This window comes from Bubalus kerabau, chromosome 4 (assembly GCF_029407905.1).
Source record: "Bubalus kerabau isolate K-KA32 ecotype Philippines breed swamp buffalo chromosome 4, PCC_UOA_SB_1v2, whole genome shotgun sequence".
Lineage (NCBI taxonomy): Eukaryota > Metazoa > Chordata > Mammalia > Artiodactyla > Bovidae > Bubalus > Bubalus kerabau.
The window spans coordinates 124,750,324-124,822,412 of record NC_073627.1 but is presented as its reverse complement, the minus strand read 5'-3'; the positions used below and the strand labels follow the sequence as shown (position 1 = coordinate 124,822,412).

At 37.4% G+C, this 72,089-nt stretch overlaps 1 long non-coding RNA gene across 1 annotated transcript; it reads right to left on the bottom strand.

The window, feature by feature from the left end:
* Positions 1-32,814: 32,814 nt before the first annotated feature.
* LOC129651597 (uncharacterized) lies at positions 32,815-66,353 on the bottom strand. Its single transcript, XR_008714233.1, has 3 exons — positions 66,234-66,353; positions 35,153-35,296; positions 32,815-33,172 (listed from the first exon to the last, which is right to left on the bottom strand). It is a non-coding gene; the product is annotated as an uncharacterized LOC129651597 (long non-coding RNA).
* Positions 66,354-72,089: the final 5,736 nt, after the last annotated feature.

The following is a 72,089-nucleotide window of genomic DNA, read 5'->3' as shown; positions in this document are numbered from 1 at the left end:
CACATCAAGGTTCCTGGCTTGGGGATCAGATAAAGGGACTGGGAATCCCCAGGGAATCTGGCCTTGAGGGCCAGCGGGATTTGACTGTAGGCCTTCCAGAGGACTGAGGGAAACAGAGACTCCAGTCTTGGAGAGTACAAACAAAATTTTGCATGCACCAAGACCCAGAGGAGAGGAGCAGAGGCCTTACAGGAGACTGAACCAAAACTACCTGCTACTGTTGGAGGTCCTCCTGTGGAAGCATGGGTTGACAGGAGCTCACCATAGGGACGGGAGCATTGGAAGGTCTCTCTTGGCATAAACTCTCTTGTAGTTTGCCATTAACCTTACCATAGACCCCAGGACTGGGTCGCTTCATGCCAAACAACTACCAGGTAGGGAGTGAAACCCCACCCATCAGCAGATAGTTGGATTAAAGCTTTACTGAGCAAGGCCCTGCCCACCAGAGAAAGACCCAGTTTTTCCCATGGCCAGTCCCTCCCATCAGGAAGCTTATACAAGCCTCTTAGCCTCATCCATCAGAGGGTAGACAGAAGAAGCACAGTCTCATGGTGGCTAAAACAAAAACCATATTATAGAAAGTTAATCATGATGAAAAAGCAGAAAGCTATGTCCTAGATGAAGGGACAAGATATCACCCCAGAAAAACAACTAAATGAAGTGGAGATAGGCAACCTCCCAGAAAAATAATTCAGAATAATGATAGTGAAGATGACCCAGGATCTTAGGAAGAGAATGAAGGCAAAGATTGAGAAGATGCAAGAAATGTTTACCAAAGAACTAGAAGAACTACAGAACAAACAGAGATGAATAATACATTAGAAGGAATCAATAGCAAAATAAATGAGGCAGAACAGATATATGATCTGGAGGACAAAATGGTGGAAATCACTGCCACAGAACAGAATATAGAAAAAAGAACGAAAAGAAATGAAGACAGCCAAAGAGACCTCTGGGACAACATTAAATGCACCAACATTCACATTTTAGCAGTCCCAGAAGGAGAAGAAAAAGAGAAAGGATCTGAGAAAATATTTGAAGAGATAACAGCTGAAAACTTCCTGAACATGGGAAAGGAAATAGTCAACCAAGTCCAGGAAGCACAGAGAGTCCCAGGAAGGAAAACCCAAGGAAGAATGCACTGAGACAATGATAATGAAACTGACAAAATTTAAAGACAGACATAAAATATTAAAACCAACTAGGTAAAACGACAGATAACATAAAAGGGACTTCCCATCAGGCTGTCAGTTGATTTCTCAATAGAAACTCTACAAACCAGAAGGGAATGGCAAGATATATTTAAAGTAATGAAAGAGAAACACTTACAACCCAAGAATACTCTACCCAGCAAGACTCTCCTTCAGATTTGATGGAGAAATCAAAAACTTCCAAACAAAAGTTAAGAGAATTCAGCACCACCAAACCGGCTTCACAACAAATGCTAAAGGAACTTCTTTAGGCAGGAAACACAAGAGAAGGAAAAGATCTACAGAAAATAAATTCAAGACAATTAAGAAACAGTAATAGGATCATACATATCAATAATTACCTTAAATGTAAGTGGATTAAATGAACCAACCAAAAGACATAGACTGGCTGGGTGGGTGAAAACATGCACATGTATGCACTTCCACTTATCATATCACTTTGCTTGATCTCCCAAAATTGTATGTAATTATTTTATATTGTTAAGTTAATCATGTTCCCATTATGGTTTGCAACTGTAATTACCTATAATTTTTTGTATAGCTATTGATTGTGAAAACTGATGAACATCTTTTACTATTGTGATTATGTAGCTATTACTCATTTAATATTATTGTATCATGATCAATCAACAGAAAAATAATAGAACTCTATATCACCAAAACTAGGATCTAATAGAAAAATCTGTAATCACTTTTTAAAATACAGATTCATATCATTACCTTGAAATTTTTTAAAAAATACAAATGCTCAGGTATTGCTTTTTCCCCCAGAGCTCCAGATATGTTTCTGATGAGCAGTCATGTTTAAAAACAACTGGACTGTATGATGACCATTTACTTTAATCCAGTTTGTTTCACTTTTTCTATTTCATATTCAGTGCTCCCATTTCATTTAGTTTATGTTCTCCAATTTCTCCATATCTTGTTTTTTTTTAATATTCTTTCTTCAGCCTTTATCAAGTGTAGTAGAAAAACTTTTGTGTATATATATATGCATATAAATATGTACAATATATATATTTTAGAAAACATGAATTTTTGCCCAACTAAAAAAAATGACATTTTGATTCTACTTGTTTGACTATGAAAAGAATGCTAGATATCTAATTAAAAAATAGATATGCAACAAGCAATATTGTAATCTAATTTACTGTATAGCATAGGGAACCATTGTCAATATAATAACTTATGATGGAAAATAATGTCAAAAATGATATATATGTATTTGTATAACTGAATCACCTTGTTGGGCACCTGAAACACTGTAAGTCAATTATTCTTCAATAAAATATATATATTAAAAATCAATAATTGACTAAGAGGTCCAAGTTTAACTTTAATATAGTAAGGATTTCTTGAAATACAATGGATTTCCCACTGTACACAAGTTTCCTTTTCTGTGTCTTTTTTTCTTTACTTTTTTGCAGCTTCTTTACTTTTTCTTTTACTTTTGCAGCTTAAAGAATGATACTGAAAAATAGGTATGATTTAAATACTGAAATAAAAAGTAACTCCAAGATTCTTAGCACCAAACTAGTATTACAGTTGTTGGTAAACACGCTCTTATTTTTTTGTATAGCACTTAATTACTTAGGAAATTTCCATATATATTGAAAGTGAAAGTGAAAGTCACTTAGTTGTGTCCAACTCTTTGTGATCCCATGGACTATACAGTCCATGGAATTTTCCAGGCCAGAATACTGGAATGGGTAGCCTATCCCTTCTCTAGCAGATCTTCCCAACCCAGGAATAGAATCGGGGTCTCCTGCATTGCAGGGAGATTCTTTTTCAACTGAGCTATCAGGGAAGCCCTTACCATATATATTAATTTATGCAATACCTTCAATAGCATCCAAGTATAGGAACAATGAGTACTTTATAGAGCAAAACAAGACTTTGGGAAGATTTTATGACTTGGGGACTTCCCCAGCAGTCCAGTGGTTAACACTCTGGCTTTCAGTGCAAGGGCTGCAGGTTCTATCCCTGGTTAGGGAATTAAGAGAGCATATGCTGCAGAATGTGACCAAAAATTAAGTAAAAAGTAAATAAAACTTGAAAAAATCCTTTAAAAAAACAAAAGCAGGTTCTCTGAATTGAGCAGAATCATAAAAGTAGTAACTGGTAACTCCTCACTTTCAATTCTTAAACATCAGGTTTTATGTACAACTTCCCAAAATAACCTTAGAACATTAACATTTCTGCTAAATAAACCTCAGGCAAGACAAAAGGAGAAGTTTTTCAAAGATTATGATGTGCCCTTTAGATTTGTCTTTTGTGACCTATTCTCAGCAAACAAAATCTGGCCATAAAATAATATTAGAAGCAATTGGTCACTCTGGGAACTCTCATTAAGATTAATAACTCAGGAGCTCTTACTTGGACAATATGAAAGAAACACTCATACTTAAAACTTCACAATAGTCTCTTTTGTTATAATTAAGCTCTGAAATTGAAGCTTCAGAGTTATCACATAAACCTTATGGCAGCTAACTTTAATTAACCCAAAATAAAATGTCAGGTGATGTTTATACAAAAAAGTTTATACTGAAGAGTTAAAGCTGATAACTTCCACACTTGGAAAAGAAGATAGTATCAATTAATATCACAGTTAAAACTACACACACACACACACACACACATGAAATCTCATTCAAAATGCCAGGAAAATGGCAGTTAGTGTGTGTGTGTGTGTGTGTGTGATTCTGTTTATTTATTTTAATTTTTTAAATATAAATTTATTTATTTTAATTGGAGGTTAATTACTTTACAATATTGTATTGGTTTTGCCATACATCAACATGAATCTGCCACGGGTATACACAGGTTCCCCATCCTGAATCCCCCTCCCTCCTCTCTCCCCATACCATCCCTCTGGGTCGTCCCAGTGCACCAGCACCAAGCATCCAGTATTATGCATTGAACCTGGACTGGCGATTCATTTCATATATGATATTATACATGTTTCAATGCCATTCTCCCAAATCATCCCACCCTCTCCCTCTCCCACAGAGTCCAAAAGACTGTTCTATACATCTGTGTCTCTTTTGCTGTCTCACATACAGGGTTATCGTTACCATCTTTCTAAATTCCATATATATGCGTTAGTATACTGTATTGCTGTTTTTCTTTCTGGCTTACTTCACTCTGTATAATCGGCTGCAGTTTCAGCCACCTCATTAGAACTGAGTCAAATGTATTCTTTTTAATGGCTGAGTAATACTCCATTGTGTATATGTACCACAGCTTTCTTATCCATTCGTCTGCTGATGGACATCTAGGTTGCTTCCATGTCCTGGCTATTATAAACAGTGCTGCGATGAACATTGGGGTACACGTGTCTCTTTCAATTCTGGTTTCCTCAGTGTGTATGCCCAGCAGTGGGATTTCTGGATCATAAGGCGGTTCTATTTCCAGTTTTTTAAGGAATCTCCACACTGTTCTCCATAGTGGCTGTACTAGTTTGCATTCCCACCAACAGTGTAAGAGGGTTCCCTTTTCTCCACACCCTCTCCAGCATTTATTGCTTGTAGACTTTTGGATCGCAGCCATTCTGACTGGCATGAAATGGTACTTCATTGTGGTTTTGATTTGCATTTCTCTGATAATGAGTGATATTGAGCATCTTTTCATGTGTTTGTTAGCCATCTGTATGTCTTCTTTGGAGAAATGTCTGTTTAGTTCTTTGGCACATTTTCTGATTGGGTCGTTTATTTTTCTGGAATTGAGCTGCAGGAGTTGCTTATATATTTTTGAGATTAGTTGTTTGTCAGTTGCTTCATTTTCTGTTATTTTCTCCCATTCTGAAGGCTGTCTTTTCACCTTGATTATAGTTTCCTTTGTTGTGCAGAAGCTTTTAAGTTTAATTAGGTCCCATTTGTTTATTTTTGCTTTTATTTCCAATATTCTTGGAGGTTGGTCATAGAGGATACTGCTGTGATTTTACCTATGTTCTCCTTTAGGACTTTTATAGTTTCTGGTCTTACGTTTAGATCTTTAATCCATTTTGAGTTTATTTTTGTGTATGGTGTTAGAAAGTGTTCTAGTTTCATTCTTTTACAAGTGGTTGACCAGTTTTCCCAGCACCACTTGTTAAAGAGATTGTCTTTAATCCATTGTATATTCTTGCCTCCTTTGTCAAAGATAAGGTGTCCATATGTGTGTGGATTTATCTCTGGGCTTTCTATTTTGTTCCATTGATCTATATTTCTGTCTTTGTGCCAGTACCATGCTGTCTTGATGACTGTAGCTTTGTAGTAGAGCCTGAAGTCAGGCAGGTTGATTCCTCCAGTTCCATTCTTCTTTCTCAAGATTGCTTTGGTTATTCGAGGTTTTTTGTATTTCCATACAAATTGTGAAATTATTTGTTCTAGCTCTGTGAAAAATACCGTTGGTAGCTTGATAGGGATTGCATTGAATCTATAAATTGCTTTGGGTAGTATACTCATTTTCACTATATTGATTCTTCCGATCCATGAATATGATATATTTCTCTATCTATTAGTGTCCTCTTTGATTTCTTTCCCCAGTGTTTTATAGTTTTCTATATATAGGTCTTTTGTTTCTTTAGGTAGATACATTCCTGAGTATTTTATTCTCTTCGTTGCAATGGTGAATGGAATTATTTCCTTAATTTCTCTATTTTTTCATTGTTAGTGTATAAGAATGCAAGGGATTTCTGTATGTTGATTTTATATCCTGCAACTTTACTATATTCATTGATTAGCTCTAATAATTTTCTGGTGGAGTCTTTAGGGTTTTCTATGTAGAGGATCATGTCATCTGCAAACAGTGAGAGTTATACTTCTTCTTTTTCAATTTAGATTCCTTTTATTTCTTTTTCTGCTCTGATTGCTGTGGCCAAAACTTCCAAAGCTATGTTGAATAGTAATGGTGAAAAGGGCACCCTTGTCTTGTTCCTGACTTTAGGGGAAATGCTTTCAATTTTTCACCATTGAGGATAATGTTTGCTGTGGGTTTGTCATATATAGCTTTTATTATGTTGAGGTATGTTCCTTCTATTCCTGCTTTCTGGAGAGTTTTTATCATAAATGGATGTTGAATTTTGTCAAAGGCTTTCTCTGCATCTATTGAGATAATCATATGGCTTTATTTTTCAATTTGTTAATGTGGTGTATTACGTTGATTGATTTATGGATATTGAAGAATCCTTGCATCCCTGGGATAAAGCCCACTTGGTCATGGTGTATGATCTTTTTAATGTGTTGTTGGATTCTGATTGCTAGAATTTTGTTAAGGATTTTTGCACCTATGTTCATCAGTGATATTGGCCTGTAGTTTTCTTTTTTTGTGGCATCTTTGTCAGGTTTTGGTATTGGGTGATGATGGCCTCATAGAATGCGTTTGGAAGTTTACCTTCCTCTGCAATTTTCTGGAAGAGTTTGAGTAGGATAGGTGTTAGCTCTTCTCTAAAGTTTTGGTAGAATTCAGCTATGAAGTTGTCTGGACCTGGGCTTTTGTTTGCTGGAAGATTTCTGATTACAGTTTCAATTTCCATGCTTGTGATGGGTCTGTTAAGATTTTCTATTTCTTCCTGGTTCAGTTTTGGAAAGTTGTACTTTTCTAAGAATTTGTCCATTTCTTCCACATTGTCCATTTTATTGGCATATAATTGCTTAGTAGTCTCTTATGATCCTTTGTATTTCTGTGTTGTCTGTTGTGACCTCTCCATTTTCTTTTCTAATTTTATTGATTTGATTTCTCTCCCTTTGTTTCTTGAATGAGTCTGGCTAATGGTTTGTCAATTTCATTTATCCTTTCAAAGAACCAGCTTTTGGCTTTGTTGATTTTTGCTACGGTCTCTTTTGTTTCTTTTGCATTTATTTCTGCCCTAATTTTTAAGATTTCTTTCCTTCTACTAACCCTGGGGTTCTTCATTTCTTCCTCTTCTAGTTCCTTTAGGTGTAGAGTTAGGTTATTTATTTGACTTTTTTCTTGTTTCTTGAGGTATGCCTGTATTGCTATGAACCTTCCCCTTAGCACTGCTTTTACAGTGTCCCACAGGTTTTGGGTTGTTGTGTTTTCATTTTCATTCGTTTCTATGCATATTTTGATTTCTTCTGTGATTTTTTGGTTATTCAGCAGCATGTTGTTCAGCCTCCATATATTGGAATTTTTAACAGTTTTTCTCCTTAATTAAGATCTAATCTTACTCATTGTGGTCAGAAAAGATGCTTGGAATGATTTCAATTTTTTTGAATTTACCAAGGCTAGATTTATGGCCCAGGATGTGATCTATCCTGGAGATGGTTCCGTGTGCACTTAAGAAAAAGGTGAAATTCATTATTTTGGGGTGAAATGTCCTATAGATATCAATTAGGTCTAACTGGTCTATTGTATCATTTAAAGTTTGTGTTTCCTGGTTAATTTTCTGTTTAGTTGATCTATTCATAGGTGTGAGTGGGGTATTAAAGTCTCCCACTATTATTGTGTTATTGTTAATTTCCCCTTTCATACTTGTTAGCATTTGTCTTACATATTGCGGTGCTCCTATGTTGGGTGCATATATATTTATAATTGTTATATTTTCTTCTTGGATTGATCCTTTGATCATTATGTAGTGTCCTTCTTTGTCTCTTTTCACAGCCTTTGTTTTAAAGTCTATTTTATCTGATATGAGTATTGCTACTCCTGCTTTCTTTTGGTCTCTATTTGCATGGAAAATCTTTTTCCAGCCCTTCACTTTCAGTCTGTATGTGTCCCCTGTTTTGAGGTGGGTCTCTTGTAGACAACATATATAGGGGTCTTGTTTTTGTATCCATTCAGCCAGTCTTTGTCTTTTGGTTGGGGCATTCAACCCATTTATGTTAAGGTAATTATTGATAAGTATGATCCCATTGCCATTTACTTTATTGTTTTGGGTTCGAATTTATACACCCTTTTTGTGTTTCCTATCTAGAGAATCTCCTTTAGCATTTGTTGGAGAGCTGGTTTGGTGGTGCTGAATTTTCTCAGCTTTTTCTTGTCTGTAAAGCTTTTGATTTCTCCTTCATATTTGAATGAGATCCTTGCTGGGTACAGTAATCTGGGCTGTAGATTATTTTCTTTCATCACTTTATGTCTTGCCATTCTCTCCTGGCCTGAAGAGTTTCTATTGAAAGATCAGCTGTTATCCTTAGGGAATCCCCTTGTGTGTTATTTGTTGTTTTTCCCTTGCTGCTTTTAATATATGTTCTTTGTGTTTGATCTTTGTTAATTTGATTAATATGTGTCTTGGGGTGTTTCGCCTTGGGTTTATCCTGTTTGGGACTCTCTGGGTTTCTTGGACTTGGGTGATTATTTCCTTCCCCATTTTAGGGAAGTTTTCAACTATTATCTCCTCAAGTATTTTCTCATGGTCTTTCTTTTTGTCTTCTTCTTCTGGGACTCCTATGATTCAAATATTGGGGCGTTTAACACTGTCCTGGAGGTCTCTGAGATTGTCCTTATTTCTTTTCATTTGTTTTTCTTTTTTCTCTCTGATTCATTTATTTCTACCATTCTATCTTCTACTTCACTAATCCTATCTTCTACCTCCATTATTGTACTATTTGTTGCCTCCAGAGTGTTTTTGATCTCATTTATTGCATTATTCATTATATATTGACTCTTTTTTATTGCTTCTAGGTCCTTGTTAGACCTTTCTTGCATTTTCTCAATCCTTGTCTCCAGGCTATTTATCTGTGATTCCATTTTGATTTCAAGATTTTGGATCATTTTCACTATCATTATTCGGAATTCTTTATCAGGTAGATTTCCTATCTCTTCCTCTTTTGTTTGGTTTGGTGGGCATTTATCCTGTTCCTTTATCTGTTGGGTATTCCTCTGTCTCGTCATCTTGTTTTTATTGCTGAGTTTGGGGTGGCCTTTCTGTATTGTGATAGTTTGTGAACTTCTCTTTATTGTGGAGTTTCCTTGCTGTGGGTGGGGTTATATGGGTGGCTTGTCAAGGTTTCTCCGTTAGGGAAGCTTGTGTTGGTGTTCTGATGGGTGGAGGTGGATTTCTTCTCTCTGGAGTGCAATGAAGTGTCCAGTAATAAGTTAACAGATGTCAGTGGTTTTGGAGTAACTTTGGGCAGCCTGTATATTGAAGCTCAGGGCTGTGTTCCTGTGTGGTACGTCTTGCTCTGGAACTTGTTGGCCCGTGGGTGGTGTTTGGTTTCAGTGTAGGTATGGAGGTATTTGATGAGCTCCTGTTGATTAATGTTCCCTGGAGTCAGGAGTTCTCTGGTGTTCTCAGGATTTGGACTTAAGCCTCCTGCTTCTGGTTTTCAGTCTTATTTTTACAGTAGTCTCAAGACTTCTCCTTCTATACAGCACCATTGATAAAACATCTAGGTGAAAGATGAAAAGTTTCTCCACAGTGAGGGACACCCAGAGAGGTTCACAGAGTTATATGGAGAAGAGAAGAGGGAGGAGTGAGTTAGAGGTGACCTGAATGAGATGAGGTGGAATCAAAAGAGGAAAGAACAAGCTAGCCAGTAATCACTTCCTTATGTGCACTCTACAACTGGACCACTCAGAGATGTTCATGGAGTTATACAGAGAAGAGAAGAGGGAGGAAGGAGACAGAGGTGGCCAGGAGGATAAAAGGGGGGAATCAGACAGATCCAGCCAGTAATCAGTTCCCTAAGTGTTCTCCACTTAGGGAATACACAGAGATTCACAGAGTTGGGTAGAGAAGAGAAGGAGGAGGGAGACAGAGGCGACCTGGTGGAGAAAAAGGAGAGGCCATAGGGGGAGAGAGCAGTCAAGCCAGTAATCTCGCTCCCAAGTAAAAATGGGTACTGATGATTGGGTTCTTAAAGGTACAAAATTGGTAACAACTACCAAAAAGCAAAGATTAAAAATCTAGAGTAGTAGTTGGAATTTCAAAAATACAATATTGAAGAAAAGAAGAAAAAAAAGAAGAAAAAGTCACAAAAATTATTTTATATATATATATATATATAAAGTTTGCTTTAAAAAAATAGGGTCTTTTTTTTTTTGCAAAGTAATAGTAGGTTATAAAAGTGAAAATTAAAGGAGTAATAGAGGACTTAAAATTTAAAAAAATTAAAAAAAATGATTGTAAAAATAGTAAAAATATATCTAGGACTTTCTCTGGTGCTGTTGTGGGTATTGTGGGGTCAGTTCATTTTTGGATAGTTCCTTGGTCCAGCTTATATTTCTCAAGATCTATAGGCCCCTTCCTATGTAATCAGTACTAACGACAGGGTTTTAATCTATTGTACCTGTCACTTCCAAGGTGATTCCCTCTGTTTTAGCTTCTTCTGTTTGCTGATCTCTTCAGTGTCTGATTTCTGCCCTGACACAAGGGGGCAGTGGTGGACACTTTTTTAGGCTCACTTGTTCAGTCGCGCTGTGGGGAGGGAGGGACGCTACAAACAAATAACACTGGCATGTGCTCACAGTGTCTCAGCCACACTGGGCCTGCCCCAACTCACGGTGCATGTGCCCTCCCTGCCCACACTGCTCAGGCTCTAAGTTGCTCCACCGGGAACTGTCTGAGGCCGGCCCTCGGCTGCATGCACCTCCCAAGTCTAAGCCGCTCAGGTTCAGGCATTTGGGTAGTCCTCAGAGGTGCAGACTCATTTGGGCCTGCGTTTTGTGCCCTTCCCAGGTCTGAGCAGCTCAGGTGATGAGGTGTTTGGCGAGCACGGTCGCTGCGACTTATGGCCTCCCCCTTCCCTGCCACTAGGTTTTCTGGGTGTACAACTGGCGCACCTTCTCAGGCGGATGTTGACTGTCCAGAACCCCAAGGAGTCTTAGCAAAGAAGCCTGCTTGTAGTTTGGTAGATAATGTCCATATGGGGCTGCGATTGCCCCCTTCCGGCTCTGGCTGCCTGTCACCGAAGGGGGATGGTCTGCAGCCGGCTAGTTCTGTTTAGCCCTTTGTTCTGTGTGCGGGCCTGGTGGTGTCTTAGGTTAGGGCTTTTTGCGTGGTAGCTATCCCACAGTCTGGTTTGCTAGCCCCAGTTAGTTCACTCGGATTGCCCTTGGGGCATTCAGGCCCGGTCCTTACTCTAAGGAATGCAGCCCACGCCTCCCTTCCCAGCCCCCACTTGCTAGTGGCGGGTGCAGGCATCTGCGTTGCTTCTCCACTGGGGGAGTTACCTTTGGGCTCGTAATCTGTGGGTTTTAATTATTTATTTATTTTTCCTCCCTGTTATGTTGCCCTCTGTGCTTCCAAGGCTCGCCACAGACTTGGCAGTGAGAGTGTTTCCTGTTGTTTGGAAACTTCTCTCTTTTTAAGACTCCCTTCCCGGGACAGAGGTCCGTCCCTACCTCTTTTGTCTCTTTTTTTTGTCTTTTATATTTTTTCCTACCTCTTTTCGAAGACAATGGGCTGCTTTTCTGGATGCCTGATGTCCTCTGCCGGCATTCAGAAGTTGTTTTGTGGAATTTACTTGGAGTTTTAATATTCTTTTGATGAATTTGTGGGGGAGAAAGTGGTCTCCCCGTCCTATTCCTCTGCCATCTTCTGATTCTCGGCAGTTAGTTTTTATAATTCACCCCAAAATATTTTTAAGACAAAACTAACTTAACATAAACTGAGGCTTGAGTATGCATTTGTAATTCATTTCACCATATGATAAAGAAGACTTGATACAATAGGCTCCAACTTGGAGCCTGGAAGTTCAACCCAGGAATATGTATCTGTTTCATAAACAGTTGTTTTAAAGAATATAATATACAGATCACTTAGTAAAGTGCCTGAAACTTAGCAATAACCATCTCAATAACCATTACTAATTTACTCAAATGTATATTTTTTTAATGTAACCCAAGGCCTCACTCAGTAAATTCTTGATCTTAACTTGAGTTTTTACTCAACAGAAATACAGAAAACTATAAACCAGAGTTTCTTTGAATTCATTAGAATTGCCAAAAATAATATAGCTTTTGTGCATTTTGGGACCACTATACAGTAAAAGATAATGGTATTCAGAAAATAAAGGCTATTTCTTGAAATAGAAGTACTCATGACTCCACACTGAAACCCCACATTAATTTCTATTGTAATTTTTGGAAATCACGATAAAAACAGTTCTGATGCACTGCTAATGCAGAGACCAATAGAGCTAGATAGGGACATGTTTTCAACTAAGGCTATTCTGAATATTGTTAGAAAATAGATATTTGGCTAGATCATTCTGGTTACAATGAGTCAAATTCTAACTTTCTCTAGGGCTTAGGAATATAAAACTAAAGAAATCCACAATTACCTAGCTAATATTTTTCTAAATAATTGCATACATTTTAATTTGTATTTTACATGTATATAATTAGTGTCAAAACACTATTAAACTTTATTGACCAGAAAAGCAAAACAATTTTCCCTTAAATGTATATTTTGTAATTACCAACATATTAACTGCTCCAGAACTAATCAGTGATCATTAAAATGTTCTTACTTCCAAATAGAGAGGAAAAATTAGATAACTTATTAAACTAGATAGTAAATAAGTATTTTTAAAAAACAATCTGGAGGATAAAAATATCGGAGTATACTAAACTTATGCTCAGTCTACTACACAGATGGCACACTAGCAAGAATCTTAAAAAGTAACCAAGTTTTTGGATGGCAAATCTAGAGCCACTGCTGTTAGTTTCTGCTAACATCTCATCACAGAGCTAGTGGGTACTCATGAGATTTAGAAATGTTGTATATTTTAAACATAAGACAAATGCTTCTCTATTTCCAGAGCCATCTTAGCAAGAATCGTGCATGCTAAGTCACTTCAGTTATGTCCAACTCTGTGCGACCTCTTGACTGTAGCCTGTCACGCTCCTCTGTCCATAGGATTCTCCAGGCAAGAATACTGGAGTGGGTTGCCATGCCCTTCTCCAGGGGATCTTCCCAACCCAGGGATCAAAGCTGCGTCTCTTAAATTCCCTTCATTGGCAGGTGGGTTCTTTACCACTAGCACAACTTGGAATAGCAAGAGGATCTATCTTCAAATTATTCAACGTGTCTTAGTTGTGGATTTATTGTGGGGATTGTTAATTTACAGTGGTTCACTTTAACAATTAACATTTTAAAGAGAAATCCTTATTTTAAACATTCAAGTATTGCTGCTGCTGTTTTACAAGCCATGTGATTATCTCTTTATATTTGTGTGATTTATTTAAGGATTCTTAAAATTATAGATCTGGAAAGGGCCTAGATTTGATAGATAGAGTGCCTGATAAACTATGGAATGAGGTTCATGACATTGTACAGGAGACAGGGATCAAGACCATCCCCAAGGAAAAGAAATGCAAAAAAGCAAAATGGCTCTCTGGGGAGGCCTTACAAATAGCTGTGAAAAGAAGAGAAGCAAAAAGCAAAGGAGAAAAGGAAAGATATAAACATCTGAACACAGAGTTCCAAAGAATAGCAAGAAGAGATAAGAAAGCCTTCTTCAGCGATCAATGCAAAGAAATAGAGGAAAACAACAGAATGGTAAAGACTAGAGATCTCTCCAAGAAAATCAGAGATATCAAAGGAACATTTCATGCAAAGATGGGCTCGATAAAGGACAAAAATGGTATGGACCTAACAGAAGCAGAAGATATTAAGAAGAGATGGCAAGAATACACAGAAGAACTGTACAAAAAAGATCTTCATGACCCAGATAATCATGATAGTGTGATCACTGACCTAGAGCCAGACATCCTGGAATGTGAAGTCAAGTGGGCCTTAGAAAGTATCACTATGAACAAAGCTAGTGGAGGTGATAGAATTTCAGTTGAGCTATTTCAAATCCTGAAAGATGATGCTGTGAAAGTGCTACACTCAATATGCCAGCAAATTTGGAAAACTCAGCAGTGGCCACAGGACTGGGAAAGGTCAGTTTTCATTCCAATCCCAAAGAAAGGCAATGCCAAAGAATGCTCAAACTACTGCACAATTGCACTCATCTCACACGCCGGTAAAGTAATGCTCAAAATTCTCCAAGCCAGGCTTCAGCAATGTGTGAACTGTGAACTTCCTGATGTTCAAGCTGGTTTTAGAAAAGGCAGAGGAACCAGAGATCAAATTGCCAACATCCGCTGGATCATCGAAAAAGCAAGAGAGTTCCAGAAAAACATCTATTTCTGGTTTATTGACTATGCCAAAGCCTTTGACTGTGTGGATCACAATAAGCTGTGGGAAATTCTGAAAGGGATGGGAATACCAGACCACCTGATCTGCCTCTTGAGAAATCTGTATGCAGGTCAGGAAGCAACAGTTAGAACTGGACATGGGACAACAGACTGGTTCCAAATAGTAAAAGGAGTACGTCAAGGCTGTATATTGTCACCCTACTTATTTAACTTCTATGCAGAGTACATCATGAGAAACGCTGGACTGGAAGAAGCACAAGCTGGAATCAAGATTGCTAGGAGAAATATCAATCACCTCAGATATGCAGATGACACCACCCTTATGGCAGAAAGTGAAGAGGAACTAAAAAGCCTCTTGATGAAAGTGAAAGTGGAGAGTGAAAAAGTTGGCTTAAAGTTCAACATTCAGAAAACGAAGATCATGGCATCCGGTCCCATCACTTCATGGGAAACAGATGGGGAAACAGTGTCAGACTTTATTTTTGTGGGCTCCAAAATCACTGCACATGGTGACTGCAGCCATGAAATTAAAAGGCGCTTACTCCTTGGAAGGGAAGTTATGACCAACCTAGATACCATATTCAAAAGCAGAGACATTACTTTGCCAACAAAGGTTCGTCTAGTCAAGGCTATGGTTTTTCCTGTTTTCATGTATGGATGTGAGACTTGGACTGTGAAGAAGGCTGAGCACCAAAGAACTGATGCTTTTGAACTATGGTGTTGGAGAAGACTCTTGAGAGTCCCTTGGACTGCAAGGAGATCCAACCAGTCCATTCTGAAGGAGATCAGCCCTGGGATTTCTTTGGAAGGAATGATGCTGAAGCTGAAACTCCAGTACTTTGGCCACCTCATGCGAAGAGTTGACTCATTGGAAAAGACTCTGAAGCTGGGAGGGATTGGGGACAAGAGCAGAAGGGGATGACAGAGGATGAGATGGCTGGATGGCATCACTGACTCAATGGACATTTATCTGAGTGAACTCCGGGAGTTGGTGATGGACAGGGAGGCCTGGCATGCTGTGATTCATGGGGTCGCAAAGAGTCGGACACGACTGAGCAACTGATCTGATCTAATAGATCTGGAAAGGTATATAATTCATAATATTTATATTTATAACAATTTATGAAAGCTCAACATATGTCAGTCAGTCCAATACTTAGTGCTTCAGCCTACAGAACCTCATTCAATCCCTGTAATGACCCTGACAGAGGAGCACATTTTACAGAAACAGAATCACCAAAAGATTAGCTTACGTGATCTGACCAGTCTAATAGCTACTGGCAGAGCAGATGATGTGTGTGTCTATAACCTTGGAGTTATCCTTTCACATTTATTTTAAAAATTGGTCTCATAAAGATTTCAATTTTGAAACATTGTTGACTAAGCCCTCTATTTTGAAAACAACAAAAATGCTGGAAAAAATATAGAAATAAAAACGGAGGAATAAAAGACATTAAATTACTCAGTTGGCAAGAAAGTTCAGGAAACTTCAAAGGTCAATAATGAAGTAAAATCAGAATTTGAAGGACAAGAAATCAAAGCAGTTTTCACACTGAGGACTGTACTCAATTCTGGGTACACTGAGTTTCTGTTTTGGTAAATATGTAAGCAGAGTGCTGGGAACAAGAGACAAAACTGTAGGAAGAGTTCAAGATGGGAGTTCTAGTAAGACATAGCTACATAGAGGGCGTTTTCCCAGAGGGAGATACCATGGTACAGCAGTAGACCAGAATATATAGGGTCCTTAGAAAAAGACAAGAAAGATTCCCATTCTCAGCCTTGACTCTGGGTGAAATCAAAGTTTCCCTTGTGAATTCTTAATCATGAGCCAGTCATATTTCCAGGATAATCCCCAAAACCTTAAACCAAGATTTATGTTAAATTTGTCCTGGATTACTGGTAGCCTTGGACCTTTGGCAGAAGCAAATCTTCTAGATGAACACACCTTCAAGAATACCTCACAGGAGTAATTAAGATAGAGTTCCACTGAACAGTAACACAAATTCAAAAGCCTCAAAACTCACAAGAAAAGGAGGTACAAAAAAGAGAGCCAATATGCACAAGACTCCAAAAATGGAAAAATCTCAGGCTTTTCATATAAAAATAAGTATGTTCAATATTTAAATGAGTAAAAGAAATGATACTCAGCCATAAAAAAGAATGAAATATGCCATTTGCAGCAACAAGTATGAACCTAGAGATTATCATACTAAGAGAAGTCAGAGAAAGACAAATATTATATAGTATTACTTATATGTGGAATCTAAAAAAAATAGTATAAATGAACTTATTTACAAAATAGAAACTGACTCACAGACATAGAAAACAAACTTATTGTGACAAAGGGGAACTGGGGGAGGAATAAATTGCGGGTATGGGGTTAATAGATGTACAATACCATATATAAAATAGATAAACAACAAGGATTTACTATATAGTCCAGGGAACTATATTAAATACCTTGCAATAAACTATAATGGAAAAGAATTTTCAAAAGAATATAAATATTTGCATATATACACATATGCAAATCACCTTGTTGTATACCTCAAACTAATGCAATATTGCAAATCAACTATACTTCAATTTTAAAGAATAAGAGAAATGAATGATATATAACTAAAGAAAAAAGTCTATAAAATAACTAAGATAACTTGTTACAGAAAGAGGGAGCTTGTAGAAATACTACTGAAAAAGAAAAAGATGGTTAAGGGACTGGCTGTCTTCAGATATTAAAAATTATATTAAAACTATAAAACCTAAATATTTGTAATTAGTGCAAAATTAATAATAGACCAGTGGAAAAGAACAGATATCCCATGAAAAGAACTAATTTTGTAAACAACTGGGGTAAAGGAGGAACTTCTCAATAAATGTAGCTAAAACAACTGGCTATCTATGGAATAAAATCTTATTTAAACCCTGTCTTAGATAAAAAATAAAACAATTTTAAATATAAACAACCTTAAATATAAAATAAACCAACCTAGACCCCATATTAAAAAGTAGAGACATTACTTTGCTAACAAAAGTCCATCTCATCAAGGCTATGGTTTTTCCAGTAGTCATGTATAGACGTGAGAATTGGACTATAAAGAAAGCTGAGTGCTGAAGAATTGATGCTTTTGAACTGTGGTGTTGGAGAAGACTCTTGAGAGTCTCTTGGACTGCAAGGAGATCCAATCAGTCCATCCTAAAGGAGATCAGTCCTGCGTGTTCTTTGGAAGGACTGATGTTGAAGCTGAAACTCCAATATTTTGGCCACCTGATATGAAGAGCTGACTCATTTGAAAAGACCCTGATGCTGGAAAAGATTGAAGGTGGGAGGAGAAGGGGATGACAGAGGATGAGATGGTTGGATGGCATCACTGACTCAATGGACATGAGTTTAGTAAACTCTGGGAGTTGGTGATGGTCCATGGGGTCGCAGAGTCAGACACGACTGAGCGACTGAACTGAAGAAAGCAAAAGAAGAAAGGAAGCAAATGAAGAAGAGGAGGAGGAGGAAGGAAGGGAGAGAAGGAAAGAAAGGAAAGGAGGGAGGCAGAGAGGGACAGTTGAAAAGAAGGAAAAAGAAAGAACTAAGTTCTGGGAACAGGATACAAAGCCAAGGACCAGCTCAATGGTCCTAGGGGAGTTCTAATAAGACAGCTCTGCATAAATCAGGTATCTCAGGGGCTATATCCACAAGAGTCTCAGTTTTTTTCACTATCAGTGTGGCCAATCAGCAGTAGCAGTAGCTATATCATTTTTGGTCAAAGAGAATTTATTCTACTAATCCATGAATAATCTCCATCCCTCATACCATGTTTTCTCTTTAAGTGATCTTGTTGTGCAATGAAGAGGTAGCCAAGGAGAGAGGGTGGTGAATATACTTGGGATGTGTGATTTTATTCATCTACTGTTGAGACTCTCCTCTTTAGGAGTTGTTCCATGGTGTGATACACTTTACTCTCACGCCCTTGATTTACCCTGTTCCTAGTTGTTTCCAGTAACAGGAGCTAGTTGCATTCTGTAGTTTTTCCACATAACTATCATCAGGTTATCACACCTTTTCTGACTTAGTACATCAGCTGAGTTCTTTCCTCACAGGTCTAAATCCCAGCTGCAGTGTCTTTCCATTGAGCTGTTAAGCACTTACACCTGCCATGCATGGCCCCTCTTCCAGGTCTGAGTTCCTTGTTCAAGCCTCCAGATTATAACAGTCCCAATATCTTCCCTTTTACTATCAACCCTATGAGTGATAAATGCTTCCTGTAATTGCTACTTTTGTGATACTTCAGGTTCCTTTTGCTTTTTCAGTTCACTTACAGTAGGTAAACAATTCTTTATACTAATATATCTTTTAAGTAATTGGTATGGTTTCTGTTCCTTAAATAGAGTCTGACAGATACAACGATCAAAGCCCCTTATGATAGAAATCAGGAGAGTTAACAGAGCCCTAAGGATAGCTTCAGTGTACTGCTGTCCTTACTATGTGAAGTTGTACTTACGTTCTACTTATACTAATGTAGAAGAAAGCATCCTGCAAATCAATAATCCCATACTAAATAAAAGAGGCAGTGCATGCAGATCACGCTTCAGCGTGACACATACCACATTCAGTCTGGCAGCTTCAATTAGAGCTACCACCTGGTTTGGTTTATGGGAGTCCATGATCTACTGTCATGATCCATCTGCTTTTTGTAGCATTCAGGTAAGGGAACGAAACAAGGGGCACCTCTGCTATAGCCTCAAAATCTTCGGTTACGTTACTAATCTCTGTGATTCATTCCAAGAACAGCAATACTTCCGATTTCTTACCATGGCTGTTTTCAAGTATTGGGACAGGTGTTGGGACAATTTTAAGGACTTCCATAATGCTTCCTAGAGTAAGTCAGGATGCCAGTGTAAGGGTTCTGTCAGTTTCTGAGTATAGTGTATCTACTTCAATTATATTTTCCTGGACTAGAGAAATAATTACAGAATGGATGCTCAAACACACTGGATCCAGAAAATTAAATTTATCATGTGGCTTCCATAGTCTTCACCCTAATCAGACCATGACAACATTTCAGGTGTCCTGATATGAATATCCATACAGACTTCATATTTAACAGTCCTTTTAAAGTCTTTCTTTAGAGAAAAGAAGATGCTGTTAAAAAGTGCTGTAAAGAGGGATTACTCTTTGAAAAATAATCAGAGAGGTATTTTTGCACATGTATTTTTGGCATGATTGTAGAGTCCTTTTAAAGCAAACACATTTTCCCTTCAGCCAATGGGCTACAAGTCAGTAAATTAATATGTATCTGGAATCAGACTGAAAACCCACCATTTACATTGCAGTGTTAGGTGTCAGCCTTGTGCTCAACATTTTCAGGATTATTATTATTATTATTGTATTGTAAAAAGCAAGCAATATTTAATCACTATCTATATGCCCCACTGCAAGGACACCACTATGATCTATTACTCATTACCATAGATTCCTGTGGGCAAAGGCACCCGTGGCTGCCACTCTGCCCTTGCTGTCCATTACAGTAAATACACATACTTTGCATCTGACAGTTAAGGGTTGCCACCTGGACTCTTCTGTTTTAGAATTTTATAATCCTCATAGATATTAGGGAGCCCAGGGCCATGGCAGCAACTTTAACTAACACACCTAGCCTTCACAACCATAACTAGACCTCTCAAAGATTCTGGTACCCTCCATCCCAGTATATTCTTTATTGCCTAAACTAGGTAGTGTCCCTTGCTTAATCCCCAGGGTACATAGTCATGTGAATGTGATGGAGTCTCAGATATTACCTAGTAATACAGAGATACATTCTGAATTCTCTACATTTTCTGATTTCTTCCTTCACACCATGCCAAGGAAGTTCTGGCATATTAGCCCTGTTTAATAGCTCTCATTGTTGCTTACCAGATCCCAGGAACTGTGCCTACAAATTATCACCATCAGGTCCAAGTATCCTTGCCAGAACATCAAATTCCTAGTCAAAGGTGAATTTCTCCATAACAAGAATTTTCCCCATCCACTTTACATTTTCACTCCCACCTCCACAAGTTTAATGTCCAGATAGACACAACTTTTCTTTTTTCTAGAAAATACAGCTGGTTTGCTCAGTTGTAAAGTATTTCTGCCATATAAAACCACTGTATCAAAAGCAATCCATCCAGGGGAGAATGGCCTAGGAATTTGTTTGCCATTTCTTATCTCTCACTGGTTAAAGTTTATGACATTTAAATTTACTGCCTCTCATTTTTAGATTGTGCTATTTTCTCCTCTGAGGAGCCACTGGAATGATAAGCCAGAGTTTCAGTGTGGATCCAGTGAGCCCACGGGATCCACTCCTCTATTCCTTACCCCTACTCCCTCCTGCTAAATATTATATAGACTAACTTTGGCTAGCTGACTAAATGGGGGCAGTAGTGAGGGATAGTAATGAGAACAAACATCATTTTGCTGGATAAATGCTTTATGTAGTAACACTGTAGTCTCCAGGTATTGTGAGGCCATTCTCCTCTAGAAAGAGAAAAGAGGCTGCTCCTTATGGCCAGTAATTCAGAGGCATGAAAGGATTAAGTCTTACCCACTTACACTGTTAGTCTCAGTGGCCTGCTCTTTCCTTATCAGAGCCCTGACTTTGACATAGGACATAGGGCAGATCTTTGCTTCCGTTGCAGTTGTCTGTCACATTTATAATTAGATGCTAAGCCTGGTTTTCATTTTATTTTTTCTTTTTAAACTAGTCTTTAGAATTGCTATGGAAGTCCTCTGGCATTCTCAGCATCAGATCAGATCAGATCAGTCGCTCAGTCATGTCCCACTCTAGACCCAAATATACCACTGTCCTTTAGCAAGGCCCCTCAGTGCCATCAAAAACAGCCACCTCATACCATAAATCTTACATTATTTTCTGCCCTCCCGATCAAGCACAGTAGTTGTATCATTTCCAGTGACTTGCCTTTCTACCTCATCGTAATTTACCACTATGGAAACTTTTGCAGTTGTGAGGCCACGTGTGCCAGAGATCATCACAACTCCCCACACCAGCAGCAATCCGGCCCCTATTGCCCCCTATTAGGCAGGTAATCCATGCTGAGAGTCTGCCTTCTAGGACCTCTCTACAGGGTTCTAAGGGAACCTTCAGATCTGAGTCTCCTAGAAAATAGAATCTAAGAGGTAATTTGCCAGTTGAACCTTTCACTGAGAATAGGGATTATAATCCCAGGGAAGCAAGAGCAAGGGGAAGTGGAATGAACACAGAATGGGGAAAAACATTATGAAGTGGTACAAAATGCAGCTGGCCACAGCCTTATAAAAAATGTAAATGATTGCTTAATCATGTAGGATGTCAGCCACATGGAACCACTACATCTAAGTAGCCCATAGGGTGGGGATGAGCCAGCAATCTATCTGCCAACTCCTTCTCATTTCTTGACTAACCCCCTCTCATTACCACTCTAAGCAGCTACTAGGGAGGAACATCAGAGCTTCAGTGAGTCCAGTGGGATGAACTTCTGAACTGGGGCTCCAGACATGGAGGATATAATAGAACCTTCACCACAGTTTGGTCCTCACTCTGTCCAGAAATCAGGGCAATGATTGAGCTCTAGAAGGCAATGGGGGTGAGCAGATCTGGGAGGCAACTAAACTGGCTAGTACAGTATTAAGGTTACTTATTATCTCATATAAAATGATGTCCCAAAGTAGTTCAGGTTCTAGGACTGTTTAACTTGGCATGTCAATATATTCATCATGATCCCAGACAAATTGCATCTCTCCACTCTGCCTATATGTTCTTCTATCCATTCAAGCTTAGTTCTCCACACAGTGAGGAGGTGGCTGCCACCCAGCTAACGGAAAAATGCCTCCTTGCCTGCATCAAGCGATAGAGGGAAAAACCCTTACCTACTCTTCAAATGTTGGGAGATAAGAAAAATATACCTTCCATTAATTGAGAAATACCTCTAGAACAGTATAATTCAGAAGAATTCTATACATAAAAATTTGTAACAGTTGGTTAGACTAATTTCATAAAGCTAAGTAATACTACTATATTTTTTTAACCCTGCACTAGGGAGTCATAAGAAACAAGTGTATTGTGCAAAAAAACAGAATTCACAGCTTTTTGACCTTGTCATTCTCCAATAAAGCTGGCAAATCTATGTGCTTCTAGGCCTCTCAAAGTGCAAAATCACAAGCTATTTCATGCATGCCACTTACACTCTAAAATAATTCACTGACTTCCTTCCCACAGAAATAACTTGGACCTTCATTTGGAAACTAAATATCCAGTGTCTTAAAAGGAAAACTAACAAAAATTAGATATGAAAAATATGTTTAACATTAACCTTTATATTTAGGAAAACAAGTTTTAACTCTCTAATTTGAAGTAAACTCAAGAGAAGAGTATTTTTCAAGTACCATTGATAATGTGGAATTAAATTCTCAAGATCTCTGAGTGTAACTCTAAACTGTCAACCAATCAGCTTCCTGAGCTTTGACAAGATGACTTCACCATTCCAAGTACGATTTTTTGATCTATTAAATGGCTAACCTAGATGATCAGGAAAAATTCAGTTCTAACAAAACAAAATGTTGCCTAACTAAAATGTTAGATATCAAGTTGCTTATTGGCATCTGAAATCTGGAAATCTCCAAGCTCAGCCCTGTTTAGATATTACACTGGATTCTTCAAGAGTCAACACTGATGTCAAGAAAGAAAGAGTAAATCTGACATTCAAAAATAAGATCTTTGGTTGTATTTTATCTTTGTGTGTATTGAGAGTGAGGGGTGAAATTAACTAAAATTTCAAACTCTGCCTCCAAGAGAGATGAAATATATTTTACTGGTAAAAATAAATTCCAAATGCTTAAAGCCTACTTTATGCACTAATAAAAAATCAAATGAAAAAAAAAGTAATTTAATTAAATTATGTGTGCCTTTTCCTATGCCAATGGAGCTTAACTAAGCAAACAGAAGCAGTGAAGTAAATCAATGTTGGTTTATTAAAGATCAGAATTCAATATCTCAATGGTTGAGGGGCTTATACACCAAGAGGGCTCACTGTTTGGCTTTCTTTTGCTAAGAAAGTAAACATGCAGTACCAAGGAGGAACTTGTTCAGAGAATGACACAGCTGCACTTCTCAAGGTGGAACTTATCTTGTAGCTCTCAGAAGATATTATGTAAATGGAATATATATTTTATCTTACCATTTCACATTTCAACTTTCCTTCAAGATGTTTATTTTAATATTCTTAAAAATTATTATTCCTTGGATATTTGTATTTGTTACAAGTGAAAACACTTCCATTTCCCAATTAAGAGGTGCAAGCTGAAATACCTTCACCTGTTCTCATATGTCTCCCAAATATTTGGTGAAGAAATCAGAGATTAATTTCTCTTTGGAACCATCTTACAACGAAGTCATAAATAATAGCAAATTTGTAACATCACATTAATCTCCATGGTAACAGGTTTATGTCAGAGGATTATGACTTCACGAGAGAATCAAACAGAGGTAGGAGTGGATTGCAAAGAAGAAAGCTCATTTTCAAACTCATATAATCTACAGTAATTGTACTGGGAATACAAGCGAAGCCTAGCAAAGCAAATTGCTTTTCATAGAAATATTTTGTTTTTTCAAGTTTGTTCCACAATGAAAAATCTTTCTCTAGATTGCATGGAGTGTATGACATAAGGCAATTTTCATACATAGCTAATGTAAGACAAGCAATCTGGGATATGGAGATCTGAACTGGGACTGACAGCATCAAGAAAGAAACACCATCCATCCAAAAAAGCACCATGCATGGCTGAAGAAAAACAAAACACAGAATTGCTACTGATGTGTTTACTATCCAAGTACATAACATTTATAAAAGAATCAGACTCTTCATCTTTCCTTTCCTAGTTTACTTTCCTCAAACACAATCTATAAAATTATTTTTCCCTGTTTAGTGTCACTTCCATTTTGTAGAAGTTGCTATACTCTTTTGCCTAAATAACATCCCTGGGGATTATTCATATGCAAATTACTTAAAAGGATTTCTCCAACTGGTATTTTTTTTCCTGTAATCTCCATTCCTTTATAAAAGAAAAAGCCTGCTCACAGAAAGCCTAGGGCTTTTACAGAACTCTATATCTAAGCAATAGAGTTAAGGTTTTTTCTGAGATTAAAAAATAATTCATAAATCACAACTCCAAACTATGTCAATGGATTACACATTGTTTTTTGTTATTGTTGTATTATGTTGTGCTTTGTATCATTTTGTTTGATTTCCTTTTCCATAAAGTGGGACACCTTTAGGAAAACAGGGGCTTCCCTGGTGGCTCAGAGGTTAAAGCATCTGCCTCCAATGTGGGAGGCCTGGGTTTGATCCCTGGGTTGGGAAGATCCCCTGGAGAAGGAAATGGCAACCCACTCCAGTATTCTTGCTTGGAGAATCGAATGGATGAAGGAGCCTGGTAGGCTACAGTCCACTGGGTCACAGAGAGTCGGACATGACTGAGCGACTTCACTTTCACTTTAGGAAAACAACATGAAAAACAAGTGAACTAAACTATCCATAAATGGTACTCAGGGAAAGGAAGGGTTAAAATAACAATTTAACCAGGCTAAAGATTGCAAACTCTCCCAAGTCTTCTAATATTTACACTGACATAAGGCCTGAATGAAGTGTTCTGAAATACAGCCTGTTGTCAAGACTTTTTTATGGGCCGGTATTTTCATGGACCCTTTTTGTATAGTACTTGTGTGTATTCTTGCCGCCTCTTCTTAATCTCCTCTGCTTCTGTTAGGTCCTTACCAGTTCTGTCCTTTATCATACCCATCTTTGCATGAAATGTTCCTTTGTAATCTCCAATTTTCTTGAAGAGATCTCTGGTCTTTCCCATCCTAATGTTTTCCTCAATTTCCTTGCATTGTTCACTTAACAAGGCTTTCTTATCTCTCCTTGCTGTTTGGAACTCTGCATTCAGTTGAGTAAATATTTCCCTTTTTCCTTTACCTTCTGCTTCTCTTTTTTTTTCTCAGCTATTTGTAAGGCCTCCTCAGACAATCACTTGGTTGTTTTGCATTTTTTTGGGGGGAATAGTTTTGGTTACCGCCTCCTGTACAATGTTATGAACTTCTGTCCATCGTTCTTCAGGCACTCTGTCTATCACAGCTAATCCCTTGAATCTATTTGTCACCTCTACTGTATAATCATAAGGCATTTGATTTAAGTCTTCCTGGAATGTCCTAGTGGTTTTCCCTGCTTTTTCAATTTAAGCCTGAGATTTGCAATAAGGAGCTCATGATCTGAGCCCGTCAGCTCCAGGTCTTGTTTTTGCTGACTGTATAGAGCGTCTCCACCCTCAGCTGCAAAGAATATAATCAATCTGATTTCAGTATTGACCATCTGGTGATGTCCTTGCATAGAATTACCCTTCTGTTGTTGGAAGAGAGTGTTTGCTATGATCAGTGCATTCTCTTGGCAAAACTCTGTTAGCCTTTGCCCTGCTTCATTTTGTACTCCAAGACCAAACTTGCCTGTCACTACAGGTATCTCTTGATTTCCTTCTTCTGTATTCCAATCCCCTGTGATGAAAAGGACATCTTTTTTTGATGTTAATTCTAGAAAGTCTTGGAGGTATTCATAAGCTGTTCAACTTGAGCTTCTTTGGCATTAGTGGTTGTGGGATAGGCTTGGATTACTTTGATGCTGAATGGTTTGCCTTGGAAAGGAACTGAGATCATTCTGTTGTTATTGACGTTTCACCCAAGCACTGCATTTTGAACTACTTTACTGACTATGAGGGCTACTCCATTTCTTCTAAGAGATTCTTGCCCATAGTAATAGTAATTCAATGATCATCTGAATTAAATTCACCCATTCTTGTTCATTTGGTTTACTGATTGCTTCTGCTGCTGCTGCTGCTAAGTCGCTTCAGTCGTGTCCGACTCTGTGTGACCCATTAGACGGCAGCCTACCAGGCTTCCCTGTCCCTCGGATTCTCCAGGCAAGAACACTGGAGTGGGTTGCCATTTCCTTCTCCAATGCATGAAAGTGAAAAGTGAAGGTGAAGTCGCTCAGTCGTGTCGGACCCTCAGCGACCCCATGGACTGCAGCCTTCCAGGCTCCTCCATCCATGGGATTTTCCAGGCAAGAGTACTGGAGTGGGGTGCCATTGCCTTCTCTGTTACTGATTGCTAAGATGTTGATATTCACTCTTGCCATCTCCTGTTTTCCAGGTCCAATTTACCTTGATTCATTTTTCTCCACTCTCCCCACTGGCGTATTGGACACCTACCAACATGGGGGCTCATCTTCCAGTGCCATACCTTTTTGCCTTTTCATTCTGTTTACAGGGTTCTCTAGGCAAGAAACTGGAGTAGTTTGCCATTCCCTTTTCCAGTGGGCCACATTTTATCAGCTCTCTCCACCGTGTCTTGTCCATCTTGGGTGGCCCTGCACCTGCATGGCTCATAGTTTCATTGAGTTACATAAGGCTCAATGATCATTTTAGTTAGCTTTCTATGATTGTGGTTTTTTTCATACTGGCTGCCATGGCATTGTGGTTCTTTCTTCTTCTGTATGCCTTCTGATGCATAAGGATAAGAGGGTGGTGCAAGTTTCCTAATGGGAGGGACTGACTGTGGTGAAAACTGGGTCTTGCTTTGGTTGGCAGGACATGATGGTGTGGTTACTTACCTAGAGCCAGACATCCTGGAGTATTAAGTCAAGTGAACCACAAGAAGCATTACTATGAACAAAGCCAGTGGAGGTGATGGAATTCCAGATGAGTTCTTTCAAATCCTAAAAGATGATTATGTGAAAGTGATGCAGTCAATATGTCAACAAATTTGGAAAATTTAGCAGTAGTCCCAGGACTGTAAAAGGTCAGTTTTCATTCCAAGTCCAAAGAAAGGCAATGCCAAAAAATGTTCAAACTGTCATACAATTGCGTTCATTTCACATGCTGCTGCTGCTGCTAAGTTGCTTCAGTCGTGTCCGACTCTGTGCGACCCCATAGATGGCAGCCCACCAGGCTCCCCCATCCCTGGGATTCTCCAGGCAAGAACACTGGAGTGGGCTGCCATTTCCTTCTCCAATGCATTAAAGTGAAAAGTGAAAGTGAAGTCGCTCAGTCGTGTCTAACTCTTCATAACCCCATGGACTGCAGCCTACCAGGCTCCTCCATCCATGGGATTTTCCAGGCAAGAGTACTGGAGTGGGGTGCCATCACCTTCTCTGATTTCACATCCTAGCAAGATAATATTCAAAACACTTCAAGCTAGGCTTCAATAATATGTGAACTGAAAACATTCAGATGTACTGGCTTTAGAAAGGTTTAGAGTTTAGAAAAGGCAGAGGAACCAGAGATCAAATTTCCAACATCCATTGGATCATAGAAAAAGCAAGGGAATTCCAGAAAAACATCTACTTCTGCCTCATTGACTACAATAAAGCCTTTAGCTGTGTGGACCAAACAAACTATGAAAAATTCTTAAAGAGATGGGGATACCAGACCTCCTTACCTGTCTCCTGAGAAACTTGTATGCAGATCAAGAAGCAAGAGTTAGAATTGGACATGGAACAACAGACTGATTCAAAATAGGGAAAGGAGTATATCAAGGCTGTGTACTGTTACTCTGCTTGTTTAACTTATATGCAGAGTACATTATGTGAAATGCCAGGCTGGATGACTCACAAGCTGGAATCAAGATTGCCAGGAAAAATATCAACAACTGGGATGCACTGGGATGACCTGGAGGGATGGTATGGGAAGGGAGGTGGGAGGGGGGTTCAGGATGGGGAACATGTGTACGCCCGTGGTGGATTCATGTTGAAGTGTGGCAGAACTAATACAATATTGTAAAGTATTAAATTAAAATAAATAAATTTAAATTTAAAAAAAAAAAGAAAAAAAAAAGCCAACCTCAGACATGCAGATGATATCACTCTAATGGCAGAAAGTGAAGAGGAACTAAAGAACCTCTTGATGAAAGTGAAAGAGGAGGGTGAAAAAGTTGGCTTAAAACTTAACATTCAGAAAACAAAGATCATGGCATCTGGTCCCATCACTTCATGGTAAATAGATTGGGAAAAAGTGGAAGCGGTGACATATTTTATTTCCTTGGTCTCTAAAATCACTGGGGATGGTGACTGCAGCCATGAAATTAAAAGACGCTTGGTCCTTGGAGGAAAAACTATGGCAAACCTAGACAGTGTATTAAAAAGCAGAGCCATCACTTTGCTGACAAAGGTCCAAGCTATATATAATAGCTAAACTGACAACAACAAATTTTCATGTACTGTCCTACTAATCTCCCATCTGCCTGTGCTGAAGGCGAAAGATGACATATAACTTACAATTAAGCATAACTCAGTGTAAAAACTACTTGTGAGTTGTCAAGAAGCAGATGTCATTACCCACAGCCAGTTCAATTAAATATATAGCTATTTAAGTATAGTCCATTCCAGTCCATTTTAGTTCGCTGATTCCTAGAATGTCGATGTTCACTCTTGCCATCTCCTGTTTGACCACTTCCAATTTGCCTTGATTCATGGACCTAACATTCCAGGTTCCTAGCGATATTGCCCTTTACAGCATCGAACCTTGCTTCTATCACCAGACCATCCACAACTGGGTATTGTTTTTGCTTTGGCTCTATCCCTTCATTCTTTCTTGAGTTATTTCTCCACTGACCTCCACATGAAATATCAATATGAGAAATATCAATCACCTCAGATATGCAGATGACACCACCCTTATGGCAGAAAGTGAAGAGGAACTAAAAAGCCTCTTGATGAAAGTGAAAGAGGAGAGTGAAAAAGTTGGCTTAAAGCTCAACATTCAGAAAACGAAGATCATGGCATCTGGTCCCATCACTTCATGGCAAATAGATGGGGAAACAGTGGAAACAATGGCAGACTTTATTTTTTGGGGCTCCAAAATCACTGCAGATGGTGATTGCAGCCATAAAATTAAAAGACGCTTACTCTTTGGAAGGAAAGTTATGACCAACCTAGATAGCATATTCAAAAGCAGAGACATTACTTTGCCAATAAAGGTCCGTCTAGTCAAGGCTATGGTTTTTCCAATGGTCATGTATCGATGTGAGAGTTGGACTGTGAAGAAGGCTGAGCACTGAAGAATTGATGCTTTTGAACTGTGGTATTGGAGAAGACTCTTGAGAGTCCCTTGAACTGCAAGGAGATCCAACCAGTCCATCCTAAAGGAGATCAGTCCTGGGGGTTCTTTGGAAGGAATGATGTTGAAGCTGAAACTCCAATACTTTGGCCACTTCATGTGAAGAGTTGACTCATTGGAAAAGACCCTGATGCTGGCAGGGATTAGGGGCAGGAAGAGAAGGGGACGACAGAGGATAAGATGTCTGGATGGCATCGCCGACTCAATGGACATGAGTTTGGGTAAACTCCAGGAGTTGGTGATGGACAGGGAGGCCTGGCGTGCTGCAGTTCATGGGGTTGCAAAGAGACAGACACGACTGAGTGACTGAACTGAACTGAACTGAACTGAAGTATAGTCCAAGCTATGGTTTTTCCAGCAGTCATGTATGGATGTGAGAGCTGAACCATAAAGAAGGCTGAGCACTGAATTTGGCTGCTTTTAAATTGTGGTACTAAAGAAGACTCTTGAGAATCCCTTGGGCAGCAAGGAGATCAAACCAGTCAATACTAAAGGAAATCAGCCTTGAATATTCATTGGAAGGAGTGATGCTAAAGCTGAAGCTCCAATATTTTGGCCACCTGATGTGAAAACTTGACTCAATGGAAAAGACCCTGATGCTCGGAAAGACTGAGGGCAGGAAGACAAGGAGTCACAGAGGGTGAGATGATTTGGATGGCATCAGCAACTCAATGGACATGTATTTGAGCAAACTCTGGGAGATGGTGAAGAACAGGGAAGCCTGGTTTGTTGCAGTCCATGGTGTCTCAGAGTTAGACATGACTTAGTGACTGAACAACAACAACAAATTTTCATGGACTGTCCCACCAAATTCCCATCTGCCTGTGCTGTAGGCCACAGATGACATATAACTTATGATTAAGGATAATTCAGTGTGAAAACTACTTGTGAGATGTCAAGAAGCCAACCTCATTACCCACAACTGGTTCAATTAAATATTAGAGGCAAGAAAATGATCTGACCAAATCCTCAGAAAATATTATAGTAGGGTGAGCCTTTAACATATTTGATGTCAAACAGAATACCAGGTTCCTGAAGCTCTTATAATTAGATGGACATTGACTACTAATGCCAGGGTGTATAATGTATTTTCTCTCCAACATCTAGTTGATATTACACTTTCAAAAAAGATGTATGCCATCGAATCTTTCCTTTTCCTCCTTCTCACCTGTCTGCAAGATGCACCCAAGTGGACAAATACAGAGTTGATTTGATTCATTTGGTGACAATTTCATGACATTCTCTTGAGTCAAGATCAAAGTAGGTATAGGATTTTTGCGGCATTTTAATAAACATCAGAACAAGTGAGACTACAGTTCTTTCCAAACTCTCCTAAGGCAACCTCTGAAGAGTCTCTTTTTTAAATAAATGTTCTTGCCTCTCCCATTAGTTACTAAGGGCTAGTTATAGGCAAAGGCTAAAAATATTAAGCTCTTGGTCTAGCTCTTTTCCACTCACCTACACTGACTTTGCCTATCGTTACCAATGTGGATAAGAATTGCTTAGAGAAAAAAATTCTAATTTAAGACTTAGAATAGAAATATATTTATAAATAAATAGCAACTTTGTTTCATGCATAGTTTCAAGAAACTTGAGTAATATAAGTCAATATATGCTGTTGCTGTTTAATTGCTAATTCTCTCTGTCCATGGGATTTCCCAGGCAAGAATACTGGAGTGGGTTGCCATTTCCTTCTCCAGGGGATCTTCCCAACCCAGGGATCAAACTTGTATCTCTTGTTTGGCAGGTAGATTCTTTACCACTGAGCCACCTGGGAAGCCCAAGTAAATATATAAACCATAATAAAGTCAGTCCCTTTTAGTCAACATTTTGCCTGATAAATTCCACTTATTTAAACACTACTATTAGTAATAGATATAATCATAATAGAAAAATTAATTATAAAAACTATTTTTTGAGCTCATCTATCATGACCAGTTTCTTTTTAATATATTATTTTATGTAATCCTTACCTTAAAGAGTTGGTATTATGAGTTCTATTTCATAGATGAAGAAATTCATGCTCAATAGAGTAATAGTATCCTCAAGTTCACAGAATTAACAAGTAATAGAAAAGGGATATTTTTTACTTTTCAGCGACATCTGCTTATAGAATTTCTGCAACATGGTACAAACTAGAAGACAACTAAATCTGAAAAAGACAGCAACTCTGCGAGGTGAGCTCTCAAAAGATTTGAAACTCTGAGGCTGAAATATATATAGATGTATATACATATGTACATATGACATATCACATGATATGTTATATGTGTTTGTATGTATATGTAATATATAATAATACACACAAACACATACATAGAACATGATATAAATATATATATATGCCTCAGTTTCATATTGTTATATATCTAGATAGCAATAGATAGATACACAGATAGATCAGCCAATAAATACTTTCAACCTCAAAAGGAAAGAGGTATGACTGCTTTTCCCCAATCCATCTTCCCTGTTGCTTCTGGGACCATTCTGTGGCTTCTTTTCTTATTCCTTTCTGCCCTTATTGTTGCTTAGTTGATGAGAGAAGAAAGATGAACAGAAGGGCCAGACTTAAGAGTCTACTGCTCTTCAAACTCTCACATTGAAAATCCTTGGAGAACCCTTGAAATATTTAGATACTTCAATGCCTCTTTTAAAAAAATCAACATCTCAAATTTGACAGCAGCTTTGAGATCAATGAAATGACTATAAATGCTTCTACTTACTACAGCAAAAATTTATTTAAAAAATGATCAAACCTCATTTGATAGCTTTTAAAACTATTTTAATCATTCAGATAATGTCTCCAAATGAATTTAAATTTAAAATTGTGACTTAAATGTTAACATTTTTGTCACAGCAAACATTAATTTGAGCTAGGACAAATTTATGACATAGTATGTTTATGTGCTATATGTACACTTTATGGTTCATAAAGATTCCTTGCATAATCAATGCATAAGGTATATTTATATTTATTCTAAGGGACTTGCAACATTTTACCATTTGGAATTGCTACTTAGATTTATAACAAAAGTATCTTCATTTATAACACTGTGCTGGTAACACTTTTGGTGATTAAATGTGGTGACCCTGCTCAGGAATATAATCCCAATTACTATGCTACTCTATGCTTATTAGCTAGCTTATTGGCAATAAAGAATAATTTTAAGACAAAGTGTTATTTCATTCATTTTCTCAGAAATTTTCCTGTTCGAATACCAGAAATTCTCTGTGTTGCAAAAAGCAATAACTTTAAATGAGGGTTAAACAAATCGGTTAAGATGAAGGCTGTATCTGCTTTGCTCATGAACAAAGCCTTTATTGTTAATAACAAAGTAAAACTGAAGCTGGTAGAGGGTCTGGAGCCAGTAGGAAGTAGGAGAAATGAATACTAATCTATTGGGAAAGCTCCAGCAAATGTTGGCCTCTCAGGAGTACTCTCAGTTTTCAGGCTGTTAGTGGGGTTTTTTTGTTTTTGTTTTCTTTTTTTCTTTTCATTTGTATCATATTGGCTCTCAGGACAGGGAAAATATTGGAATCAAAAAGAGCTGCTTTTTCCAAGATGTATGAAGGAGGGTAGGCAAATAAAGACTATGGAAGATCTGTTTTAAGGATCCTTTTCCATCTGGCTTTGTCCATCTGGATGTGCTCCTCAACACAGCATCAGCATATCTCTTGCCATCTGCAGTTTCATCAGAACAACATAATAATGATACCATTAATACTCTGTACAAGACACTGTTCTGATAAATAAATATATTTTCTCTCTTAATCTCCAGAAAAACCTTATGATTGGGTATGAATATATTCATTGTACGGATGACAAAACAGAAGTTGAGAGACAATAATTAGCTTGCAAAGGTCCTGGCAGGCTGGTTGTTCATTACACTATCCTGCTTCCACAGCATCCCTCAACCCTTGCATCTTGTAAGTTTCTCTTGCACATTCACTATAATCCACTGTTGACAAGGAAATGCTGGAGCCCATGGAGGCTAATTTTATAAAGCATGAGAACAATATACAAGACTGCTTGAAATGGTTAAATCACCACTTAAAAGCTAATAACATTTGTGCAAAGGGGGGGCCTCCTAGGTAAAATCAAGCCAGGAAGTTTGACTCTTTCTAAATGAATCCTAGGAGATAGTTAAAATCTCTCTACCACCTTATGTTAGAAGAATGAGTGAGAGCAAAACTGAGAGAGAGAGAGGAGACATGCATACAGGGTACCCAGGAATCTTCACATATTTTGAGTCCGTACGTTAATGGTAAACCTCTGTTCTCAGCTTTGCCCAAGTCAATGCAGTAATTCAATGGAACAAGGATAGCAGAGATCATAAGTACAATGACCAAAAAAACTGGAAGCATACTGAAGTTTCTACAGTATAATTTATTATTCCAAATTGCTGTATATTCATACAAATAAACAATACACCCATGACCAGTAATAGTGTTAAAGAAAAGTTCTGACATGGGCAAATGCTAAGAAAAAGAAAACAAGCTACAAAATAGTATGATTCCAATTTTTAATCCATATACAAAAACACATGCACATGCATAGAAAGGGAAGCACCGACACCAGTGTGTTAAAAGGGCTTTTTCTGGGGCAGGAGGATTGATTTTTTTATTTGATTATCTGACTTTTCCTCATTTTCTAGTGTTTCAACATAGAATATTTATTTTTAAAAGTTATTAAATAAAATATTCACCTAAAGACATTAGATTATAATGATTCAGTGACTAATATCTAAACTTGAATAATGACAAATAGATTCAGATGTGGACCAATATAGGGCATGACGAAAAAATAACACATAAAATAAGAAAAGGATAAAGAAAAAAGGCAAAGATATAAAGAGAACAAAAACTGAGATACCTCTCTTAACATGATCTAGCTTAGTATTTCACTAATTCTCTTACAGGTAGGAATAAATTAAATATCCAAACCACTCTGTATATCATTTGTAGTTTCTTACCTGTATATATCTGCTGAAATCAAGTATTTCATGATATAATTCACTCCTGTGTGTTCACTTATTCCCAAGTTACCATGTCTATTGTCACTGTAATGTTCCAAGTAAAAGAGCCCTTTTGGTATTGTTAACTTGATCAGATGACACAGAGGACAATTACCATCAAGAGTTTAGCATATCAAGTGGGCACACCTGGTAAGGAACAGCCCTAATGAAAGGACTGCACCTGAATAGTAAATTAAACTACACCTTACATAGTTATATGCAAGTAGCTGAGACTTGAACAAACCACTATTATTTTTTTCTTAGCATGTGACAGGGATTGTGTTGCTGCTACTGCTGCTGCTAAGTCGCTTCAGTCGTGTCCGACTCTGTGTGACCCCATAGACAGCAGCCCACCAGGCTCCGCTGTCCTTGGGATTGTGTTAGGTGCTAGTAAAAGTATTACAAGGGTTCATGAGGCCAGTTCAAGGACTTTTAAACAGATACACACAAAATACATCTTAACATTGTGGAATTTTTGCTGTTTGTAATGTATGTGATGACACATTAAGCTTGTCCTCTGCCCTGGATTATAGTAACTTTGTAAAAGCATTTGCAATATTTAATTTCAACTTTTCAGTCTCTCCTTAGTTCCCAATAACAAAATGTTATCCAAGGATGCAATAGCTTCAAATAGTGCCAGTCTTTACCTGCTGCCTGAAGTTCAATCAACACCATTCCTCGCCATTTGCTGACAATTGGAGGAGAAACTGCTTCACAGACTCAGACTGAGACATAAAGAAACGGCCAAGGACCATTTTGAACAGTGAGCTTTAGGTTCTGCAGATATAAAACTAAAACAAAAGTGGCTAGAGTTAGCTAGGTCAGGGACTATGGACCTCCCTGGCCCCTCTCCTGCAGAGCATCCACTTCTGATTTCTGTTTGGAGGCACATATATTTATGTTATTGCTTTGTTCCACTTAAGCCCAGGAAGCAACTTACTTCTTTAAGTTCTGCATATCATTTTGTCTCTACAGTAGTATCCTGGCATTGCTTTAGCAGCATTGGACTCCTTGACCTAAATTACTGTAATCTCTTAATGACTATTCATTCTTAATGACTATTTCTGTCCCAATTGGAAGCCAACGAGTTTATATGCTCAAAATGAGAAAAATATCTAATATTGATTTCACCAAAATTTGTGATAAAAAAGGATAGGGGGAAGAGAAGAATCTGTGTTGGAAGCAATGGGGTTTAAAAGTTGAATATTCATCTTACATAACAGAAACACAATCTATAATTTCTAAAACTGAAGAATCAAGAACCAAAAGTATAATGGTGTTATTTAAAAATATGGTGGCAAATACTAGGAGGCGCAACAGAAAGAATGGAAAGTCCCTTGGAAGCAGGACCTAAGGCAGAGAAGAAAAGATCATGGGAAGTGTCTGAAACTTTTCACTGTAAGTCTTAGAATATTATTCATTTTACAAACATACCACATATATGACATGCTTTGATTAAAATAGAAATTTAATTAAAAAATTATTAACTCATTCATGTATTCAAAGGCCATATAGTCACAGTTACTTTTACCTTTTTATACTGCTCATGGGGTTCTGCAAGGAGATGAAACCAGTCAATACTAAAGGAAATCAACCTTGAATATTCATTGGAAAGACTGATGCTGAAACCGAAGCTCCAATACTTTGGCCACTTGATGCAAAAAGCCTGCTCATTGGAAAAGAACCTGATGCTGGGAAATATTGAAGGCAAAAGGAGAAGGGGGCAGCAGAAGATGAGACAGTTAGATAGCATCACCAACTCAATAGACATAAATTTGAGCAACTCAGGGAGATACGGAGGACAGAGGAGCCGGGAGTGCTGCAGTTAATGGGGTCGCAAAGAGTCAGACGCAACTTGGTGACTGAACAACAACTTTTACTTTCATAAAACATTTTTATCAAATAAAAACTTACTATAGATACAGTTATCTGGTTTCATCTTGTGCTAAAACTAGTTCTAACAGTATGAAATCTTGAAACTGTCACGCATACTCTAATATTATCCTTCATTAACCACATCTTTGATGCCAACTGCACACCCAATCAAACATCTAAAGTTACCAAAGGACTTCAGAGTTAGTGCCCTGGTTACAAAACACTAGCCAGCTGCAGGAAGCATGGAAGGGAAAAAGTTATGCCTTGGCTACTGAGTATAATCCATGCTCAGTGTTAATGATACTATGTGAGTCCATAAATTATAATGGCTAACGCTAGAACATTAACACCACCCAAAAACACACTCGTAAGCAAGCCAGCATGGCAAAATGAGGTCATGGAGAAGCTTAAAGCTATTTTAGGATATACCGTGAACACCAGTATAACTCCTCTGACACCACCTGCTCTCATTTGGAGGACTGTATTTTTAAGTCCCCCAACAGCAACTGGGCTCAAACCCAGTGCTGACTCTACAGTCCAGTTCAGGATAAATGCTGTCCTGTTGTTAGGTGTTGACCTTTAAATGAGACATTTAAATCCCCCTGCCAACATTCCCCACCTTCTGCTTAATTGGCACAGTATAAAAGATGTGGCTGAGAGAGCATTCAACAGTGGTCATAGCTGCTTCCATATTATCATAGTAATAGAAGTATGTGATTTATTCCTTTGAAAAAAGAGTTGGACAATATAATCCAACATAATAAATCATTCTTGCTGTGAAGATCATGGTGGCATCAAGAAAGCAACCTGCACTAACGTTAGGAATTTGCTTTTTCTTTTCAAAGAACTATTCTGGCCCCACAATGAAATCAAGACTACTTAACTTATGTTACTGTCTGGGATGAATACCTGACTTCATATATGATTTTTGTAAGTAAACTCCAAAAAAGAGGAATTTATGTCCAAATTCCTTTCAAAGTCATAATTCCCAAGTGTGAAAAGGTTGATAAAACTTGGTTTTCAAAGCCATCAGAGTAACCCTTAATAATGAACTTGAAAGTCACTTTAAATAATTTGCAATTCAAAATATAAATTACTGATATTACCCTTTGGAGTAGAGAGGAATTGGCTGTCAAAAGTCAAAAATTTAAGGCTTTTAACACAATGATTTCCAATCATTTCCTTCTTGGTGTATTTCATGAATGCTCCTACACTGTTGAAAAATGAATATATGTTGGTTTGCAGAGTTTTAAAGTATTTATAATGTGTTTATCCTGGACTCAAACAAAACTTCTGACTTCTCAATCTGTTTTCTCCCAAACCTCATACAGTTTCCCTATCCCCCATAGTTCACAGTAAATGTTGAGGACAAGAAGTTTTGTATACAAAGAACAAATATATTAATTAATATGACTCTAAAGTCATCCTTACTACTGATGACATAAACAGTTTCTATGATTATTGAGAAATAACAGTTCTTTAAATTAAACCAATATTAACTGCACACTTCCATTTTTTAATCAATATGATAAGCAACAGACATAACTGGATATGGTCCCTAACCCAAGGACTTTTCACTCTCTACCTTCACTGTTCTTCCTTGTTTCTAAAACTATTATTTAGGGAAACACAAACTCGGTAATACACTCAAGATGTAATCACATATCCTAGTTTGCTTTTTGCAGCCCTGGACAGGTTGACTGGTGAGGGTGATCAATGCAACAAAAATGAAATTTGCAGGTTAGACCTAGATGTCCATCAACAGATGAATGGATGAAGAAGCTGTGGTATATATATACAATGGAATATTATTCAGCCATAAAAAAGAGCACATGTGAGTCAGTGCTAATGAGGATGAACCCAGAGCCTATTATATAGGGTGAAGTAAGTCAGAAAAACAAATACTGTATACTAATGCACATATATGGAATCTAGAAAGATTATACTAATGAACCAATTTGCAGAGCATCAATGGAGACACAGACATAGAGAATAGACTACGGACATGGCTGGTGGTGGGAAGAAAGGAGAGGGTGGAATGTATGGAGAGAGTAACACGGAAACATACATTCAGTCAGTTCAATTACCATGTGTAAAATAGATAGTCAATGGGAATTTCCTGTATGACTCAGGGAACTCAAACCAGGGCTCAGTAACAACCTAGAGGGGTGGCATGGGGAGGGAGGTGGGAGGGATGTTCAAGTGGAGGAGACATAGGTAAATCTATGGCTGATTCATGTTGATGTTTGGTAAAAACCAACACAATACTGTAAAGCAATTATCCTTCAATGAAAAATAAATTTTAAAAATAAATAAATTTAAAAAATGAAATTAGTAGGTTAGGCTGAGGTTATAGTCACATATCTGGAAGGCTGGGGAACACTTAACTGTATTCTTCATCATTCATAATACAGGGCAAAAGTGAGAGCCAAACATAATAAGACATCCAAAATATGAGGTAGAACCATTTACACATCAAAGGAATATTGATTAAATAATTTAAACATATAATGTCTCAAGAAATGTATATAAACCATAGAAGTTATACTGACAAACACCACTTTTGAAATGAATTCCTTGTATAAAATTCACTAGGTCAGCAAGTGAATCTATGCTTGAACATTGCCAGTGAGAAAGAATCCCCTTCAGGTATTATTCATTCCTATTATTGAGGCCATTTAGAGACACATTTTTAAAGACACCCCTCTCCACCACCACCTGAACCACTCCAATTAAAACAATCCCCTCCTCCACATGCACTGATAATATTACTGAATTTTGAGTCCACATGTATCTAGAATTCTCTTCCAAGAATACTCAAGTCTACCTTTGTTATTCATAAAGCCTAGAACATATAAATGGACCCAAAGCTACAGATGTATCTGTACAAAGAGGTAGATTAGGACCATCACCTCCTTTAGTTGAGATAGTATAAGAGATGTGCATGCTTAGTCACTTCAGTCGTGTCCAACTCTGGGTTGGGAAGATCCCCTGGAGAAGGAAATGGCAACCTACTCCAGTATTCTTGCCTGAAGAATCCCATCAACAGAAGAGCCTGGTGGTCTACAGTCCATGGGGTCACAAAGAGTCAGACACAACTGAGCAACTAACACTTTCTTCCACCCATAGTAAGAGAGCATATACCCTATCCTAGGTACTTTTCTACATACTGGGGGTATAAAGTTTTTTTTTTTTTAAGGCCGTCTAGTATGGGTGGATGGAATCTTGAAAAAATCTATACTCCTTACCAAACATCAAGATATTATAGGTGGAGGGGCCTGGTGGAGCTTCCCCAAGGCTGAGGGGCGCACTGCAAGTACATTGCCAGAGATGGTGGAACAATTCCTACTTGCAGAATAGCAAGTCAAAAACACCAATAGTCAAACATCAACAGGGCTTGGAGACAAAATGATGGAGTAGCATGTGAATTTACCTATTCTTATGGAAACACTAAAATCACAACTAACTGTTAAACTATCATTGACAAAAAACGTTGGAACCTTCAAAGACAAAGAAGAAGTCACAATGAGATGGTAGGAGAGGTACAATCATGATAAAAATCAAATCCCATACGCACTGGATAGGCTATGCACAAACTGGAAAATAATTATACCACAGACATTCTCCCACAGGAGTCAAAGTTCTGAGCCCCACATCAGGCTCCCCAGCCTGAGGGGGTCTGGCAATAGGAGGAAGAGCCCCTAGAGAATCTAGCTTTGAAGGCCAGTGGAGTTTCATTGCAGAAATTCCACAGAACTGAGGGAAACATAAAATCCACTTTTGGAAGGTACACACAGGGTCTCTTGCACACCAGGAAGAGAAAAAAGAAGTAATCTCATAAAAGACTGGACTAGACTTACCTGCCAGTATTGGAGGGCCTCTTGCAGGGGTTGGGGGAGTGGCTATGTACAAGCCGGGAAGGCAGTGGCTTGTGTGTGTGTATATATATATATATATATATATATATATATATATATATACACACACATATACACACAAGACTCATATATATCCTGTCTACAAGAAACCCACTTCAGATCTAAGGACACATACAGACTGAAAGTGAGAGGATGGAAAAAAGTATTCCATGCAAATGGAAAGCAAAAGAAAGCTGGAGGAGCAATAATTATATCAGACAAAATGACTTTAAAATAAAGACTTTTACAAGAGACAAAGGACAGTAATTAATGATCAAGGGTCAATCCAAGAAAAAGATACAACAATTGTAAATATATATGAATCCAACATAGGAGCATCAAAATATAAGGTAAATACTAATCCCCATAAAAGGAGAAATGGACAGTAACACAAAAATAGTTGGGGACTTTAACACCCCACTTTCATCAATGGAAAAATGACTTAGACAGTAAAGTAGGGAAAAATATTTGTCATACCAATAATCACAAGGGATTAGTATTCAAAAGTAACTAATATACCCCCATGAACTAATATGCAAAAGATAAAATGCTTGAAAAATGGACAAAGTACTTGAATAGTCAAGTCACAGAAAAGGAAACCTAAATGGCTAATAAACATTAAAAATAAATACCTCAACTTGTAGTAAAAAGATAAAGGGATATTATGCAATTGCCAATGCATAACTATCAGAATGGCAGAAAACAGAAGATGCTACTGAGAATACAGCACAAGGATACCTTTTATACACTGCTGGTGGGAGTGTATATTTGTATTACTCTAGAGAGTATTCTGATAATTTCCAGAAAGTTGAGTGTCCATACTTTTATGACCTAGCGATTCCAATTCTAAGTCTATTTAGCCTTAGGAACTTTTACATATATGCATATGAAATTAAATACATCTAAGTTCATATCAGGATTGTTAGCAAGACAAAACTTTGAAAACGACTTGCAGTTATCATATATCTACTGGCTATTATTATGAGTCTCCTCTTTGGATTACATGACATGGTTACACAGTTTAAACTTACTCCTTTGTAATTTGTGGTTTCTCTAGTGGCTCAGCCGCTAAAGAACCTGTCTGTAATGTGGAGATCCAGGTTTGATTCCTTCATCAGGAAGATCCCCTGGAGACGGAAATGGCAACCCACTCCAGTATTGTTGCCTGGAGAATTCCATGGACAGAGGAGGCTGGTGGGCTACAGTCCATGGGGGTCACAAAAAGTCAGCCACAACTGAGCAACTAACACACACACAGACACACAGACACACACACACACACACACACACACACTTTGGAATTAAGTGTGACCATGTGACTTTCTACGGAGAAGGCAATGGCACCCACTCCCGTACTCTTGCCTGGAAAATCCCATGGACAGAGGACGACCCTGGTGGGCCGCAGTCCATGGGGTCGCTAAGAGTCGGACACGACTGAGCGACTTCACTTTCACTTTTCACTTTTATGCATTGGAGAAGGAAATGGCAACCCATTCCAGTGTTCTTGCCTGGAGAATCCCAGGGACGGGGGAGCCTGGTGGGCTGCCGTCTATGGGGTAGCCCAGAGTCAGACATGACTGAAGCGACTTAGCAGCAGTAGCAGTAGCAGTATGTGACTTTCTATGGCAATAAAATCTGAACAGAAGGAACTTGGGTCAAGTCAGTCTGGGTGGAACTTTTTAAGAGACTGTATGATTCACCTCAGTGATTTTCCTTACGGAGTAACATAACATTGCACATGGTGGAGGTCCTGTCAGGCTAGGTTCCACCCAGGCTGGGTAGTACAGGATGTGTACTATAGGCAAAATTCAAGTAAATAAAAATTAAATGTTTTATCTCACGCCACTATGATTTGGATGTAGCCTACATCCTGATGAATACACAATTTAAAAGTTCATCAATAAGTGAATTGATCACTAAATTGTGGTATAGTCATACAGTGGAATACTTTATAGAAGTGAATATGAGTGAACTGGAGGAAAGAACAAACCATACAAAGGTAACATCAGAAAAAAGAAAGCTGTAGAAGAATACATGTCCTATGAAACAATACTGCTTGCTCAGTTGTGTCCGACTCTTTGCAACCCCATGGACTGTGGCCTGCCAGGCTCCGCTGACCATGGATTTTCCAGGCCAGGATGCTGGAGTTTGTTGCCATTTCCTCCTCCAGGGGATCTTCCTGGCCCAGGAATCAAACCTGAGTCTTCTGCATTGGCAAGTGGATTCTTTACCACTGAGCCACCTGGGAAGTTCATGAAATAATATTAGTAGTAATTTATTTCTTCAGGTGGGTGATAAACATACTTGAGTAGGTTACTAATCTTTGTGTTAATATCATACTTTTTATGAAATATAAAAGTTTTTACTTAAGTAACAGAATTATATATTCTAAAAGCAAGCTGAGACTTTTTGTTAAAAATTTAGCTAGTCTCAAAAACTATAGATTTCCCTTTAGTCCTCTAATTATAGCACTGAATGACAATTTTGAAAACCAGAGTAAAAGATCCATGACAAAGGTGTTGGTTGTTCATTCTCTACGCACTATCAGTCTTACATCTTACATCTTACTGGGGAAAAAAAAAAATCCTTGGAGAAACACATGCTATTTACTTAGGGATATTTGTGGAGAGTAGTTGGCTGACAGGGCAAGAGAATTCAGTGAAAGGAAGTTGCTGCTTAATTTGGAGAAAAGTGTTCACATTGCAAAATTATTTCAGCTTCCTGCAACTCATGAAAACAAAATGTTATCAATAACTCATTTCTCTCATTTTGTATTCTCTTCACAATTAGGACATTTTGACTTACTGCTACTGGTCACACACTTGTATCACTTTTTAAAGTGCAGAAAACAACTAATAAGCTTGGCTAAGATCTATGATATATATGGAAAAATAATTGTATAGGTCACTAAAGAAAAGGGCAACTGACAATGTCCAAGTTGCTTACTGATGACTACTTTTTTGTAACTGTTTTAATAACACAGGAGTAGGACAAATCTTTTTTTGTATGTGCGTGTATGCCAAGTTGCTTCAGTCATGTCTGACTTTTTATGACCCTATGGACTGTAACTTGTCAGTTTCCTCTGTTCATGGGATTGCCAAGCCCTCCTCCAGAGGATCTTCCTAACCCAGGGATTGAACTGCATCTCTTGCAGCTCCTGCATGGCAGATGAATTCTTTACCACTGAGCCACAGGGGAAGTTCAGATCCTTTTAGTCACTTAAAAAAAAAAAAAGCAACAATGCCCCTAGAAAAATATTATGTAGAGAACTGAGAATGCTATTAGGTAAGACTTGAAATTTAATAAGTACTTTGAAATTCATTTTTTTGAACAACAACAAAAAATAATTTCACCCCTCCCTATTTAAAAAGCCTGAATTTAAGTCTCAGTTTTATTAATATATAAAGAAAGATGGCAAGAACTAATAATATCAGGATCAGTTGCAGATCCAGGAACAAGAAAAACTCTTGCTACTCTGAGAACAGTCCACAGATCAGCAACATAGGCATCACCTAGGAACTTCCTGGAAATGCAGTATCTCATGCCTCATCCCAGAACAGAATCTGTATTTCATTGGTTGGCCAAAAACTTCCTTCGGTTTTAAAGTAAAAACTGAAGGAACTTTGTTTTCATTTCACCAAGAACTTTACTGAACAACATATTCAATAACACAGTCTTATTCCACTACCTCCTGCCATTTTTCAGGCAACTTCATAATTCCATCTTCCCAAGACTTTTTATCTTTTTTAGGAGATGCCTTTTACAGGTGTCTTTTACAATCTTCCAGGGAATTGAAATTTCTTCCATTAAGAGAATTTTGTAAAGACCGAAATAAATGGAAAATCCAAAAGTGTAATGTCTGGTGAATACAGCAGATGATTCGGAACTTCCCAGCCAAGCTGTAACACTTTTTGCCTGGTCATCAAAGAAGCAAGGGGTCTTGCATTATCCTGATGGAAGATTATGCATTTTCTGTTGACTAATTCCGGATGCTTTTCACTGAGTGTTGCTTTCAGTTGGTCTAATTGGGAGCAGAACTTATTGGAATTAATCACTTGGTTTTCCAGAAGGAGCTCATAACAGAGGACACCCTTCTAATCCTACCATATACACAGCATCACCTTTTTGGACGAAGACTGGCCTTTACTGTGGTTGGGGGTGGTTCATTTAGCTTGCTCCACAATCTCTTCTATTTCATATTATTGTACAGTATTCATTTTTCATCACCCATTACAATTTGTTTTAAAAATGGAATGTTTTGCTTATGCTTAAGTAGAGAATAGCATGTGAAAATACAGTCAAGAAGGTTTTTTTCACTTATGTTAAGCAGTTAACATAACCAAGCTGGTGCAGATGAGTTCTAACGTTTGATTCGCATGTTTTGAGTATGTCAGCTATCTCCCATGTGGTATAACGTTGACTGTTTTCAATGTCTTGATTTGATTGCTATCACTTTCAACTTATCTACCTGAGCATGGAGCATTGTCCAGCAAAAAACCTCCAATACGAAATTTCACAAACCACTTTTGACACATTTGATCAGTCACAGCACCTTCTCCATATTCTAGACAAATCTTCTTCAGATGTGTTTTTACTTTCCTTAAAATAATAAAGCATAATATACCAAAATGTTGCCTTTTGCCTTCTATCTTCAATATTAAAATGCCTACACAAAAATTCACCAATTTTGATAAGCTATTTTTAATGCATGCTGAAATGACAGCTTTCACAATACAATCCAACAAAATTGTTTTGAATGAAGTTAAAGATAACAAAGCACTACGACAGCCATCTTATGAAAAAACTAAATGAATCCTTTGGCCAACCCAGTAATAACATCCCCCAGGTGAGCATGTGCTCACTAAAGTCTGAGAAACTTGGTCTAGGTGATTGACATTTACTTCATTATGCTGGACTTTCCACATATTGTCTGTAATGTAAAGTATGTCTCAAACCTGTATACTCATGATATTTAAGAGTAGGCACGATAAAGATATGTCTTTAACAGTATTAAATATGAAACTTTGTCAATTCAAGTATTATTTTTTGTGAAATGGGTTTTCTTTTAACAAATCATCAATATTCCTCCATCTGCAATAATCACTAAAGAATACCCCCTAAGAAAAAGCTAAAATGAATCTTCATATTTCTTCCAAAGCTGATTTCCTTTGGCTATGTTTTCCTTCTTTATCCCTTCTTCCATTGAAAAAGGTAATTTAACAAGAATAATAATTTTAGATGCTAGGGCAAAAATTTAGTATTATTATCATTTTTATAGTTTCCTATACATTTTCAAGCTTTAGTTAACATTTATTTATATTTTGAAAAATAAAATTTATTTTCTTTTATTACAAAATTATATGTGATTATTGGGAAAAAAGGAAGTTACATAAAAATATAAAATATATACTCAGAACCACTCATATATCCACAATCTAGAGTTAACTACTACTAACATTTTAAGATATGCTATTTCATCAAATTTTCTATGGAGACAATACAGTACAGTTCAGTCACTCAGTCATGTCTGACTCTTTGTGACCCCATGGACTGCAGCATGCCAGGCTTCCCTGTCCATCACCAACTCCCAGAGCTTACTCAAAATCATGTCCATTCAGTCAGTGATGCCATCCAACCATCTCATCCTCTGTTGTCCCCTTCTGCTCCTGCCTTCAATCTTTCCCAGCATCAGGGTTTTTTCAAATGAGTCACTTCTTTGCATCAGGTGGCCAAAGTATTGGAATTTCAGCTTCAGCATCAGTCCTTCCAATGAATATTCAGGATTGACTTCCTTTAGGATGGAATGGTTTGATTGCCTTGCTGTCCAAGGGACTCTCAAATGTCTTCTCCAACACCACAGTTCAAAAGCATCAATTCTTCGGTGCTCAACTTTCTTTACAGTCCAACTCTCACATCCATACATGACCACTGGAAAAAACACAGCTTTGACTAGATGGACCTTTGTTGACAAAGTAATGTCTCTGCTTTTTAATATGCTGTCTAGGTTGGTCAAAACTTTCCTTCCAAGGAGTAAGTGTCTTTTAATTTTATGGCTACAATCACCATCTGCAGTGATTTTGGAGCCTAGAAAAATAGTCAGCCACTGTCTCCACTGTTTCCTCATCTATTTGCATGAAGTGATGGGATTGCATGCCATGGTCTTAGTTTTCTGAATGTTGAGCTTTAAGCCAACTTTTTCACTCTCCTCTTTCACTTTCATCAAGAGGCTTTTTAGTTCCTCTTCACTTTCTGCCATAAGGGTGGTGTCATCTGCATATCTGAGGTTATTGATATTTCTTCCAGCAATCTTGATTCCAGCTTGTGCTTCTTCCAGCCCAGCGTTTCTCATGATGTACTCTGAATATAAGTTAAATAAGCAGGGTGACAATATACAGCCTTGACGTACTCCTTTCCCGGTTGGGAACCAGTTTTTTCTTCCATGTCTAGTTCTAACATTTGCTTCTTGACCTCCATACAGATTTTTCAGGAGGCAGGACAGGTGGTCTGGTATTCCCAAATCTTTAAGAATTTTCCACAGTTTGTTGTGATCCACACAGTCAAAGGCTTTGGCATAGTCAATAAAGCAGAAATAGATGATTTTCTGGAACTCTCTTGCTTTTTTGATGATCCAGCGGATGTTGGCAATTTGATCTCTGGTTCCTCTGCCTTTTCTAAAACCAGTGTGAACATCTTGAAATTCAGGGTTTACGTATTGCTGAAGCCTGGTTTGGAGAATTTTAGGCATCATTTTACTAGTGTGTGACATGAGTGCAGGCTCTTTAGTTCTTCTTCAATTTTGTGCCATCATCTGTGTATCTGAGGTTATTGATATTTCTCCCAGCAATATTCCTTTCAGCTTGTTCTTCATCTAGCCTGGCATTTCACATGATGTACCCTTTTTTTGTTTGTTTGTTTCAACTGTCACTTTATTGTTAAGATGGCTGAATTAATTACAAATTTAAACTATAATTTTGATGATTTTTAGCCAGGTACCAAATTTTATTCAAAGAAACTGCTTATTTAAAAGTGCCACATTGATGTACTCTTAAATACACCACACAGTCAAAGGCTTTGACGTAGTCAATAAAGCAGAGGTACATGTTTTTCTAGTATTCTCTTGCTTTTTCAATGATCCAACGAATGTTGGCAATTGATCTCTGGTTCCTCTACCTTTTCTAAATAATACTTTAACTTCATAGTCTAAAATGAGTATTTCTCATGTAATTAAAATACTTTCCTAGCATGATTTTTTAAAGTATATAATGTTTTACTGAAGTATAGTTGATTAACAATATTATATTAGTTTCAAGTATCAAAGATATATTGTATCAATTCAGTTCAGTTCAGTCTCTCAGTTGTGTCCAACTCTTGGTCACCCCATGGACTGCAGCACACCAAGCTTCCCCATCCATCACCAACACCCAGAGCTTGCTCAAATTCATGTCCATTGAGTCAGTGATTCCACCAACCATCTCACCCTCTGTCATCCTCTTCTGAACAATGAGTCGGCTCTTCGTATCAGATGGCCAAAGTATTGGAGTTTCAGCCTCAGCATCAATCCTACCAATGAATATTCAGGACTGATTTCCTTTAGGAAATTTCCTTTAGGATTGACTGATTGGATCTCCTTGCAGTCCAAGGGACTCTCAAGAGACTTCTCCAACACCACAGTTCAAACATCAATTCTTAGAACTGCCATATGACCCAGCAATCCCACTGCTGGGCATACACACCAAGGAAATCAGAACTGAAAGAGACATGTGTACCCCAATGTTCACCGTAGCACTGTTTATAATAGCCAGGACATGAAAGCAACCTAGATGTCCATCAGCAGACAAATGGATAAGGAAGCTGTGGTACATATACACAATGGAATATTACTCAGCCATTAAAATGAATACATTTGAATCAGTTCTAATGAAGTGGATGAAATTGGAGCCTATTATACAGAGTGAAGTAAGCCAGAAAGAAAAACACAAATACAGTATACTAACGCATATATATGGAATTTAGAAAGATGGTAACAATAACCCTGTATGCGAGACAGCGAAAGAGACACAGATGTATAGAACAGTCTTTTGGACTCTGTGGGAGAGGGCGAGGGTGGGATGATTTGGAAGAATGGCATTGAAACATGTATATTATCATATGTGAAACAAATCGCCAGTCCCGGTTCAATGAATGAGATGGTGGAGAAGGGGATGACAGAGGATGAGATGATTGGATGGCATCACTGACCTAATGGACATGAGTTTGAGAAAGCTCCAGGAGTTGGTGGTGGACAGGGAAGCCTGGCATGCTTCAGTCCATGGGGTTGCAAAGAGTTGGACATGACTGAGCAACTGAACTGAATGGATGGGACTGGATGTCATGATCTTAGTTTTTTGAATGTTGAATTTTAAGCCAGTTTTTTCACTCTCCTCTTTCACCTTCATCAAGAGGCTCCTTAGTTCCTTTTCACTTTCTGTCATAAAGGTGGTATCATCTGCATATCTTAGGTTATTGATATTTCTCCCAGCAATCTTGATTTCAGCTTATGCTTCATCCAGCCTAGCATTTCGCATGATGTACTCCGCATATATGTTAAATAATCAGGGTGACAATATACACCCTTGATGTACTCCTTCTCAATTTGGAACCAGTCCATTGTTCCATGTCTGGTTTTAACTGCTGCTTCTTGACCTGCGTACAGATTTCTCAGGAGGCAGGTAAAGTGGTCTAGTATTCCCTTCTCTTTAAGAATTTTCCACAGTTTGTTGTGATCTACACAGTCAGTGGCATTGGCTTAGTCAATAAAGCAGAAGCAGATGTTTTTCTGGAACACTTGCTCTTTGGATGACCCAACGTATGCTAGGAATTTGATCTCTGGTTACTCTGCCTCTTCTAAATCCAGCTTGAACATCCGGAATTTCTCAGTTCACATACTGTTGAAGCCTAGCTTGGAGGATTTTGAGCATTACTTTGCTAGCATGTGAGATGAGTGCAATTGTGCAGTAGATTGAACATTCTTTGGCATTGCCTTTCTTTGGGATTGGAATGAAATCTGACCTTTTCCAATCCTGTGATCACTGCTAAGTTTTCCAAATTTGCTGGCATATTGGTTGCAGCACTTTCACAGCATCATCTTTCAGGATTTGGAATAGCTCAGGTGGAATTCCATCACCACCACTAGGTTTGTTCCTAAGGCCCACTTGAGTTCACATTCCTGGATGTCTGGCTCTAGGTTAGTGATCACACCTTCATGGTTATCTGGGTCATAAAGATCTTTTTTGTATAGTTCTGTGTATTCTTGCCACCTTATCTTCTTATCTTCTGCTTCTGTTAGGTCCATACCATTTCTGTTAGGTCCTTTTTTGTACCCATCTTTGCATGAAATGTTCCTTAGTATCTCTTAATTTTCTTGAAGATATCTCTAGTCTTGCCCATTCTATTGTTTTCCTTTATTTCTTTGCATTGATCACTGACAAAGGCTTTCTTACCTCTCCTTGCTATTCTTTGGAACTCTGCAATCAGATGGGTATATATTTTTCCTTTGCCTTCTGCTTCTCTTCTTTTTCTATTTGTAAGACCTCCTCAAACAACCATTTAGCCATTTGCATTTCTTTTTTGGGGGGATAGTCCTGATCACCGCCTCCTGTACAATGTCACGAACCTCTGCCCATTATTCTTCAGGCACTCTATCAGATCTAATACCTTGCATCTATTTGTGACTTTCACTGTATAATTGTATAATTATATACACTGTATAATTTAGGTCATACCTGAATGGTCTAGTAGTTTTCCCTACTTTATTCAATTTAAGCCTGAATTTTTCAATAAGGGAGCTTCCTTGATGGCTCAGTCAGTAAAGAAACCACCCACAATGCAGAAGACCCAGGTTTGATCCCTGGGTGGGGAAGATCTCCTGGAGAAGGAAATGGCAACCCACTCAATAAGGAGCTCATGATCTGAGCCACAGTCAGCTCCAGGTCTTGTTTTTGCTGACTGTATAGAGCTTCTCCATTTTCAGCTGCAAAAAAAATAATCAATCTGTTCTGGTATTGACCATCTGGTGATGTCCACATCGTAGAGCTGTCTCTTGTGTTGCTGGCAGAGGGTGTTAGCTATGGCCAGTGTGTTCTCTTGGCAAAACTCTGTTAGCCTTTGTCCTGCTTCATTTTGTATTTCAAGGCCAAACTTGTCTGTTACTCCAGATATTTCTTGACTTCCTAATTTTGCATTCCAATCCCCTTCAAAGAGAGGGACATTTTTGTTGTTGTTAGTTCTAGAAGGTCTTGTAGGTCTTCACAGAACTGTTCAACTTTCAGCTTCTTTAGCATTAGTGGTTGGGGCATAAACTTGGATTACTGTGATGTTGAATGGTTTGCCTTTAAATGAAACAAGATCATTCTGTCGTTTTTTAGACTGCACCCAAGTACTGCATTCGGACTTTCTAGTTGACTGTGAGGGCTATCCATTTCTTCTAAGGGATTCTTGCCCACAGTAGTAGATATAATGGTCATCTGAATTAAATTTTCCCATTCTCATTAGTTTAGTTCACTGATTCCTAAATATCAATGTTCACTCTTGCCATCTCCTGCTTGACAACATCCAATTTACCTTGATTTATGGAGCTAACACTCCATTCCATTCATGGACCCTGATTATAGTGAGTTTTTGTAAAGAAAACTCCAAACAGTTACAGAATCCAAATTATCAATCTTTTTATACCAAGACATTTTTAAAAGACTTGCTTTAAGTTTAAAAAACATTTCTACATCCTTGATTCAAATATTAATTTATATCCTCATTTTATATTAAATACATAACCATGTAACATCTATTTAATTCTATAATACATATAAGATACAGTTTGTTTTTTGCTTTCCTTACTAATCAACCAAAATTTCCAGCACCACTTTTCATGTAAATTCTGCTTAAGTGTTATTTGCTCAGTCATGTCCAACTCTTTGTGAACCCATGAACTGTAGCCTTCCAGGCTCCTTTGTCCACCCAGTAGGTTGCCATTGCCTTCTCTAGGGTATTTTCCCAAGCCATGGATTGAACCCAGGTCTCCTGCATTGCAGGCAGATTCTTTACTGTCTGAGCTACAGCGAAGCCCAAATTCTGCTTACTGTGCTGTTTTTAACACATGCATAAGTCTATTTCTAGATTTTTACTTTATTTCATTGTTCTCTTTCCAACACACTATTGTAATTGTTGTAACTATTTCAACAATTTTAATATTCAGTAGTGCATATATAAAATATATTATTGTTTCTAGGTTAATGTTTCTTTCTTGGTTATTACAGTGGGACATATTTCATAATTTCAAAATCATTTCATCAGATATAGCCAAAAATTCACTGCACTCTTTGTGTTATATAATTTATGATACATTTGGGGAACTCTGACATCTTTCAAGCCTTGATTATCTGAGAACAGGTTAGGTCTTTCCAATTCTTTAATTCTTTTAAGTCTCTCAGTAAATGTTTTATAGAAATTTTTTACATAGATATTCCAGATTTTAAGTTTAAATTGCTATTTGGAACAGCATATTTCCTTTATATTTTATGAAGGGTTATTACTCATTTATAAGATCTATGTGAAGTTATATATAGTTATTTTGTGAGAAGTACTCTTATTGAACTCTGTTCATATTGTTAAACTTCAGAGCTTTACAGTCAAATCTTTTAGACTTTTCCAGGTAACTAATACTCCTATTTAAAAATAATAAGATCTCCAAGTATAATTTTAAATAATAATATAAAATTTAAAAATCCAGAAGAAACTCCTACAGTTTCTTTTATTTCACTGGATAGAAATTCCAAGGCAAAACTAAACATTAATAATGATAATGCTAGATTCTATTGATATTATAAATAGGCATATAGTATTTATCACAGAGCTGTCAACACTCCATCACTCGCAGTTCAACATGCCCTAGGCTAGCCTCAAATTGAGACATTTATTTTCTATCTTGATATGGTATCCACTAGTCCTCTTAGGGTTCACCAGCATCCTGGGATATACCACAGAAGCATCTTCCCCAGAAATCTGACTCAGTTGGAGTATGATCTTAAAGCATCAAAATGATATAAATTTACCTCAAACCATAAGCGAATAACTATCAGATCTCAAGGCACAGGCAAATGACTTTGATTCTCAGAAAATCTAGCAAGGTAAGGGCTCATGACATATGCCAGGTATAATTAAGCCAGGCAAAGCAAAGAGATGCAGTTCTCTGGACTCTTTCAGAGTAACCCTTATGGCAGCTTTTTCTTCTAGTCCATTGGCATCTAGTTTTCCAAGGCCATGTATTTACTATTAGGCCATTCAATGTTGAAGCTTGGGAATCTGAAACTCTAGATCCAAGGCCTATCTTCCTTAGCTTGCCCTCTGAGCTCTCATAACACAAAATCATAAATATCACACTTTTTTCTGCCCTGTCTTGCTGCAGTCCTTTCCTTGTAAGTTGCCTAGACTGCTATGTATTCATCATTCAAAATAAAACTAAACTTAATGTTTTTGGAATGAAGAGGAAATACACACAAAATTAATTTCTATTACTCTCCAATAAGTATTAGGTAAATCTATTTATAAATAATATATAAAAACAATAAAAATCACATAAAAGAAATTATATTATTTACCTCCATTTTACAGATATGGAAATTAAGACTTACAGGGGTAAAATGCACTGTCAAATATCACTCTACAGTTTCTTAATTTTTGACATTTAGTGCAAATATTTGCTTCAGATTTTAGAATAGGTCTTATCACACTGAATATATATCCTACTTTGCAAAACCTTTCTTCATCCCCTGAAGCTGAATTTCTTAAATGTCCTTTTAGCATCAATTGAGATGATCACATAATTTTTTCACTTTCTTTGATCTCTTGATACGATAAATTGTTTTAATAAATTTTATACTTTAAAATATTTTGCACATCTGTGACAACGCCAACACATTCATGTTTTAATAAAATAGTGTATTTGAGTTGTTATTATTTATTTAGGATTTTTTGAATTTCTATTCTTAAGTGAGCTAGCTATTTCTGTAATTCATAAAATGAACTGGGGATCAATCCATCTTTTTCTAGACTTAATAAAATGTTCATAGCATATTATTTCAATACTGTCTGTATATAAGCTGTCATTAATTTTATTTAGGATTTTTAAATTTTTATTCTTATGTGAACTGGCTATATTTTGTGATTCAAAAAGTTAATAAGGGATAAATTAATCTTTCTCTAAGTTCAATAGCATTTTAAATAACATAGGAATTGCTTTTTTCTTAAAGGTTTAGGGAAAATCACCCTTAAAATATTCTTAGCCTTGTATCCTCCACAGAGTTAGTGCTTTAATAATCATCTCAATTTATTCCATAAGTATTCAGATTTTCTATTCCCGCTTGGATTATTTTTAGAAATTCACTTTTTTCTAGTAAACTGTTCATTTTATTAAATTTGTCATATTAATTAGAATAAAAATGTGTTTATGACATTCTTTCCATATCTGATCTTAGAAACATTGTCTCTACCAATTGCCCAATTACTGACCATCAGCTTTGTGCCTGACTCTGCTCAAAGCACTGAGTAATTGCTAATGAACAAAACACAAATTGTTTTAGGCTCTTCAGGATTACATAGCCAAGTGGACAAGAACAATGGTAAATAAGTAAGCAAACAAGTAACTACAAATTGTTAGGCTTCCCTTGTAGCTCAGTTGGTAAAGAATCTGCCTGCAATGCAGGAGACCTGGGTTCGATTCCTGGGTTGAGAAGATCCCCTGAAAAAGGAAATGGCAACCTACTCCAGTATTCTTGCCTGGAGAATCTCATGGACTGTAGCCTGGGGTTGCAAGAGTCGTACATGACTTAGCAACTAAACCACCATAAATGCTATGAAGGTAACAAAAACTGGGAGTAGAGCTACAGGGTTAAGGGAGTAGTATGGGAACACCTCACTATGAGGTGACATTTATCCAGACCTGGAAGATTAGGAAGAACCAGCTCTGAAGGAAAGGATGAAAGAAGTACAAGGTGGCTGAAACAGGAGAGGTCCCTGAGAAGCTTTTGGAGAACCAAGCAGGTAATGTAGGTCGTTCAATGGCTTTTGGGCAATTTATATTAAGGAGATTAGGTGCTGGCAATCCAATCAAAAGGGGAAATTATAAATAATTTTGCAAAGTTCTTTATGTAAAGTAGAGAACAATTCAATAATCCATATCCAAGAATGGGGTACTCTGTACTAAGCATTTTGTGGATCATATTGTTGTTGTTCAGTCTTTAAGTCATGTCTGGCTCTTTGAGACCCCGTGAACTGCAGCACGCCAGGCTTCCCTGTCCTTCACTATCTCCCAGAGTTTGCTCAAATTCATGTCCATTGAGTTGGTGATTCTATCTAACCATCTATTCCTCTGTCGCCCCCTTCTCCTTTGGCCTTCAATCTTTCCCAGCATCAAGGTCTTTTCCAATGAATCAGCTCTTTGCAATAGGTGGCCAAAGTATTGGAGTTTCAACATCAGTCCTTTAAATGAATATTCAGGGTTGATTTCTTTTAGAATTGACTGGTTTGATCTCCTTGCTGTCCAAGGGATTCTCAAGAGTCTTCTCCAGCACCACAATTCAAAAGCATCAATTTTGTGGCATTCGGTCTTCCTTACGGTTCAACTCTCACATCACTGTAGATCTGTACACCATTACTGGGAAAACCGTATCTCTGACTATTTGGATCTTTATTAATCATTGTAACCAGTTTAAATAATTTGTTTCAGTTTCTAGATTTTACTATTAGCAGTGTTTAGTTTATGTAAGAATTGAGCAGGAAGTACAGAAAGCTCCTATATAACCCTTTCCTCCCACCCTCATTCACTCCCCCACTTTATCACCTCACACCATACCCCAATCAGTTTCTCCTATCATTAACATCTTAAATTAGTCCGGTAAATTTCTACAATTGATAAAAGTTTTGGCAATTAAGAATAAATTATGATACATTGTTATTAACATCCATACTTCACATCAGGGTGTCAGTGATACAGTGGTGACCATAGCTGCCTTCCACAGTTTACATTAGGGTTCAGTCTTTGTGCTTTACATTCTGTAGCTTTTAAAAAATGTGCAATGTCATGACTCTACCATTACAGTATCATAAAGGATAATTTCACCACTCTAAAAATCTCCTGTATTCCATCTATCCATTCCTCCCACCTTCTCTCCCTCTGAGGCCCTGGGAACCACTGATCTTTTTACTGCCTCCATAGTTTTCCTTTTCCAGAATGTCATTCCATATGTAGACTTTTCAGACTGGATTCTTTAACTTAGCAATATGCATTGAAGATTCTTCCATGTCTTTCCATGGTTTAAGAGTTTACTCTTTTTATCACTTCTGTTATCTGAATATACCACAACTTGTTTATCCATTCACCTCTTGAAGGACATCTTAGTTGCTCCCAAGTTTTGGCAATTACTAATAAAGCTAGTATAAATATTATTGCACAGATTTTTGTGCAGACTAGGTATTATTTTATTTGCACTGTCTTTTATCAAAGAATTTTGAATATGTGTGTTTATTCTGGACTTCCCTGGTGTTCCAGTGGTTAAGAATCTGCCTTGCAATGCAGGTGATGTGGGTTTGATCCCTGGTAGGGGAACTAAGATCCCATATGCTGGGGAGCAACTAAGTCTTTGCACCACAACCACTGAGTGAGTGTGCCACAACTAGAGAGTACATGCACCACGATGGAACATTTGCCTGAGAAAATGAAGATGTTGTATGCTGAAACTAAGATCAATGCAGATAACTAAACAAATGTTTAAAAAAAAAACAGAATATGAAAGACAACTCTCTGTCACTGCTGTGCAGAAAATAGTGGTAGAGGAGACAGGCACATGTGGAAGTGAAGCTAGTAAAGAGGCTGCCTAGAATAACCTAGGTGAGAAAGATTTACAGCTTGGACCAGAGTGGGGCTGAGGAGTGAAGAGAATGCATTGGGTTATATAATATGGAAGGGGAATAAATAGGACTCTCTTAAATGACCTGGATAACCATGATGGTGTGATCACTCACCTAGAGCCAGATATCCTGTAGTGTGAAGCTAAGTGGGCCTTAGGAAGTATTATTACAAGCAAAGCTAGTGGAGGTGATGGAATTCCGCCTGAGCTATATCGAATACTAAAAGATGATGCTATGAAAGTGCTGCACTCAATATGTCAACAAATTTGTAAAACTCAGCAGTGGCCACAGAACTGGAAAAGGTAAGTTTTCATTCCAATCCCAAAGAATGTTCAAACTATGGTACAATTATACTCATTTCACATGCTAGCAAGGAAATGCTCAAAATCCTTTAAGCCAGGCGTCAGTAGTACATGAACCAAGAACCTCCAGATGTACAAGCTGGATTTAGAAAAGGCAGAGGAACCAGAGATCAAATTACCAACATCAAATGGATCATAGAAAAGGCAAAGGAATTCCAAAAATAAGTCTCCATCTGCTTCACTGACTACAATAAAGCCTTTGATCACAACAAACTGTGGAAAATTCTTCAAGAGATGGCTTTCCTGATGGCTCAGGTGGTAAAGAATCAGCCTATAATGCAGGAGTGCATGCATGAAAGAGACTCAGGTTAAATCCCTGGGCCAGGAAGATCCCTTGGAGAAGGGAATGGCAACCCACTCCAGTATTCTTGGGGAATTCTATGGACGAGGAGCCTGGTGGGCTACAGTCATGGGGTTGCAAAGAGTCATACATGACTGAGCAACTAACATTTACCTGCCTCCTGAGAAACCTGTATGCAGGACAAGAAGCAACAGTTAGAAATGGACATGGAATGATGGACTGGTTCAAAGTAGGGAAAGGGATATGTCAAGGCTATACATTGTCACCCTACTTATTTAACTTTTATACAGAGTACATCATGTGAAATTCTAGGCAGGATGACTCACAAACTGGAATCAAGACTGCTGGGAGAAATATCAACAAACTTAGATATTCAGATGATACCACTCTAATGGCAGAAATCAAAGAAGAACTAAAAAGCCTTCTGATGAGGGTGAAAGAGAAGAGTGAAAAATATGCCTTAAAACTCAACATTCAAAAAACTAAAGTCGTGGTATCTGGTTCCATCCGTTCATGACAAATAGATGAGGAAAAAGTGGAAACAGTGACAGATTTTATTTTCTTGGGCTCCAAAATCCCTTCAGACAGTGACCTACAGCCATGAATTTAAAAGATGCTTGCTCTTTGGAAGAAAAGCTATGACAAACCTAGACACTGTATTAAATAGCAGAGACGTTACTTTGCCAAAAAATGTCCGTAGAGTCAAAGCTATGGTTTTTCCAGTTGTCATGTTCAGATGTGAGAGCTGGACCACAAAGAAGGGTGAATGCCAAAGAATTAATGCTTTTGAATTGTGGTGCTGGAGAAGACTCCTGAGAGTCCCTCGGATTGAAAGGAGATCAAACAGTCAATCCTAAAGGAAATCCATCTGGACTATTCATTGGAAGGACTGATGCTGAAGCTGAAGCTTCAATACTTCGGCCACCTGAAGCAAAGAACTGACTCACTGGAAAAGACCTTGATCCTGGGAAAGACTGAGGGCGGGAGGAGAAGGGGACGACAGAGGATAAGATGGTTGGATGGCATCACCAACTCACTGGACATGATTTTGAGCCAACTCCATTAGATAGTGAAGGGCAGGGAAGCCTGATGTGCTGCACTTCATGTGGCAAAGAGTCAAACAGAATATTGGGACTGGGCAACAACAATTCAAAGCCTCAGGAGAAGAGGACTAAGGATCCACCGTGGACAGCTCCAATATTTGGAATTCACAAAGGAAAAGCAAATTTTGAAAGAAACAAAGGGAGGACTAGAGAGCTACAAGGGAATTTAGTGTAGTGGAGCATTATAAAATCCAAATGAAAACTGGTTTCTTTGATTCTTTGATTTCTGCCATTAGAGTGGTATCATCTGAATATATAAGTTTGTTGATATTTCTCCCAGCAGTCTTGATTCCAGTTTGTGAGTCATCCTGCCTAGAATTTCACATGATGTACTCTGTATAAAAGTTAAATAAGTAGGGTGACAATGTATAGCCTTGACATATCCCTTTCCCTACTTTGAACCAGTCCATCTGAGGAAGTTATCAATTGCAAGCTGTGTGTATTGGTTTTTTCCCCCTCATTTATATTCATCCTGCTTGCTAGTTAGGAGCCATTAATAATTTTTCTTAAAAGAATCACTGCCTGATTTCTTTTTTTTTTTCTTTTACAGATGTTAATTCTTAAATATATTTTAGTAATTGTTTCTGCTACAGTTTTGTTTCCCTTTACTTCATGCATTAAATTTTAAAATTCATGATCATTATTTGTTTAGTAATGGAGTAATTTAGAGAAATAATTTACTTCTGTATTATAATTTTTGACTTATCAGGAACATTATATAAACTATTCATTATTATTATTTTCTAAAGAGTATATAACTTCATGTTATTCTTGACCATAACATATTTAAGAAAGTCTCTTAACTTTTTGTTTGTTTGCGTTCTTTACTATCAATGTTATTACTTCTTATATTGCACTTTGGCCAGGTAATTCAGTCTTGTAAAATTTATAATTTGGGAAATTTCTTGAGGCCATGCTGTAGAACACATGATCAACTTTGTAGAAATGTTTCGGTCAATGCAAAAGAAAATATATTTTATTTGTCTAAGTTGTTGAGTTAGATATGTTTTATTAAATCAATATTATTGTTTTATTATTCATCTTGTGTTTTCTTAGTTGGATTTTTCCTACATCATCTATCAAGAACTAAAGGCAATATGGTAATATTTATGGTACCATCATAATAATGTCAGCATCTATTTGTATTTCTAATACTTTTTATTCACATTTTAAGGTATATATTATTCATCAAATAAAGTTCATGACATCCATACTTCATTGCAGATTATAAGAGTTTTTCAATGTAAAATAAATAAGATTTAATGGTTATTTGCCTTGCATTTATACTCATTTAATGAAATAATGCCTTGAAATCCACACTAGTATTAATTTAATGCCAAATACTTTATTGTTTTGCATTTGCCTATTAACTTTACATGGCCATTAGTGTTAATTATTCCCTATAATTTTATTCTAGGTAAAGTTTTTATACAAAGTATAGAACTGATTTTCAATTCCAGTTATTTCTTATTAGTGATATTTTACCTCATTTCATCTATTTTCTCAAATAATCAATGACTTTTGTCTTGTTTTACTCTTTCTGTTCTTTTTTTGACATTTAAGAATTTTTTCTCTTTAACTTAAAAGTTATCTTTTTACAAGTTAAAGTTTTTTCTAAGCATAGTTGAACATTATTATTATTTTCTAATTATCAGTACCCATTGAATTCCTTATGTGAAAAAATAAGAAAATTGTTTTTAACTTCTTTCCAACAATTTTCTGTTTTAATTTTTATAATTGATCCTCTAGACCATTTTTTCCACACTTTATATCTTCTCTTTCAGTAAATCATATTACCATTTGTTATTCTATTTATGGAAAATTATTTTTTAATGGTAAATTTATTTAGTGGTAAATTTGGTTTTAAATTTACTTCTGACCTTCCTCAAAGTGTGATCTCCCTATATTTAAGTTCTTTGTTTTCTATTCATCTCTCATCTCAGCTTACTGCTGTGTTTGGTTAACTTCCCCCTCAGGAAACATAAATGTCTGAACTACTCACAGTAATTCTTTGTTTCCTCCATGAATAACAGTTTGACTGGTGTGAAATTACTGGATTAGAACCCTTTTCCCAAGAAACTTTAATTCCATCGTCTCCAGTCACTAATCCTGTTGTAGAGGAAAAGTCTGAAACACATCTGATAGTTCTTTTTATTATTATTTCTAGTTAGATGCTTCCAGGAGGTCTTTATACTTAAATTTTACCATTTCTTCAGACTATGCCTACAGGCTTCTCTTATTGAATGTATTTTTCTGATTTATAATGAGTCCCTTTGTTTCAGTACAAGCTTTTATTGGTCAGAATCATTTTTCTCTTTTATAGGCATTATGTTTTCTGTTATACCCATTCTGATCTCCATAAGTATAACCACCTCCATAGATACTTTGCCTTTTGAACCAGTTCTTCTGTAATCTAATTGAGGTTTTCAAATTTGTTCTCCAAACTGCTCAATTTATTTTCTGATAGTATTAATTCTAGTCTTATACTTTATTTTCTTACCTTTTAGTAAGAAAGGTACTTAGATCCCTATCCTATATGATTCTCCCTATCTCTTCTTCCCAATTCTTCATGCCAATATGTCATTCTCTCTTGTCTTTAACATTTAATATTATGGGTCTTTAAATTTTATTGCAAGTATAAAGCACATGTTTACTTCTATAGACAATATTTTAAAATTGTGTTCTTTTCCTTTGCATCGGGATGTTATGTTTTACTCCTTCCAGGCTGAAAATCTTTCTGTAAATACTTATTCCTAGTTTCCAGATGCAGTTTATTTTTCTATGATCAATCTATTGGATGTTTGGGTGATGAGAGGAAGAGATAAGAGCAATATTTGACTGAAATTTTTAGAATTGGAATAAAAGATAATAAAAACTGAAATAACTGAATCTACAAAGGGTATACAGATTTATGCTAAGGTAGATTGTATTTCTATATTTTCATTTTGTGAAAAGGTACAGAGTTGATATCCAATGGGAAATTGAGCATATATTATGTAAAATCAATAAAAATTTGTTAAATTTAATAGCCTTTGCTTTTCTAAGATTTGAGGATACTGACACTGTCTCACATTTCAAACAGCCTGTTAAATTCACAACATCATTGGGACATTGAGAGAGAGCTCTGTTAAAACTCTTTTACAGATGGATAAAGGGAGGCTCAGCTCTGACCAGTTGCTTAAGATAACATAAGTCAATAGAGAAGCTGGGTTTAGAATCACAAAGCCTATCTAATTCATGCAGTTAAAAACAAAAATCAATGAAGGAGTTTAGTGATTTGAAAATTAAAACACCATGGTGCTATCTTTAAGAGCTGGAAGCAAAATATTGATTCATAAATCTTCTCCTTTTTATGTACTCCTATCAAATAATGAGATTGTTATTTTTCTTAGCAACAACGTGTTCAGAAATGGGAAATGCTGAGCTGCATTATTCAAAAAAATTCAATTGAAAATCACATATTAATTTTGTGAATTTGTTCAAAATAATAATGATTCTGAGTATCACAGAACATGGAAAATATAACTGTCTCTAAAGTGTGACATGTACAAGGAATTCCCCTTAGAGTTCACTAAGGAACAAAGCAGTATGTAGTAATAGCAATTCTAGCAATAAATGGAGTAATTAGAATGTGCTTGGTAATAGCTGACACATAATTACAGCAATCACATCAAAACTGAATGAAAATACAGGAAAGAGAATAGAGATCTGATCTTCCTATTAAGAAGAAATAAAATAATAAATTATATCTCATGCAAGAGGAAACTCCTTATTCCAAATGCACACAGGCACTCAGACCAGCCCATTCACAGATGTTTGTGGCTGGTTAACTGCTTGACTGTCCTGGGTGTGAAACCTTTTGCTCCCTGGCTCTGCACAGACACAAGTTTTGGGGGAAAGGCTTGACTGGTTGGCTTCCTGTTTATTAACAGAATTTTCTAGCTCTGAGGCACATGGTTTGCCCATGCCAATTTAATATAAATTACTTCCACAGGTGATCAGCTGTTCCTCATCTCCTTTGAAATCAGAGAAAGAAAAAAGAACTTAAATGTGAACATGTGGGATCTAAAGGGATTAAGAATCACTCTGACAGGGAGCTGTCTGATCACAGGAATGTGTTACTAATTAGACTGTGACACTGGAGAAATATTAACTGAATTGGATTGAACTCCATGAGGGTAGATGTATATTCAGAAATGTTCTTGGCTTAACATTGCTGGTCAAAAAAAAAAAAAAAAAAAAGCGGTTCTAACAATATTTTGCCCAAAAAGAGGTAGGTGTTCTACCTATAGGCACTACACAAATAATAAGTAATTATACCGGGGGAGAGAGGGGAAAAAAACCCAGAGCTTTAAACCCTGCAATGATGAGAAGTGATCCTTGTATTTTAACATCTTGCTACTCAAAGTGTGATCTGTAGACCAGTAGGATCAGCATTCACTAGAAGTTTGTCAGAAACACAGAATTACAGGCCCTACATCTGTTGAGTCAGAATCTTCATTTTAACAAGATCCAGAGATTTGTATGACACCTGAGTTTGAGATGCACTGATTTAACAGATTCATAAACCACCAGAGGGAAAGAAATCTTGGTTAAGGTCTTATCTAATCTCTTTTTTCGAATGTGAACACTCGCCAAAGTTGCATGGCTAAAAGGCAATTAAATGTCGGATAACTAATTAATGTCAGAGTTAAATCTAAATCCTAGATTGTGCCCTGTCCATGATCCATATAACTATCCTCCAAATTTCCAAATACCCAACAAAATGAAAAAAATCTGCTCAATTAGCCTGTTTCCTAACTCCTCCCCATTCGATCCTATACTAGAATTATAGTCCTGAACTTGGTATTTTTTTTAAAAAAATTCTCATAAACAAATCTCCTGTCAAAGAATAAGCCTGTTAACAGGGCAGACTTATGGAATGCCAAGGTTACATATTTAAAAGATCTTCTCTCTTCCAGTCATTACTGATGCAATCAAAAGTATAGTAAGAGATTGCTGGAAATGATTAAATGTGTTTTATTTTAGATTGACAACTCCAGTGGAGAGGTTGAGAGAAAGGCAGGAAAACCAGGGCAGGGGGGAGGGAAGAGCAGGAGTCGACCGGTGGCACTGCGGTGGCATGCCTGTCTGACATCACTGGCTTAACATTTGTATTTCAGTCCATCGCCTGACTAATAACACTATGTAGTGAAATAAAGCACCCATTCTGGAGGTAATTGTTATGTGGTGGAATATAAACAAGCCCCATTCTGCAGTATATTTACCAGAGTGCATATTTACGAGTTGGGTTTAATTAAAAGTCGGGAACACTAGAGCTATTTTTTAACTAGATGCCTATTATCTAGTGTCAAATGCTTGGTTTTAATCACGCATTTTATATCATCGTGACCTAGATCACTGCCTGTGACATATGAGATAGTGTGTTGTCTTTCCTGAGAAGATGTAGCAGGGCTTGATGGATGTTTTCTCATTCCTAACCTCATTACTACCAGCTTCCCATCCATCTAATAAAACGCTATGATAGAGAGTGGGAAGGTGCTATAAATCATAATATTCCAGCCGCTTCCAGCAGATTCATTAGAAATGCTGACTATATATCTCACAAACAGAAAGTCAACACACAAAGTAGGTTGCTGCTTCTCCCCAGGATCAAGACATCCTGTTCCTTACCTCTCTCTCTCCCAGTGGAAAAAGGGTTCCTTTTAAATGCCCCCAAACAAACAAACAAAAAAAAAGCATTTAATGAAGGACTGCATAGCTTTCTGTTCTCACATGATTTATCTAATACAGAGTTGATAAATACTAGTTTTAGTCTTGTTAGGCACAGTTTGATCATTATTATCCTGGTTGGTTGGAAGAGCTGTTGACTTCTAAACATTAAGAAAACTAAATCAGTTAAGATAGATTGGATCTCAGAGCTTGGGTCATTATTGTTTTTGTCCTGAGAAAGAAAAGGACCCTGTGTCTCCTTAAGGTTGAGGTGGAATTATTGAAGAGGTAAATGAGCACTCTGACATTACCACTTCTTCAAGGTAGTCAGGCATGATACTTGGTAACATTCTCAGCTCTTCCCTCTTTTTCAATCATTCATAAGTTCATTTATTCAGCAAACAGGTCATGAGGACCTACCATGGGCTAAGCCCTGTGTTAGATACTAGTTTACAATCATGAATCAGACATGGCCTTCCCTCAAGAGGCTTGTACATTAAATGAAAAAATAAAGGATAATGGCAACAATTAGAGGAAGTCCTGATCCAGCCTGGGGAGGGTGGTGGTGGTGGTGAAGGAAGGCTTCCAAGAGGATATGAAACCTAAGGTCACGAGAGGAGAGGACAGGGAAACTGTTCTAGGAAAACAGAGCAGAGCACTGCAAAGATTCAGAGCTATGAAAAGGGTATGATCCAAGTTCAGCACAGCTGAGACCAAGAGGTGCAGGGAGTGAGGGAGAGGAAGAAGTTTAGATGCAGTAGAGGCCAAACCATGAAAAAGTCCGGTATGCCTTATAAAGAAATTTAAGCTATTCTGAGAGCAATGGGAAACTGCTACTGCTGCTGCTGCTGCTAAGTCGCTTCAGTCATGTCTGACTCTATGCGACTCCATAGACGGCAGCCCACCAGGCTCCCCCATCCCCGGGATTCTCCAGGCAAGAACACTGGAGTGGGTTGTCATTTCCTTCTCCAATGCAGGAAAGTGAAAAGTGAAAGGGAAGTTGCTCAGTCATGTCCGACTCTTCGTGACCCCATGGACTGCAGCCCACAAAGCTCCTCCATCCATGGGATTTTCCAGGCAAGAGTGCTGGAGTGGGGTGCCATCGCCTTCTCCATTCTGAGAGCAATGGGAAACTATTAAACACTTTTAAGCCCAACAGTGACATGGTGGGTTCTCCATCTAAGAAGTTTCACTCTCGCAATAGTGGGGAAAAAATGGTAGGAGAGACGGGATGATGATTAAGTCAGGGAGACTACCAGAGGGCAAAGGCAGTAACAGCATGAGATGTGAGACTGGAGAAGCCTGGAAGTGGTTGAGAACTATTTATGAGTAGAGACGACAGGCCTAGTGATTGATTTGATCACCCTAACCTAGCTGGTCACCAAGTCTATTAGTTCTTTTTTCAAACTAAGCATTATACAGCTACTCCCATTTGTTCCCACAGATACTGAAGACTTTCCACAATGATAAGCCCTGTGCTATATCGTGACTGACATCTATGTCTGGGCTAATCTCTCTGGTTGCCAACCCATGTTCTACAACCTAATAAATCCTCAGCGGCCTCTTCTCTATTCTGCAATCTCCGGTGCCTGTCATGCACTTGATCACCACTATCTACAGCACTATCCTCAAACTTAAGTGAATATCTCAATCACTGAGATGCTGGGGTGTGGAGCCTGTGGCAAATGAAGAAGCCCAGCCCCTATCAGGATAAAATTTCTGATTTAGATATGGTATGGTATCCATAAATAAGTCTTATAAACAAACATCCAAGATAAAGTTCAGAGCTATATCCTGGAATTCATGGATCTCTGTAATTTCTCCAATATATACTGATACAGTGGATATCAGTAAACTGTCCTGATAATCCAGTCTGGGCGGGGTGATGGTGGTTAAGGAAAGCTTTCAAGAGGAAGTATGCTGTCCTGATACCCACTATTACTTACTTCTCTTCCCACATCACTTTTCTGTTGTCCTATGGCTTGGTTTCTTACTGTAAAAATGACTGATAAAATCATTCCCACATCCATACCTTCAGACATATTGTTCTGTCTTTATCTTCTGTTTATCTATATTCTATCAATATATGCAAGCTCAGTTTCCACATCTGTAAAGGAGGGTATGGAACAGATTAAATGACATCTAAGTTACATTTTAACCTCACTCTTCTAAGACTCGTTTTAAATTCTACCTTTCCTTGAACCCATCCCTGATCACGTCAGCCTTCACTGACTCCTCTTTTTGAACTTGGTCAGTCTCTTTTTTTTTTTAACCCCCAGGAAAATAAACTATTTTATAAATAGACTCATATCAGGTCCTAGCTTGATTCTTTATTACCAGTATGATATAGGGCAAGTTGTTTCATAAACTTCAGCTTCCTTATCTGTAAAATAAAAGTTTCTGTCTTGTAGAATTGTTGCAAAGATTTAAAGATAATCTACTTAAGGCAATTAGTAGAGTGTTTGGAATTTGCTAAAGGCATTTTATAAAACTTAATAAAAACCAGAGTGACAGCTTACAGTTCAGCATCTTGAAGACAGAGATGGAAACTTCTTTTATATTGGTGACCACTTCCCTCACTCCAGAAGCTGAGACAGGATAGCATCACACAGGAGATATTTGTGGACTGATATTTATGGTACTCTAAAAGAAAAATAAGTAGGCATAGCAGAAATGAATCTTAGTACACAAACTCAGGTATTTCAGAATTATCATGTACTCACATTTTCTTTAAATCATTTTAAATGATTCATCCTCCTTTATTGAAGGAAATTCAGTGTCAGTCATGATTATCTATTCCAGGAGGAAAAATCCTAGGGTCTTTTTAAACACAAGAACATCAGGAAATTTTCACACTGTTCCATACTGGTCACTACTGAAATGCCCAGTGACCCAGCTCGTATGGTTCCTGTAGGTCACCAGCAGCTTAGTTTCTTCTCGGCCTTGCATTGAATAGGCAATTGGACTAGCCACAGTTCATGCCTGTCAGGGTACAGTTCCCAGTGTTTTACTTGGCCATCACTTCTGGGATTCTTTCATCTTCCCAGGACTTTGCCAGGAGTGAGATATGAGCCCCACTCCAAAAGGATCAAATCATTCTCTTTTCCCGTGTCTGTCAAAGGGATTACCCCCCTGTACTCTCTGCTATGAAAGACAGCTCCCTCTCTTACTTTCTTGGTCACCTAATAATGACTTTAATAGGGTGCCTACATAATGACTTTAATAAGTTTAGGATTTGCTTTCAGTCCTACTAAAAAAAAATTCTCTGAGGCAGGGAATTATTAAGGACCTGACTGCCTGTGTGAAATAAGAAAAGGAAAACAAATGAAAAAATAATGAGCACAAATTAATATTTTAATAAACTATCATTCCCAACAAGAGTAATCAATTTGCCTGAACACTGAAGGATCAAAGCACAAAATAAAGGGATGCTGGAATGATGACAGCATATTCCTTTCGTGAGTCAGACAAGACCTTTCTCTCTATAGTTTTGGCACTGGGTAAAATAATGGGCCTTTGGTCAAGACTAGGATTCACTCTACCACCTTTCCAAATTGTAGGAAATTTTTTTATTGTTACAATGAGAGCATTATCCATGCTGGCAAAGCACATCTTGCCTCTTGAAAGAACAAAGGCTCAGAGAGGCCATAAAAATTGCTCATAAGTCTTTGTAGACATCAAAGGACTCTTACCAACAATATGCAGATGACTTAGTGAAAGTAAATCAGGAACATATGGATTAAGATTTTCTTGAAATACACATGGATTTAGAAACAAGGTGAGGAGGAAACTGCTTAAGGCCAAATGCACTTTGGATTTTCTAAACATATGTGTGTGGCTATTACCAGGAACATTTCCACCCCACCCCAACCCCAACACACACATACAAACATTCATCACTGCACAACCTAGAAACCCAGAAATGGTAAGACCACACACCATGGGAGATTTGTAGCTTTTTACCCAAGGTTAGATTAATTCAACGATGATTTTTCTAATGTTTTCAGAAAAGAGGAAAAGAGAAGGAAAGTAGATTGACTGGTGATTCAAGATAAATAACAGACTTTTGATTCTGATTTCTGATTTCAAGAATAACTACATATCTACTTTCTTGGCCTTGGTCTTCTTGTCTATAAAATGTAGGAAGTGGATTGATTGACTTCGTTAATGCTCAAAAATGTCTTTACTCTCTGACCATTTTGTTCACCTCCTCCTCCTCCTCACCCTTCCTTTTCTAATTTGGGCATGTACACATTTTCACAGCAATAATAACAAGATCTAAATGTTTAGCATTAAAATATTCTATTATCCAAGCCTGGCCCCAGGAAAAATTCAGAGCAAGTGAGAAAGGGTCTTAAGTATCTACCATTCATATTTTCTGTCCCTCTTCTCCCCATGGAACACCATCACAAAGCACCTCTGCCCTTACTCACCCCCAAAGCTTAAAGTAGCCCAATAGGGAACTCATGCTAAGGGCTGAGCTATAGTGTGTGATGATCTTTTTCATAAATAGGAAGTCATGTGGACTTTAAAAAACACTGGTTTATGACAATCAGGAAGCATCAAGAATTAAGTTTAAAATTACAAGACTAGAAACTGGAAGGAGTAATGTAAGGCATTTTATTACATATTTAAATCCTGATTATTAAAGTGAGGAAAGGTTACTACCAGTACCATCAGCATCAGATAGACTGAATATCCACTGAAGAATTCTTTATAAAGAAAATTTTCTCATTCATAACATGCCTGATACCCTGAACCTGAAACAACTCTTTCTGGGAAGGCCTACTGTCTTCCGATAGAAAATATTTAAGTATTAAATAGTTCTGATAGAAGATAGTTAGCTACTAAAACTATTATTCAGCAACTCTTTGTCTCTAGTGTAACTGCTGCAGTATGGTTATAGTTATTTCACAATTGCTCATTTTCCAAGTGTATGCAAAGTAGATAGTGACTGGTATCTGTATTTGAAACAGAGATCTAAATTCTCAAACTTAGTTTTGAGTTAATAACCTAAGTAAACCAGACACAGTGCTGACATCAAAACTCTTCACTCTATCAAGATGTACAATGTATAGAGATTCTTTCCTGAGAAAACTGCTTGTAACATATGAATCCCAATTACTGTATGATAAAATCTCATGATACAGTAAGTCACCTACATATAAAACTTCAAGTTGTGAGCTTTCAAAGATGCAAATGAATTGCATCCGGCAAGGAACAGGAACCAGTGTCATTAACGTCAGGCGTGAGTGAAATTGCAGTTTGCCCTCCGTCTCCTATTGCTGAGGATCTTCAGCTCTACCATCTCCCACCTACTCTCCTTCTTTCAGTCAGTAACTCTTCTTGCCTGTTCACTTGATGCCAGCCTCTGTATGCTGGCTACTGTACTGTACCACTGTACTTTTGAAGGCACTGAACTATAAGATGAAAAATGTTTTATGTGTTTGTTTGTTTTTATGTATTATTTATGTGAAAAGTATAAACCTATTATAGTATAGTACTACCTAGACAACTCGGAGAAGTCAATGGCACCCCACTCCAGTAATCTTGCCTGGAAAATCCCATGGACGGAGGAGCCTGGTGGGCTGCAGTCCATGGGGTCACTAAGAATCGGACATGACTGAGCGACTTCACTTTCACTTTTCACTTTCATGCATTGGAGAAGGAAATGGGAACCCACTCCAATGTTCTTGCCTGGAGAATCCCAGGGACGGGGGAGCCTGGTGGGCTGCCGTCTCTGGGGTCGCACAGAGTCGGACACAACTGAAGTGACTTAGTAGCAGCAGACAACTGCATTAGTTGGGTATCTAGGCTAACTTTATTGGACTTATGAATGTGATCATGAAATGGGACTCTATTGTATGTAAGGGACTTACTATGTAAATATTCTGATCTTGAAATAATCTTTCCTATCACCTTGTCCAGCTGGACCATGTTAATTTCTCCTCCTATGTGCTCCCATAGTACTTTTTATTTTCTGATCATAACACTGAAGATTGTTAAGATCTGAGAGGGGAAGAATGGTGACTACCCTGTTCTCAATTTTATTTTCAGAGCCTAGACAGTGCATGGCATACATAATAAATATTTCCTCACTACACACATAAATAAGTTAACTTTATTTCATGACTGTTACCAAAATTAGTACTGGATAACTTTTGTGGACTCTCCAAACAATCTAGCCATCTCTGGCCCCTAGTTTACAAACATTATAGGTGGACCCTCTGTGGCTTCAAAGGGCATTTTAAAAGGCTTTTATTTACTGCTATCCATATTTTAATTTGAGCACTGCATTAATTCCATTTCACAGATGACAAGCCTATGGCAAAACCTTCTACATCTAGCCCCCCAAAATGAAAGTAGTTCATGAACAAGGGTGAAAGGGATCACCCAGAAAATCCTGACTTCCAGTTCCGTTTGTACTTCCTCATAAGAAGGAAATCTCAAGCTGTTTTTGTGGAACTCAAGGACTTTGTGAATGTGTTTTGCAGGTATGTAGACACATATGTAAAACACACAAGTAAAAGTAAAACCTGACAATGAAAATCCACATGACAATGAAAATCACAGCATTGAGGTGATACAAGTTATTCAAGCCTTGAATTTATTCAAGCCTGCTGTGTTGGCATTCCTAGGCATGCTATGCTGGGGACACAGAGCTAAATAACAAAATTAATATCCTTTTATGAAAAATGCAATCTAGTCAAAATTTTTAAATGTACACGAAGAATTAAAAGTCCCCATTAATGTATTTCTTTACAAATTATTGACCAAGGAGAGAAAGATACTGCAGAACTCTTTTTCCTCATTTTTGAGAAGGTTCATGGAGGAAAATATAGATTTGTAGCTTTGTAATGAATACTACATAAACACAATAGGAGAAGAAAATTTAAGCATTTATGTCCATTTTGCCATAGCATCCATCTGAAAATGGTGTAATATCTGTAATGATAGTCAAAAAGAATGCCCAAAATAAAACAAACAAACAACAACAGAAAAAAACAGGAGCTAAATTCCCTATTAAAGAGGCTGCTAAAATAATCAGGATGTTCAAATATGCATTGTATAGATGAGCCATATGCTGAAACAATGCTGGGGTGCTTCAAAACAGAGTTGGGCAACCATACAAATTAACATGTGCTCTTTATATTTCCTAGTTTGGGAATTATTTATAATTATAGTGGTAGAGAGTAGTTTGCCTTTTATACTAAACTTTATTGGCTACTCTGAACCAAAACAAATATTGTACAAATATTTCAAATGAGAATACATTTGTTTGCTTATAAAATAAACCTCATTAGCTAAATATATTTTTAACATGATATAATTCCACTACCTGATAGTTTTAATAAGTGAAACAAGTTCAGTTTGGTTTGTTAGGGTTACAGTATCACAGTACTACAGATATACTGTGAGCAATGTAATAAACTAAATCTTTGAACTTGATATGCTAAGCAAAATAAACATAAATTTTACTGGTTGAAAAGTTGTGAATTTCTGATAAGAGCAGGCACTGAAGTATCTAAAATTAAGTAAATTTGAATTTTAAACATCTTATTGACATAAAGAATATTGGAAAACGATTTTACCCATAGAAGAGTGAACATTTAGGTGCATGAGTATGAATTTTCTCTTAATTGAACACTTACCAATGATAGTGTATAAGTAGTTTTTATACACTGGCATTAACTCAACTTTGGTGCTAACTGCTTCTACCACATCCTTTTTAAGGTTCTGGTTCAGTTCAGCTGAAAATAGTTCTGAAATTGCAAAGCAAACCATTTACTACTACAGTTACTACTTGTAAGTACTGAATTTTATGACTGCAATACTGTGAAGCCAAACAAAATACAGAAATAAATTGTGTGCTGATGTTGATTAAAAAAACTAGGATTGTCATCCAAACCCCCAATTTTAAAGTTTAAGTGTTAATCCAAATAGCCAGGTTGTTCTCACTGATTTATTTATAGCAAGTCAGTGTTATAAACTGTAAGCATAAAGTAATGTTATACATATAAGAAAGGACTTTAACTTTTGTTTGCAACTCCACATAAGGTTTCAGTCCTTAAAGGGTTAAAACTGCTAAAAATGACACTGACCTGATCCAAACTCCTTCCTAACAAAAGGTTTTAAAAGTATGGAAAGACTAAGATACTATAAAGGATCACTCAGTCTTTCTGAGCTTCTTTCTGAGCTTCAACAAGCAAAAGCAATTACAAATTTCCATAAGAGAAGCTATTCTATCATGATGGTTTGTCTCAGAAGCAGACCCCAAGAAGAGGATTTGAATACTAGTGACATTTAGGGATATGCAGAAATGATACGTAGGGAATAGAAAAGTGAGAAAGGAGAGAAGGCAATTAATTAAGAGT